Source organism: Ceratotherium simum, chromosome 27 (genome assembly GCF_057802395.1).
Source record: "Ceratotherium simum simum isolate JZ-2026a chromosome 27, ASM5780239v1, whole genome shotgun sequence".
Classification (NCBI taxonomy): domain Eukaryota; kingdom Metazoa; phylum Chordata; class Mammalia; order Perissodactyla; family Rhinocerotidae; genus Ceratotherium; species Ceratotherium simum.
Window position 1 is genome coordinate 27421238 of NC_141926.1, and position 72089 is coordinate 27493326.

Below are 72089 nucleotides of genomic sequence, written 5' to 3' on the forward strand. Positions count from 1 at the left end.
ATTTCTTTCAGCAATGTTTTATAGTTTTCGGGTACAGATCTTTTCACCTCTTTGGTTAAGTTTATTCCTAGGTATTTTATTCTTTTTATTGCACTTGTAAATGCGACTCTATTCTTAATTTCTCATTCTGCTACTTCGTTGTTAGTGTATAGAAATGCAACTGATTTTTTGTATGTTGATTTTGTATCCTGCAACTTTACTGTATTCTTTTATTACTTCTAAATGTTTTTTGGTGGATTCTTTAGGGCTTTCTGTATATAAAATCATGTCATCTGCAAATAGTGACAGTTTCACTTCTTCCTTTCCAATTTGGATCCCTTTTATTTGTTTTTCTTGCCTGATTGCTCTGGCTAGGACTTCCAATACTATGTTAAATAGGAGTGGTGAGAGTGGGCATCCTTGTCTGGTTCCTGTTCTTAGAGGGATAGCTTTCAGTTTTTCACCATTGAGGGTGATATTAGCTGTGGGTTTGTCATATATGGCCTTTATTATGTTGAAGTACTTTCCTTCTATACCCATTCTATTCAGAGTTTTTATCATAAATGGATGCTGTATCTTGTCAAATGCTTTCTCTGCATCTATTGAGAAGATCATGTGATTTTTATTCTTCATTTTATTAATGCAGTGTATTACGTTGATCGATTTGTGAATGTTGAACCATCCCTGCATACCTGGAATAAATCCCACTTGATCATGGTGTATAATCTTTTTAATGTATTGTTGTATGTGATTTGCTAGTATTTTCTTGAGGATTTTTGCATCGATGTTCATCAGTGATATTGGCTTGTAATTTTCCTTTTTTATTTTGTCCTTGTCTGGTTTTGGTATCAGGGTAATGTTGGCTTCGTAGAATGAGTTAGGGAGCTTCCACTCCTCCTCAATTTTTTGGAAGAGTTTGAGAAGGATAGGTATTAAGTCTTCTTTGAATGTTTGGTAGAATTCACCAGGGAAGCCGTCTGGTCCTGGACTTTTATTTTTGGGGAGGTTTTTGATTACTGTTTCAATCTCCTTACTGGTGATTGGTCTATTCAAATTCTCTATTTCTTCTTGATCCGGTTGTGGAGGGTCATATGATTCTAAGAATTTATCCATTTCTTCCAGATTGTCGAATTGGTTGGCATATAGCTTTTCATAGTATTCTCTTATAATCTTTTGTATTTCTAAGGTGTCTGTTGTAATTTCTCCTCTTTCATTTCTGATTTTACTTATTTGTGCCTTCTCTTTTTTTCTTGGTCAGTCTAGCTAAAGGTTTGTCCATTTTGTTTATCTTTTCAAAGAACCAGCTCTTGGTTTTATTAATTTTTTCTAGCTTTTTTTTAGTCTCTATTTCATTTATTTCTGCTCTGATTTTATTATTTCCCTTCTTCTACTGATTTGGGGCTTTGTTTGTTCTTCTTTTTCCAGTTCCTTTAGGTGCATCATTAGATTGTTTATTTGAGATTTTTCTTGTTTGTTGAGATAGGCCTGTATTGCTATACACTTCCCTCTTAGAACTGCTTTTGATGTATCCCATAAATTCTGGCATGTCGTATTTTCATTTTCAGTTGTCTCCAGGTATTTTTTGATTTCTCCTTTGATTTCTTCATTGATCCAATCGTTGTTCAGTAGCATTTTGTTTAATCTCCACATATTTGTGGCTTTTCTGATTTTCTTCCTATAGTTGATTTCTAGTTTCATACTGTTGTGGTCAGAAAAGACGCTTGGTATTATTTCAATCTTCTTAAATTTATGGAGACTTGTTTTGTGGCCTAATATATGATCAATCCTGGAGAATGTTCCATGTGCATTTGAAAGGAACGTATATTCTTCACTTTTTGGATGGAATGTTCTATATATAACTACTAAGTCCGTCTGTACTAGTGTGTCATTTAGGCCAATGTTTCCTTATTGATCTTCTGTTTGGATGATCTATCCGTTGGTGTAAGTGGAGTGTTAAAATCCCCTACTATTATTGTGTTACTGTCTTTTTCTGTTTTTATGTCTGTTAATAATTGCTTTATATATTTAGGTGCACCTACATTGGGTGCATAGATATTTACAAGTGTTATATCCTCTTGTTGGATTGTTCCCTTGATCATTATGTAATGCCCTTCTTTGTCTCTTTTTACAGTTTTTGTTTTAAAGTCTATTTTGTCTGATATGAGTACTGCTACCCCAGCTTTCTTTTCATTGCCATTTGCGTGGAGTATCTTTTTCCATCCCTTCACTTTCAGTTTGTGATTGTCTTTAGGTCTGAAGTGTGCTCTTGTATGCAGCATATATATGGGTCTTATTTTTTTATCCAATCAGCCACCCTATGCCTTTCAATTGGAGCATTTAGTCCATTGACGTTTAAAGTAGCTATTGATAAGTATGTACTTACTGCTATTTTTTAACTTTTTTTTTTCTCAGTGTTTTAGTGGTCCTTCTCTGTTCCTTTCTTCTTCTCTTGCTCTCTTCTCTTGTGGTTTGATGGCTTTCTTTAGTATTATGTTTGGGTTGCTTTCTCTTAGTTTTTTGTGTATTTATTATAGGTTTCTGGTCTGTGATTACCATGGGGTCCATATACAGAATTGATGGTCCCTTTAGTTTGACCTCTATCTGAAAGCTCTACTCTTTAACTCCCCTCCTCCCACATTTTATATTTTTGATATCATATCTAACCTCTTTTTTGTGCATTTGTATCCACTACCCTCTTATCATGGGAATAGATAGTTTTTCCTATTTGTGGTCTTCTCTTTTCCCCTTAAATCAGTCCCTTTAGCATTTCTTGTAGTACTGGTTTCTTGGTGATAAACTCCTTTAATTTTTGCTTGTCTGGCAAACTTTTTCTCTCTCCTTCCATTTTGAATGATAACCTTGCTGGGTAGAGTATTCTTGGCTGTAAGTTTTTTCCTTTTAGCACTTTAAATATATCGTGCCACTCTCTTCTAGCCTGTAAGGTTTCTGCTGAGAAGTCAGCTGGTAGCCTTATGGGGTTTCCTTTGTATGTAACTTGTCTTTCTCTTGCAGCTTTTAGGATTCTATCTTTATCTTTAATTCTGGACATTTTAATTATGATATGTCTTGGTGTGAGCCTCTTTGGGTTTATCTGGTTTGGTGCTTTCTGTGCTTCCTGTACCTGGATGTCTGTTTCCTTCCTTAGGTTAGGGAAGTTTTCATCTATTATTTCTTCAAATAGATTCTCTGCCCCTTTGTCTCACTCTTCTCCTTCTGGGACACCTATAACACTGATGTTAGTGCGCTTGATGTTGTTCCAGAGGTCCCTTAGACTGTCGTCACTCTTTTTAATTCTTTTTTCTTTTACCTGTTCACCTTGGGTAATTTCTTCTAGTCTTTCATCCAGTTCGCAGCTCCATTCTTCTGTATCTTCTACTCTGCTTTTGGGTCCCTCTAGTGAATTTTTCATTTCCAGTATTGTATTCTTCATTTCTGATTGGTTCTTTTTTGTATCTTCCATTCCTTTGTTGACATTCTCACTGAGTTCATTTATTCTTCTCCCCACCTCAGTAAGCATCCTTAACACTCTTTGTTTGAACTCTCTGTTGGATAGGTTGCTCATTTCTGTTTCACTTGGTTCCTTTTCTGGGGTTTTGTCCTGTTCCCTTACTTGGAATGTATTCATTTGCCTCCTCATTTTGCCTCTTTCCCTGTGCTTGTGTCTTTGTATTAGGTAGGTCAGCTACATCTCCTGCTCTTGGATAGGTGACCTTATATAAGTGATGCCTTAGGAGGCCCACAGTGTGCTTCACTCAGTTCTGAATGTTCCAGGAGTGACTCCTATGTGGGCTATGTGTGTCCTTCTGTTGTGGCATGTTTGCTCTCCCTGTAGGTGCCCAGAGAGGCTGATCTATGCTCCTGGACAGCTGCTTGTAGTTGTTGTGGGCTCTTCGGGTGTGGGGAGCCCCAGCACAGTTGGTTACAAGTTCTAATAGCACATTTGTGTTGCAGTATTTCTTTTAAGTAAGTAGGTCCCCAGCGTGGCACGTTTTTAGGCTCAGGGGCTTACAAGTGCTATAAGCCTCCAGCCTTTAGGTCTCTTGTCAGCTCTCTGAGGATTGCAGCTGGGTGGCCCTGGCCTCAGGCATGAGAGCACCCAATTGTTTCAGGCTTTGGAAGGTGGGGCAAACACCCTATGTGGGTCTTTGAGAAGCACAAGTCTTCTGCAGCTGACAAGGCCCACCGCCCACAGGTCTGCACACACAGCCAATACAGTCCTGCCCTATGTGCACACCCTGAACTCCTGAAGTGGACCCAGTCTCTCCACGGTGGGAGCCCCACATGCTCCACCACTGCCCCACACTCTCCATCCACTCCTTGTGCATGCCCTGCCCCTCTGAAGTGGGCTCAGTTGCCAGGCTGCAGAGATTCCAGTCACCAATCTATGCGGGCCCACGAGTTGCCTGAGGGCTTGTTGTTGGGTGGGGCCAGTCTCTAGGGTGCGCTGCCTGCCGTGGCTGAGCTGGATTAAATCAGTGTTCTAGTGGGTGGGGCAGACCCTGGGCTAGCAGGCCCCAGGGATCCCCAGATCCCATTGGCCCCAGATCCAATGGCATCTGTGTCAGCATGCCCACACCAGGCCACAACAATGGCCGCCGCCAATGTCCCAGTCCCTGGAGAGGTCTCACCTCTCACCAAGATGCACTCAGAGCCTATCAGGTGAGTCTCTGTTCACCAAAGCACTGTGCACCTTTCTTTCTGGTGATTTTAGGTTGCTTTCTGAAACGGGTGTGTTTGCGAAGGGGCCCTTTAAGAGCCGGTTTTAATTTGTGAGCCAGCTTTTCTGGGGGTACTCCCCAATGTTTTAGTAGCAAGCAAAGTCAGATATTATGCCATTCATCTCGATTGTGCTGAGTCCACAAAATGCCCACAGCGGGGGCGCTCCCAGCTCTGGGCCCCGCTCCTCCAGGGAGGGCTGCACACCTTTGGGCTTCCCCCCGGGCAGCCGTGAGGCGCTGTGGCTTGTGAAGGCGGCATTTTTCTCTCCAGAAGGGAGTTTCTGCCTCTTTCACCTCAATGAGGATTGTCGTTCATTGCAGGAGTTCCTCTTATCCAGTTTTCAGTTCTGTCTCAGGGGTAATTTTTCCACGAGTAGTTGTAAATTGGCTGTGTCCGTGGGAGGAGGTGAGTTCAGAGTCTGCCCATGCCGCCTTCTTGACTTCTCTCCTATAATCCTTGGATTAGATGAACTAGCACAAAATTTTGATTTCCAACTAAGTCACATGCCTAGGGAGTCAGGGTATCAGAAATCCATTTTACTGATGCAGATATTGGCAGATGCAGTGTGGTCCTGGAGCTGGAAGATGTTGTAGCAACATATTCCTGATTTTACATACAGTTCCCTGATTTCACAGCTTCTGGATTGTGGCAGGGACTGTAGCTCCCTTGATGGCCCAGTTCTGCAATGTAGCTTCATGAATTATTCCTAGAAATTCAATCAAGAGTCTGAGTCTTTGGCCTTCCTAATGATCCTGTGTGGCATTTAATGCCCTTAAATAAATCCCTTCTGGTTATACTGGCTAGAGTAGATTCTTTTCTCTGCAGCTGAACACTGCCTGATACAGATATAACAAAAAGACAGGGTGGGGAAGAAAAATTCAATTTATGTGACCACAAAGAACGAATATTTGACTCTTCAACCTTATAACTCCATTCTCAGACCCCAAATGATGCCTGTGGGAACAACATTTTTGTTGTTAGTGCCCACCAAGAGATTTTGACACCTAACGACCTTGTGTATAGCAGAGTGGAAGCCTGCCTGCTCTTTTTGTGCCATCCTCTCACCTTCTGGCACTGTATCAGACAAGGCTCCACTGCTATTCACAGGGTTTTCATGGCCAATTTTTTCAGAAGTGGGTGACCAGGTCCTTCTTCCTAGTCTGTCTTAGTCTGGAAGCTCCACTGAAACCTATCCACCGTGGGTGACCCTGCTAGTATTTGAAATACTGGTGGCATAGCTTTCAGCATCACAGCAACATGCGGCCACCACAGTATGACAACCCACAGATGGATAGTGTGGTTCCCTGACTGGGAAACCAAACCAAGATGGAGTTGTGTGAAAGCTGAATCTTAACCACTAGACCACCAGAGCTGGAGGGAACAACATAGCACATTACTATTATTTATATCATCTCAAAATAGTAAATTATAAACACAAATTGCTACTTTCTTCTCTCCTTTTATTCTTCTCTAGTTTTCTTTTTCTTTTTTTAAATCTACTTGGAAACCAGCTGTCCTCACCTCACATCCAAGAGAAGTGAAATTCTTTCAATGGCTCAAGAATGGCTCATGGAGAATATAAAATGCCATTTATTCTATTGTGAAAAAGTATAAATCAAACAAAGAAATCCTTTTTTGTATTTGAATATTAAATTGTATTGATATATAATATAGTAGTGATAGGTATGTTTAGAAAAAAAGATACTAAAATGTTATTTTGTCTTCATGATTCTGAAAAAAGGGTAGTTATGGAATGATGAATAGGTGTGTTTATCTATAACACCTTTCCTTGCTTTTATTAGATTGAGCATTATAATTTTTCCAAATTTATCTTTATTATTTTTATTTTTCAAATTCAACATGATTTCCCTTTCCTTCCTTCTGTCTATTCTCTCCTTCCTTCACAATCATTTTCTTTTTGCTTTAGCTTTGGGATCCTCCCTTATCTTCCATCCCTCTTTTACTCAATTATTAATTAATCAGTACATGTTTGTTGAACACCTGCTCTCTGCTGGCATTGTGCCAGGTTATGGGAATAAAGCGATCCCCCTCTACTTTTCTGTAACTCTCAGTGTAGTGGGTATGGGAGATAAAAGAAAAGTAAGCACACAAAAAAATGTGAAATTGTATTTTGTGCTTATTTGTGATGAGCACTGTGAGAACAAAGAACTGGGCTATATAAAAAAGAATAGCAGACTGAAAGGATATCCCTAATTTCCATTGGTTGAGTCAGTGGAGAGCAATCTGAAGAAGTGATATGTGAGTTTAGGACTCAAGCAAGAGAAGGAATTAGCTAGGTTAAAGTGCAAGAACCAAGATTTCAGAGTGATATGAAAGGTCAGTGTGGCTGAGGAATAGTGATTAAGGAAAGAATGGCTTAAAGATCATGTTAAAGAGGCAGGTGGAGGCCAGAAAATGCGAGGAGTCGTAGATCCAGTAAAGAATTTGGATTTTAGTGTAAGTGTAAAAAGAAACCGATGAAGGTTTTTGGGGGGGTGGGTATGAGACATCATATTGATATATCAAAAGATGATTAATGTTTAGAGAATGGACTGGATGGGAGGAGCAAAGGAGGTAGGCCTGTTAGGGGTTATCCAGTGCCTCAGGTAGACCAGAAGAATGCAGTAGAGTTGAAGGGGGAAGACGGATCAAAGAATTCTTCTTATCTTCACTGATTTGAAATGCCATCTTTATCAAATATTTAATTATATGTCTGAGTCTCTTTCTGAACGTTCTATTTAGTTTTATGGATTTTATTGTCTATTCTTGCATCAATACCATAGTTCTTTTAAAAGTACTCCTTTATATCTTTTGACATTTGGTAGGAAAGATTCTCCTTTCTGTTCATCTTCAGATATATGTTAGCTATTCCTGCAAATTTATTTTTTACATGAAATTTTGGATCAGCCTGCAAAATTCTATAAAATCCTATTGGATATTGATTTACTTTGCAAAGACTTTTTATGTTCATTAGGAAAAAACTGTTAAGACTTATCAATAAAGATGTCATATCTCTATTTATCCAGGAGTAATTATGCCATTTGGTGTACTTTTATAATTTTCTCTTTAGAAGTCAAAATATTACCTTACGATTTTTAAATCTGTATTCTATTCTGTCTCTAAATATACCTCTTTTTCTTTCTTGATATTTTATTTAAGCTTTCTCTTATTTTTCCTAGATCAGTCTTATCTAATAATTTTTGTTGTTAATCTAAATCTTTTCATATAATCCAGTTTTACTTTTATTGGTCATCTTTGAATTTCTAATTTCATAAATTTTAGCATCTTTTTGTTTTGTTTTTTTGAGAATTTACCCTAAATTTTTTCTGCTATCATAATTTGAATACTTTATTCATTATTCAAAAATCTTTCTTATAAGATGTATTCCTAAGAACTTTAAATTTTTTGTTATTACTGTGAAAGTGATTGTTTCTATTTTATGTTGGCAGGATTTAGGAAAGCTATTGATATTTGTAAATTGTACTTTAAACCTCATATATTGCTAACCTGACTTATTGGTTCTAACTATTGTAAATATGATAGTTTTCCCTCTCATATATCTAAAAAATTATTTTTCCAATCTCATTTATTTTCTTATATTACATTGACTAAGATCTTTAGTATAATGATGGATAGTAGTAGTGACAGCAGAAATTATAATCCTGTTTCTGACTTTAATAGGAAAGTGTGTAACATTTTTCATTAGCTGTTTGGGGCATGATATGCATCTTGGACTTACAATGTATATGCACTATCAGAATAAGAGAGTTTTATTATCTTCCTGTTTGCTAGGATATTTTCATTTGTTTTTTGTTTTGTTTTGTTTTGCTTGAAAAATTATAGAATTTTTTTCTTTAATAGTGAATATAAATAATTTTGTTAATTTTTACTTTTGGGGCCTTCCTTTGTGACTTTTTATGTAGTCATTTTTTGTAAATATTATATGAGTGTTTCAACTGAATGTGTATTGCCTTTTGAATGCAGCATTGTTTATTTTTTATGTTATTCCAATCCTCTCTTGTCTTGTGAGTTTTGGTTTATTTTATCTGTTAGTTTCTGGGAAAACTGTGCCAAAATTTCCCATTATGATTGTAAAAATGTTAATTTCCCCTTTTCCTAGGTTCAAAAGTTTCACAATTGTTAAATCTTTTTTTGTTGGTGAATCATTTATTTTTCAACATGAAATATCCCATTTGGTATTTTCTAATGATCATAACCTTAAATTTTAGTTTTCTGACATTAATGATGCTACTTCATTATTACGTAGACTTACAAAGCAACCCTCAACTCAATAAATCAATTCTATGAGAGGTATTACCAGTGTAGTACTCAGACCTCAGAAAAGGTAAGGCTTGGTGACTGATTTTACTTGAAGGAATGCAAGAAAGAAATAAAAATATGACTGAAACATAAAATGCCGTTTACAGGGACAATTAAAGAGAGCTTAATGAGTTTAGTCTTGTTGATATTAAGATTATGGAAAAGATAATTCTATTAGGCCTTTGCTAATGGAGTTTTAGAACTCAAGTTCACCTAGTTAAAACTTACATTATAATTCTTTGAATTTTTTTCAAGAATTCATCAATCATCTAACAAGTCAACAATCTGTTTTTTCCCCCCACCTTTATTTCTCTAGCATTTAAATAAAGTGTCCGGGATATAACAGGACCTCAACAAAGGCGTCTTAACTTTGAGAAGGAGACAGCTTTCCAATTTATATCTAGCTTCCTAGTACTACTTTTCTTCATACTATACCCCTGCTCCACTTGGTTTAAGCAAATCAGGAAGGAGGGAAGTTTACTAAAAGTTTTCCAGGATCTTCAGTGAAGCAGCCTTCATAGTTTTTAATGCAGCAAAGAGGTCTAAGAGAAAATGTAGATGGAGATAAAGCAGGAACAGAAACCAGATGGCTGTATGTAAAAAACTGGAAAAAAGAAAACATATGGTTTGGATGTAAAGTCTTTCAAATAATTTTGTCAGCAAATAATTCTAGTCTTTCAAATAAATTTTGTCAGCAAATAATTCCATCAGCAGGAGGAAGGTAACTATTGTAAGCCACAGGTCAAGTGACATTTGTTTTCAAGGAAAATAGAGAGTGGAAGGAGTACTGCTGAACATAGGCTACAGAGTTGGAAATCGAAAGCATAGAGACAAAATTTGAAAATGCGTAAATAGAAGAATGATTTAAATAGAGCAGAGAGAGAAGAGCAGAAAGCCAAGGATTATATCTCGGGAACGGGAAAAAGAAGGTCCATTCAAGATGATAGATGTAAAGCAGAGAGTGGCATGGGGAACCAAGATAACTTAAACACCCCCCGGTCAGAAACCTCTGGCATTCACGTTATCAGAGAAAACAGAATAACTTGGTATGTGTTGTGGGCAGATGTGATTCCCAGGGTCAGACAAAATTCTAACAGTCTCCCACTTCCTTTTCTTTATTCCTTTTCAATTTAGCATCCCCACACACAGCCCTTAATCACATACTCAGAGCCCTGATAGTGCTTCTGCTCAACCAGAGTTCTGTTTCATCTCCTCATGCATCAGACTCAACTTCCAGACAAGGAGGAGCCTCTGAGCACAACTAGGTAATGGTGCAGTGTTTTGGGAATTGAGGCCAAGATCGGCAAAGGGGCCAGACTGCAGAGATTGAAGCCAATCAAAGGAGAGGAAACTTACAGGTGAGTAATTTACAGCCAAGTCACAGACTGGCCAACTGAGTCCCTGTTTAGAAGGTGCCATGAAAAGATAATTAAAAATCCAGAAGAATAGAGGGAGAGTCTTTAAAGGTGGGAGACTAAGGAGAGACTGAGTGAAACAAAGACTAGTTGCTTTGTAAAGGGCGCTTCCGGCCTGCAGCATGGGCATGCAAGGAGTCGCTAAAAGCTCCGACTCTGACCTGTTTCCCTACTATGTTTCTTGCTCCAAAACTGTCTATTCAATCCTGCTCCTCTCCTATTATCTCAGCTTCATATTAGGAAAAAAACAGAAAACATAGGATTGTCTGATTAAAATTTATGACAGACTTAACCTCCCTAAGGAGTAATTTGTAAGTTTAAAAGGAGTGGTTTTTTCCCCAAACCCAAATGAGTCTCTAATCAGTAGAATGTGTTGGAGGAAGTGAGCAAAACCCTGGCTTGAATGTTGGTAAATTGAACTGGTTAACTTGTGGCTTCAATTTAACTATGTTTGAATCAGAAATCTGTATTTTATTAGGCTAAACCTTTTCTAACTTTGAAATTCCTTTATTTTTCTTTACTTTCTCCTTAGCTCTTAGTAAGGTTTTTTCAAGTTTTGGCTTTTCTTTGTTAAGCAAGGAGCAAGATGGGAAAGGAGTTTTTGTCCATTTCTGGGTGTTACAGCAAGGAGACAACTGTGTGCCCCTGGAGGCTGAAGTAAAGACAAAAGAGAACCAAGAAGGAGGTGTAAATACCGAGAAGAGAGAAATCACTAATACAGGTGTGCTTTTTTGCCTGTGATAATCTCTGTCTTAGTCCATTTAGGCTACTATAACAGAATACCATAGACTGGGTGGCTTATAAATAACAGAAATTTATTTCTCACAGTTCTACAGTCTGGGAAGATCAAGATCAAAGTGCCAGCAGATTCAATGTCTGGCGAGGGCCAGCTTCCTGGTTCATAGATGGCCGTCTTTTTGTGGTCTGTGTCCTCACATGGTGGAAAGGAGTGAGGGATGTCTCTGGGGGCTCTTTGATAAGGACACTAATCCCATTCGTGAGGGTTCCACCCTCGTGACCTACTTGCCTTCCAAAGGTCCTACCTCCTAATGCTATCACATTGGGAATTAGGTTTCAATATAAAAAAGTTTGGAGGGCACAGTCTATAGCAATCTCCTGTATAGACTTTTCTCTTCCCTTCACAGAGTTTCTGTGTATTTATTTTTAAAACCTAGCTCTGTAATACTATTTTAAGAAGCTGGCTGTGTAGTCTTGCTAAAATAGAAACTCCAAGATTAGGGCTCAAATTCTGCGTATTTATCAAGCTCTTTTGATGATGAGCAAAGCATGCTCTACACGATACAATGAAGTAAAACTCTACTCTGAATTAGTCTTATTTTGTTTTTGCATTTCCATCAAACTCTGAGAGTTGGAAAGGATTCAACTTGAAGAATATAAGACTTCAGTTATTTTGTGAGGGCTAGGAATTTCCCAAACAAAAAATATCTGAACTGTTTTATCACTGATAGAAAAATTTCCAACAGTTGATTTTTGGAATTGTTGGAAATGATTAATTTTTCCAATGTTCTTACAAATGATAAAGACAAAGAAATATTAAGTTCAAACAACTCACAACTTAATTAACTAGCTAGCTATCTGTTGTGACCTCTCAGACATAGGAAACCTGAGATTACAGTGCCTCATATATAGTGGATCCTCACCAAATATTTGCTGACTGATGAGAAAAAGAGGAACATTTTATAAGGAGAAAGAGCAGACAATATTGAGTTATATGGTCACGAAAAACAACCAATTTATAATTTGGTTCTGAACTTCCCAGAAATGTTGCAATGTGTTGCCTCTTAGTAGCTTCCTGACGTATAACTCTACCTCCTTTTTTTTTTTTTTTTGAGGTATAATTTTTACACAGTGGAATACACTAATCTTGAGTGTAGAGGTTATGACAAATGCATATACTTCTAGAGTGTATAAACAAATGCATACATCTCTTTTACCCACACTCCTATCAAGATAGAACATTTCCATGAGCCCCAGAAACTTACTTCTTTTGCCTTCTCTGTCAATTAATCCCTCAGAGGTAATTATTGTCTGATTTCTATCATGATGCTTTAGTTTTGTCTGTTCTAGAAATTTATATAAATGGAATATTTTTTGGAATCATCCAAGTTCTTGAGTGTATCAATAGATCATTCTTTTTATTACTGAGTAGTATTCCATTGTGTGAATACAGTACATATATTTTACTGTTGATGAATATCTGTATTGTTTCCAGCTTTGAGCTATTATGAATAAAGCTCCTTTGAACATTCTTCTAGAAATCTTTTTTTGACGTATGTCTTCATTTACTTGGGCAAATACCAAGGAAAGGAATTGCTAAATCAAAGGATAGATATGTGTTTAACTTTATAAGAAATAGCCAGTTTTCCACCAGCAATGGAAGAATTTTGGTTGCTCCAAAAAAGCCAATATTTTAGGCTGTCAAACACTTTAATTATAACCATTCTAGTTTGTGAAGTGATATCTCATTGTGGTTTGAATTTGCATTTTCTCGACGACTAATGATACAGAGCACTTTGTATGTATTTATTTGCCTTTTGTATATCTTCCTTTGTGAGGTGTTTCTTCAAGTCTTATGCCCATTTTTAAAATTTTGGTTCTTTTATTGCTGTTACTGAATTGTAAGAGGTTTTGTACGTTCTGGATACAATTCCTTTGCCAGATACATGTGTTCTGAATATTTTCCCCAGAATGTGGCTTGCCTTTTTACTTTTTTAACAGGTGATTTTGAAGGAGCAACTGTTCTAATTTTGATGGAATCTAATTTATCTTTTTTTTTTCTTTTTGTGGTTCGTGCATTTTGTGTACTACCTAACAAACTGAAAGGGCTTGGAGAAGTTCTCCAACAATTTCTTCTATAAGCTTTATGATTTGGGTGTGTACTTAGATCTACGATCCATCTCGAATTAACTTTTTTGTATGAAGTAAGGTAATGGTGTAGGGACCAATCGTCACTTTTTTCCATGTGAATGTCTGCCTGTTTTAGCACCATTTGGTAGGAAGATTTTTGTTCTCCATTGAATTGCTTTAGTGCCTTTGTTAAAAATTAATTAATTAATTAATACATATTGGGTCTATTTCTCAACTCTCTGTTTAGTTTCATTGAATATATTTTTTCATCCTTATGCCAATCTAAATTATTTTGATTAACGTACCTTATTCTGTCAGTTGAAGTCAAGTAATGTAAATCCTCCAAATTTGTCTTTGTCAAGATCGCTTTAGACCATCTAGATACTTATTAGTTACATATACAATTTAGAATCACCTTGTCAAATTCTACAAAAATGAAAAATTGCAAAAATTTTTAATGGGATCATATTGAATTCTAAAGGACACTTTTGGGTATTTGCCATCTTAGCAATATTGAGCTTTGCAATTTATAAATATATATTTCCACTTGTTTAGGTATTCTTTAATTTATTTTCAGGGAAGTTTTTGCAGTCTTCTATGTGTAAGTGTTACAGGTAAGACTCTGAGACAGATTAGCTTGCAGGAAGTTTATTGCAGAGTGCTCTCTTGGGATAAATACCTACCTATGGTGAAAGCGATGGAAATGGAATTAGTTAGAAGGAGAAGTTGGGCTAAAATGCAGTCACAACAAAGGCATCAGCTGATTCTAATGGGACTATTAAAATCTAGGATAGACCTTCAAATTTGTCCTGAAATAGAGCAAAGTGATTGGACTTTTATGGCCCTGTTTCAATCAGTTGTTGGTTTCAGGTTGCACTAGGAGGAGGTGTAGCCTTAGATGAAGTGGCTCTCTTTAGCTGAGAGTAATCTGCAGAGAGGGCTCACATCTGAGAGCTATCTGCCAACAACACTTCCAGCAGCTAGGAGAATAATTCCTTCAGTATTAAGGGGCCAGGGTGCTGGGTTGCACAGGACTGTGTTCACTATATTTCATCCTTTATGTGACTTGGATCCACTTGATTCATAAAATTTCTAGGAACAGATCCATCAGGACTCTGATGGGCCTCATTTCCCAGAGGAAATGTGTAAAAGGGAGTTTAGTGGGATTAACTATGGCCTCTCCCACTGAAGCCAGTCTCTTGGCCACAACTGATAGTCATCATCTCTATCCTCCACTATCCATTCAAGATTCCCCTCACCTTTAGCTAGCAACAACTCGTTTAGGGGGTTTATTTGGTGACAGATGAAGAACCTCATACCTGAAGGTACTGAAAGCCTGGTTACCATGCCATTCTTTGGATGTGGCTGCTACACTCATTCATTAACTGATTACATTGTGCAAAGGGGGCACCAAAAATTTTCAGGTATGTCATCTGAGTGCCAAACTTATTCCTCCGTTGTGTAACAGCAGCTCTATCTCCTTGTGATAATCAGGGACAATTACCCCTTTAGGTCAGTGACTTCTTGGTGTTTCTGCTGGTTTCTTGGCATGAGTTCAGAGGGCATGGGCATTATCCAGAAAATAAAATCTATTGAGACTCTTGCTGGCACCAATTGGAAAAGTTAACCATTTGGATAACCAGGATCTCCCAAGACCTTTGCAGAGTTCAGTGTTACAAGGACCAGAAACATGGGTTAAGAAAAGTGATGGTCAACAGGTAAACACTTTTACATCTTGATTTCTGAACTTATGATTTCTATTAATTGAAGACATAGCACCATGTATTGGTTGTGAATTAAGAGTATATATTGCATTCTTGAGGATGGTACTTATCTTCACATAATAACATATCTGAGCTGGTTCTTCAGTTGTAACTTCAATAAGCCACTCTATTGGAAAGCCAGTCTGGCAGCTTCTGGGTGGTGGTGTATGCATCAGGACCAGTGGATCCCATTGTGTTCAGGTTGCCATATGACTTGCAGTAAAATGAGTTTCTTGGTTTCATGCAATGTTTGTGCTTGTAGATATAATACTCTGTAAGCACTTGGATATTGGTGCTGGCTGAGATCCTGTCAAGCAGAAAAGGCAAAGCTATACAGAATATATGTCAATTTCAGTCAAGATGAATCACTGTCAGGATGAAGGGGGTCTAATGTCAAATGGATGCTAAGTAGCTGTTTGGTCTCCTCCCAGAGTGGTGCTGTATTGGTGGCTGAGCATTGTTCTGTGTTTCTGGCAGATTGGATACTATCTGTCTGTTAACTGCAGTGTCTAGTCTACTTGCATTTAATATAATTATGATTATGATTGGGTTTAAGTTTTCATCTTGTTATTTATTTTCTATGGTATTATTTGTTCCTTATTTCTTTTTTCCCATTGTTTGGTATCAGGAGTTTGCTGCTTCATTAAATAAATTGCCTTCTGTTGGATTATTCAAGTACTTTTAGAAATCCACTTTATCTCCTATATTATATAATTAAATATACCTTCATTTATTTTTATTTTAAAAGATACATCTTTAACTTATCCCTATCTATCTCAAAGTAATACTCTATTACCTCTTATATAATGTAAGAATCTGATGACATTATACTTCACCTCACCCCTCTTCTATTTTTGTGCTATTGTTTCATACCATTTACTTCTAAATATGTTATAAACTTCAAAATACATTGTTATTACTATTTATTTGAAACAGTCAACTGTCTTTTAAAAATAAAGTATAAAAGCATATTTAATATTTAACAACATATTAATCATTCCTATTCTTTGTTCCCTCAGATAAATTTGAGTTTCTGTAAGGTATCTGTTCCTTCAAAAGAACTTTCTTTAACATTGACTGAATTTTAAGTCTGCTTGTGAAAAATTCTCTCAGCATTTGTTTAAGAAAAATGTTTTCTTATTTTCTCTTTATTTTTGAAGAATTTTTTTGTGCAATACATTGAATTCTAGATTGATATTTTTTTATTTCAGCATTTAAAAATGTTGTTCCATTGTCTTCTGTGATGTATAGCTTTCTATTTAAAAAGTCAGTAGTTTCTCTTGTTATATGTTTTTCCTGTATATAATGTGTCTTTTTTCATTTTGCCACTTTTAAGATATTTCTATTTATCTTTGAGTGTTAGCCATTTGACAATGATATGCCTAAGTGTGATTTTCTTTGTGTTTATCCCAATTGTGGTTCTTTAACTTTGTTGGATATGTGGGCTGATATTTTTGAAAACATTTTTGTGCATATATACCTGTGTTTGATATTGACCAATAGATCACTGAGGCCTTTTTGTTTTCATCCTTTTACAGTTTGTGCTTTAGTTTGATAGTTTTTATGGCTTGTCTTGAACTCACTGATATTTTCTTCGGCCGTGCCCAAGCTGAGATTCTTTTTTTTCATTTCAGATATTATACTTTTTAGTTTTAGGACATCTTTTTTATAGTTGTAATTTCTACAACTACAACTACAACTTCTACTAAGTTTTTCTGTTTATTATATCCATATTGTCCTTTAAATCCTTGAACATATTTATCATAGGTATGTCAGTGTCCTTGTCTCATGATTGCACTATCTGTGTCATCTCAATATCTGTATCTATTGACTGTCTATTCTTTATTTTTATCTGTTTATTCACGTGTCTAGCATTTTTTGTTTGTATACCGGACACTGTGTTTGTTACATTCCTGAAATCCAAATTATGTAGTCTCTCTTAAAAAACATTAGGTTTTGTTCTGGCAAGTGATTAATTTACTCGCAGATAAGCTTGGTCCTGTTAAGGCTTGGGTATGTCTATAATAGCCCTACTTCCAAAACTTGGTCTTTCTGAAGTCTGAAATGAAAGTTCGTGGTTTTTCAGTGAGGTTTATCTCCCCTGACTGGTTAGAACTTTAGTACTCTCAGCACTGAGAAGCCTCTAGAATTGTCATTTAGCTTCCATTCAGATCTCTTTCAGACCCCGTGATGTCACACCCTGTGCCAATACAACTTAACATTTCATAAAAGAATCAAGAAAGACCCCATGCAGTTTTCTGGATTTCCTTCTCTATGTATGTCTTTCCTCCTCCGTATCCTGTCTCATAAATTTCGGCCACGTCAGCAGCCCCCAATCCTCCTTATTTCTGTTTGTCTACCCAACAATACTGTTGCTCTATGTTTGCCTTCACTTCTCTATGGCTCAGTTTGAAAAGTGTCTGAAGATAGGAAGCTGGAGTAAATAGAGGGTTCACCTAGCATGTGTTCCTTTTTTTAAGGATCACAGTTCTGCGCTATCTGTGCATGACAACATCATTTTATAGTTGTTTATGATGGGAGAGTAAGTCAACACTTCTTGTTCCATATTGGCTGTAATCACAATTTCTCTCCTTCCTCTGTAAAAACAAACAGTTACCTTTGCATTGTGGCTTATTCTTTTTAGAAAACTTTCATACATTATCTTATTTTGTTCTCAAAACGTTATCAAATGAGTTAGAACTCATGATGATAATCAGGAAAGAAGGGAAATTTTAAATTCCATATTTCTGATAAGAATATTAAGCTTCAAGAGGAGTAAGTGATTTTAGCCTAAACCATCTGGATTGGTAACCAGTTTTCTAATTTTTATTTCAGTACTCTTTCCACGTGCGATACTGTCTCAAGGAAAAACAAAGTTCTTTACTCTTTAAGTATACGTTTTCTGAGTTTTTATTTTTGTGTTTTGTTTGAGCGTATGCATTTTTTTTTTTACAAGTTACAATTTATCAACAATCTAGATGTTTTATCATTTTTTTCCTTAGGTTTTTCCTTTTATGGTTTTGCTTCTTTTACACAATCTAAAAATTCAACATTAGAGATGTTCATTTTAATGACTGACCTTATTGGCGAACTATATGAAAACATAAATGACCACTAGTTTTATTTTAATTAAAATTTTGATGTGGATGTTAAAAATACCAACATAATTTTAGATTTTTGTAATATAATTATAATGTCCAGAGAAAGACATTTCATTCACCCTGTTCTGATCGTAAACTTACAACAGTTGTAATTTAGTGTTAATATGGTTATCTCTACCACAATCTCAGCACCATCTTGACTCCAAGCCTCCTAAGGCAGGTAAAGCCTATTTGTCTTGTTTAACCACTAGTCTCTACTACAATAGCTGGTTTATAATAGGTACTCGTTAAATCTTTACTGAAAGAGTGAACCATGAATGCTGATTAGTTTATATCTAGAACTTTGAATTCAACTCTAAGGCTCACAATTTAAGAAGGTAATGACAAATTAGATGAAACAGAGGGAAGAATGGCCTGGGTGGTGAAGGGTATAAAAAATGGTTGAAATTGGAGATGTTAAACTGAAAAGAGACCCCTAAGAGAGCATATAATGACTGCTTTAAAATATCTGAAGTTATCTTATGTAGTTTGGGGATAGACTTTCTTTGTCTATCACTAGGCCTAATGGGTGATATTTCAGAGAGACAATTTTCAACTCAATATAGGTAGGAATTCTCTACATAAAGGTATATGATTGGAATGAAAGGCTTAAAGGATATAGTCAGACCCATGCCTTTTCTTGGTTCTAGAGGCTGAATTTGTTTGTTGGAAAACATAGAAGGAATTTTTGCATTGTCTTGGATAACAGACCAAGTAAGCTTTAAGTTTAATTCCTAATCAAATTTATAAAAATACGATTCCATTGCTCAACAAATATTTATTGAGCTCCCAGTATATGCAAACTCCCTAGGAAAGCATTTTATACATAGAGAGAGCTTATTTTCAAACTCTTACTTCACAAGAGATTCAGAAATTCTTTTCCCTCTGCCTTGTTTGGAATTGTGGCTTCCTTTGAGAGATGTTATTGCTAGAAGTGTTTGATGCATGCAAGTACATGCATATGTGCACACACACACACACAGAGAAAAAAAAGAACAAAGAAAGCTCAAGAACAACTGTTGACCTGGCATGTTCTTTGCAGAAAATTAGAGTAATTATATTTTCAAAGGATTGTCAAGATTTCAGAAAATAAATTATTAGGGCAAAAGATCATTGAAACAGAGATCATGAGAAGCACAAACACTTAGGTAAGGAAGAATTGCTCCTTGTGACTTAAGCTAAGAAAACTCCAAATAACATGTTTAGGATCAATTTTAAAAATATAATCTTTCTAAAAGTTTTCCTTCCTCTGGTATGCTTTGCAAACAATTCATGGGGGAACCAAATTGCTCCTTGAACTGCCCTTAAAAAGTAAGCAGCATAATTTAATACAAAATTACCTGTATGTTTGAAAATGGTGACACTAAGAAATTTGAACTTTCTCAACCTCACCAGCTTATGAGTACTGTGAGCTCATATACATGTCTAAATCAAAAGGAAGGATGATTACCCTCATCTACTAATACCGCACATACTTTAACTTCCTGCAAAGACTCTGGACTCATATATGTTAGTCTCTAAGGGTCTCTCGAATGTTCAAAAGTAAGCACACATAGAGGGACATAACTGGATAATGCCAAAAACTGCTCTCTGTGGCATAGTCCTTCCTCACTGCTGTGGCCACTGTCTGAGGCTGAGTGTCCTCAGATCGGGAATACTCTGCCACTTCTCCTTGCCCCTATTTTGGCCAAAGCAGTTTATCCTCTGATGACTGCTCCAATTCCATCAGTCACAGAGGGTGTACTTGCTGCTCCCTGGGTGTAGTGGACACTTTCATTGCTATATACTACCCAGATCCAGCATCTCCTTTCTGATGGCTGCCTCCACTCTGCCAGCAAAGCTGCCACTATCATTCCTCTTCTTGGTGTAGCATGCACTGGCATGACTTGTTTTCCATTTCAGAGCATGGTAGTCTGTCTTGTTGCTCTGCTGGGCAGAGACATTCTCTTTTAGTGGTTCCTTGAGCTCCATGGAATCCCAAAGCTATGTGGAGATTATGGAGGGGATTATAGAGAAAAGTTCCCTCCTTTTTGTGAGGTTCAAACGCAGTGTTTCTTGGGCGCTGGTATGTGACAGAGTTAAAATCCACCCTTTTAGTATACTTTTAGGCTTCTCTCTCCCTAACATATGGATGTGCATGCAAGGGCCTGGACTGGCATCAGATTTCTACAGGAGCCATCACACTATACTGAGAATTTCTATTCCCTTCCAACAACTAAGGTCTTATAAGTAGGTCAAACTCATAGTTCCAGGATCCAATTTACTTCAAGAATAGATCTTTCCTAGGAGGATTTTCACTCTTCATGCAAATAGATGCTTTTCAGTTTTGTTCCATTTACAATCTCCCAAATGTTCAGTTATGTCTGAATGTCCAGGAGTAAACACAATACAGATATACACTGTAAGGCAGGGTACAGGATACAGTAGCACTTTTGGAAGAATCTCTGATGTTTGGAAATCATTAGTAGAGTACTTGAATTTCCTGGTATACATTTTGGAAATAATCTATAGAGCATACATGAAGCTCAAAGGAAAGATTTCATGCTGTGGAAAAATCAAATTACTAGGGATTGACTGTATAAAAGTAATCATAGGCTGACCTTACATTTTTTCCTTCTTTCTAGAATATCTGCAGTGTTTTCTCATTACTCTCTAAAGCAAATACTGATTGGATAAAGAAGGTGTTGTCTGCTTACCCTTTGTGATTCCTGTAATATACTCACTTTTGGGGAAGATAATCTTGGAATCACTGACTGCCGATGCCATGTGTGAATCATCGCACTAGGAGATATGAATCTGATCTTTGATTAAATGATTTTCCCTCTGTAAAATTTGAACATACTGCATCTTGATAACACCTTTTTTAAAGTAAGCAAAACTTGTATTCATTATTGGGAGATTTTATGAGTGGAATTATAGTTTGGATTCATTCAGTCTCTCTCTCTATATATATGTATAATTCAAACATAGTATTATTATTTTTTCAGATACTCTGTTGGCCTTTCTGGACATAAACACATCAAGAGGTTTCAGGCTAGGCACAATCAGAAAACTTGACTTCATAAAGTTCTCAAATGTGGCTGTTGGAGAAGACATGGAATTTAGATAGTCATATTCTTGTTTCACTCAGGGACATATTGGGTAGGGCACAGTGTTTCCAGTGTTTCCTGATTCATTGATAATCTCTTTCCATGTCTTATTTTATGAAGTATGAATGATATCCAAGTGCTATAGATTGAATGTTTGTATCCCCCAAAACTCGTATGTTGAAACCTCATCCCCAATGTGATGGTGTTAGGAGGTGGGGACTTTGGGAGCTGATTAGATCATGTGGGTGGAGCCTTCATGAAGGGGATTAATGCCCTTATAAAAGAGACCCCAGAGAGCTCGCTAGCTCTCTTTCCACCATGTGAGGACACAACAAGAAGACATCTGTCTATGAATCAGGAAGCCAGCTCTCACCAGACACTGAAACTGCCAGTGTCTTGATCTTGGACTTCCTAGCCTCCAGAACTGTGAGAAATAAATGTTTTTTAAGCCACCCAGTCTATGATATTTTTGTTATAACAGCCCAAACAGACTAAGACACCAAGTTTCTCTAAGACTCTTACCACAGGGACTAGATTCTCGCCCCTGAATAAAATTTGCTGTTGATTGTTTTTTTGCAGTCTTCTCTTCTCACTTTCTTCTCTGTGATTGTGCCACCCTGCTTGAATTTGATATACTCTCTGTATCTGCATCTCCTATTATTGCCTTTTCTCTCCCCACTGCTTGCCCCACAACTTTGGGGCAAAAATAACATTTGCTCTAATGTAAGGGGCTACTCTGGAGAAGAGGCATAAAGAGCATATACCTTGCCATAGTCATTAGGGCTGTTCACAGATTTCTGGTTTATTTCTCCTTCCTGGTCAACAGGAAGGTTGTACTTCTCTACACTTTTGGAAATTAAGAGTGGCCATATTGTTTCACTTTGCCCAATAATATGTGAGTGGAAATGATGTATGTCATTGCTTGGCAGAAATTTAAAAAAGCTATGTGTTTTGCCGTATTCTCCCTTTTCCTGCCTTAGCCACATGAGATCACGTGTTGAGATGGAGGCTCTATCAACCTGTAACATGAATGACTATGATAAGCAGAGTCCCCATGCTAACCTGCAAGGCATGGGCAAGGTGAGTAAAAAATAGACTTTTGTTATGAAAAGCCACTGAGATTTGAGTGTGCTTGTTAGTGCACAGCCTCACCTATCCTGCTTAGTATACTCATTTATGTCAATTAAAAAGTTAGTTTCTTGGCATATGATCCCATTTAATTTATAATCACTTATTGAAATCATCTGTGCATAAGTAACAGCCCTACGTATTTATTTGGGATGCAGATATAGAAATCAGCAAGACTCAGTCATTGCTCTCAAGATGCTCAGAATTTATTCCCATGAGACTTTTATCCTTAATAGCAGGGTAGAGGTCATGTTATGCTGGGCAATTCTGAATGTTGGAGAAATAAGTATAAGAATTATCAAGGGTAGAGTATTCCCTTCTGTGTGTGGGGCGGGAGGGTGAGGGGGGAAGGGAGGAGGTGTTTTTCCAGCAAACAACTCCCTAAGTGCAAAGCATAGGAAATGCAAATTCAAATGGTTCAATATCCAAGGTCTTTAAACCAAAGAAACAAGGCAGGAAGTGGTAGAAGATGATGACAATAGAGAATCCCCAGGGGAAGAATAAGGCTGAGGATACATAGGGGAGCCTCTTAATTTGCTTCAGCCTGCAATTGGGGTTCAGTGCAAATGTAGGTGTAAAAAGAGATCTGGGATGGGAACTCCAGGTGAAAACAGTTCACGGACCCAAGTGGAGAGTGGGCATCCAACCAAATTCCTACAGTTCATGAAACCAATGTAAAAAACAAAGGTTTTATCCTGGTACTGCCATTTCCTTGTTATGTAAATTTGAGCCTGTTACATAGCTTCTATGTGCTTTAATTCTTTAATCTGTACAATAAGAATAATTTAATTCAGTGTCTACCTCATAATTGTAATGTGAGCATTAAATGAGTTATTCTCTATAAAGTTTATACAATAGTGTCTGACAGATAGTAAATGCTTAGCAAAAGTAAACTATCATTTTTATTATGGCTACCATTATGTAATTATCTTTTCCCTGGAGTTCCCAGCAGTGAGTATATTGATTCAGAAAATTGGAGGGATTCCATTAAAAACAAACATGTAAAATAATACTGAAACCTGGCTGATTTGGTTGAACAAACATGCAATGTTAAGCCTAGTAATTAAATAATTATTTTTCTTTATTTACTTTGGTGTCTACTTTCATTATTTTGGTTATATGAAAGTATATATTTGGCTTTCATAAGAGAACATTAGCAATTCTCTCTCGAGGGAAAAGAAGAGCTTTTGGTGGAGCCTTTACCAACAGTTGCTTTTTCTGATTTTTATTCCTTCCTTTTTAATCCATTATGCTTTTTTATTATTCATTGAGTCCAATTTGGTTAAAATTCTTTCTCCTTCCTCCCACTTACTTCCAAAAATGCATTTGCTATTAAACTCATTTTGTAAATGTGATACATTGATATGAGTTTCTTTCACATTTTTATGATGCTGACACCAGCAAATGCTAAGAGGTTTGAAACTGTTAAGGTTTTATGTGACTTTGATGACAGATATTTTTAAGGCTTTCTTTCCTGTTATATGACTTGAGCAGTGGTACCTCTTGTTTTCACAATGTATAAAATGACTTTCCTACAATGTTGAGAAGAAGAAACAGTGATTAGAAAGATTAAGCAGACACCCTGGCTCTAAGAAATGAAGACAAAAGAAAATGAAATGTACAACTTAGACTTAGCCAAGGGTATTTCAAGGCTCATGTCTGTTTTTGTCAATGATTATTTGGGTAATAAATACTTTATCTTCTTTTATAACAAAGCCAGGCCTGCTTCTGAGTCAGACATTCTGATAAACAATGAAGAAGTATTTTTAAATATTCTTTGCTCTCTTAAGGATTGTAAAAAGGAAAGTGACATCTGAATCTTTGCATATATTTAGGTTGAAGTCATACTACAGAAGACTAGTATTTGAAAGAAGAAGGAACTATTATAAAAGGAGGCAGATGGGTAGACAATTATTGGGAATGGGTAGAGGCTAGCTAATTTGTGCAAAATAAAAACACTAATATTTAGCAGTGATATGTATATTTTCAAAACTGTATCATCCTATGCCTATCCTCTCTCTTCTTCCTAAATATTAGGCATGCACTTTTGTTTATGTGACTATTTAAAATTCTCTCATTTATTTACATGAATCCTCATCCCCTCCCCCACCTTTTTTTTTTCCCAATCCACTCAGATGTGCTGCATGCCTGTGAATTATACCCCAAGTGTGACAGACGATGACTATTTGGAGGATGCCAAGTAGCAGTTGCCCTAGCAACAATAACCAGGGGATGCTTCTCAGAACTTCTACCTCCTCTCTTCCCCATCATTTTCCCTGTTTTGAGAGTTAGATAACATGGTTACCAGAATTAGTCGAAGATGGTTCCCACCCCCACCCCCACCTAGCATAATGAAAGAGAGAAAACTTAGAAATGTCTGCCTTTTTCTTACTATCAGGGGCAATTCAGCATATCTCTGCAGTCAAGACGGAAAGGAGGGCGACTCTTAGAGGGAAAGAGCTGTGCGCTCTCATCCTAATAAATGCTTGGTGGTGGGAGAATTAATTGTCAGAACTGCTACTGCGAACCACTTGTGAGGAATGAAAAAAATCCTTGTTGAATTTCCACACGTGGGCTAAAAGAACAGTATGTAAATTGGATTGCAAGATGCTATGTGCTGTGAGTGGAAATTTCTGGTCTCTTCTGAATCTGATATGGCAGATTTAATGTTACTTTCTTAAAAAAAATGGAAGTGTAATCTAGACAGGGAGATGGAAATTTTCTTTAATTACCTATGACTTTATTGATATGTACATCCCCTCCCCCAAAGAAATATTCAGATTAAAGCAGAGAACGAAGTTTAAGGGAAATTCTATGTGCTAAGAGCAGAGTGGATTTCTGTGAAGCAAAAGAAGCCTAAGCTTGAGGGTCTCACACCTGCAAGGGCCCCTTCCAAGGCCCTGAATCTAAATTTGCATTTGTGAATATATTGCTATTATTCTTAAAAAGCCGCTCTGATTATACACACTTTGAGCGCCACAGATTCTGGATCCACCCCTCAAGAAAGGGGTGAAATATAAGAGATTTATTTGATCATATATTATTGCTATTGTATCACTTTTTTATGACATTCAGATTTCTTACCTTGTAGTTCTATTTTGAATATTCGTGTCTGTTTTTACTTTTTTTCCTCTTGCTTTGGGGGATATTATTGATTTTCCATTAATCTTAAGCTTACACATGTTTAAACAATAATAAAAAATGTATAGTTTGCGTGCATCATTGTACTTTCAAAACTAGTTAATAAAATTTTGAGTAGAAATGAAATGGTCGATAGTAGAAAATAAATAGAAGAGATCAAGACTTATTTTAAAATAGTGAATTTATCTGCTAACCATGTCATTTAGAGTCTATTCTATGTAATTTCTGTGGGAAACATCAAATTTCTGACTGGAAGAAGTTTTTGTATAATCTTAACAATAAATATAATTAAATAGGTGCTTAATGTAGGTTTCTTTAGAATTCCTTTTCCATATCTTTTGAGTGAGTAGTTTTCATCATATATATGCCAATAATATTTGAAAGGTATGTCCCACCATACTTTGGGGGTTTATATCAAATAAACAATATTTCATAAATAATACACTAGAAATTTTTAGTAATTATTTAAACCCAATACTTTATTGTAACTCGAAGAATTTTGAAAGGTATAGTAAAACTGAAAAGTCTTTTTACTCCTACTAATTACATTTATCACCATTTACCTTTTATGGAAATTTCCAGTTCCTCCATTGAAATGTATTCTCTTGAGAACAGGGTCTATATTTTAATTTTATATCCCAAGAACACAGTACCTTGAACTTAATAGATTCTAATGTGTGTTTTTTTAGTTGGATCTGACATAGTCAATGAATTTTTCAAGAACTTTTCTCTCATAACTTCTCTATAACTTATAGAGCTGGTAATGTAAATCCCATAGTAGACACTACTGGGAATTTTTATCTTTACAAAAATATTTAAATATTTTAAAACCGATATATTCACATAATTCAAAATTAAAAAGATACAAAAGGAAAAAGTACATCGAAAAAATTCTCCCTCCCACTCCACTTTCAGAGATATTTTAGGCATATACACACAAAAATATTCACATTCTTTTTTGCATAGTATGCAACTGTATAGAGTCTCAATTGTTTTCAGTTAACACTCTTGTAGAATGCTCCATATCTGCAAACTAACAAACAAAAAACTGTGTTCTCATTCTATGCTATGGCTACATTGCATTCTAATTTATATATGTATAGTTTAATTTATTAAACTGGAATTTTGTTGATGGATGTTTAGCTGTTTTTCAATTTTGCTTACTACAAACACATTGCAATGAATTATCTTGTACATGACACCATTTTGTACAAATAAGAAAAAATTTATAGGCCGTATTCCTATTTCTGAACTGAGTCAAAAGATATATGTTTTTATATATTGATAGATATTGCCAGATTACTTTCCATATAACATGAATTGATTTACATTCACAATCAAAATACCCCTTTCCTTCATTCTTACTTGTAGAATGTGCTATTCAATCTTTGTTAATAAAGCAGATTAAAAACACTGTCACTGTAGTTTTAATTTATATTTCTTTTCTATTTTTGAAGTTTAGACTTTTTTCATACATTTAAGAACATTTGAATTTCTTTTCACTTTATCAGAATACTGTTTATCTCCTTCTTGCACTCAATACAATGTGTAAGTATTTTATTCATTTACTTGTGTCCTTGGTCATCATTTGTCTCTTTGATTATTGTATACGCTTCTTAAAGGTCAACACTTGGCTTTCTTGTTCATCATTGACTCATTAGCTCCCAGCACACCTTCCCCCACAGGCATTCAGGAAATATTTGTTGAACAAATGGTTTAGTGGAGTAATGTGAGTCACAGGAGGCCTCTAGTGTGCTGCCACAGGTCTCTGTCTTTGATTCTGTTCCCAGTTACCTCTGGGTCTCCTAAAACAATTGGTTATCCTTTAGGATTTTTGAAAGCTTGCTGAGCTATTTGAAATAGAATTGAGAAGCACAATAATTAAATCAAAGACACTCATATTTAATATTTTAGAATATGACTTCCTTATGGCTTCTCCAGAATATCTAAATTGCAAATCACGGTTGAGTTTCCCATAAGGGAGAGAGTTCTCTAATGAGAATTCTAGACTAACTTAATTTTTTAGTACTATCACAGAAAAGGAAACAAAGGTGAATCTAGGAAGTAGGGAAAGAATAAATATGTTTTTTTATAGGCCTCAATATTACGTATGGGGAAATGCAAAACTTTTCTGTTAAATGATACACACAAATTTGCTATACTGAACTTTGTCATTGCATAAGAATGTAGAGTTTTCAGGAATTTATTTTAAAAATTAACTGTCTATTAAAAATTGAGCTCCAATCATAAAATGGATAATAATTTAAAACTCCTTCTTTCCACAGGGAGTATCATACCTATGCTGTATAAATTCTTTCAGCAGTTACAGATACATAGCAATTGTTGAAATGTAAGGTAGATTTGTAGTGTATTTGAGTGGCTAATATTAAAAAATGTTAAATATTACTGTATTTTTAAGCAGATTTCAACAAATAGTATCTAAAGTTTTTTTCTCATTTGAATATTAGTGGCTCTAGTGTAAAAGAATGGGGCGTTTCAGGGTCTACCTAGTCTTGCTAGTCATATTAGATTATTGGAAGCCGAGAAAAAAGTCATTGTTTTCCTCTGCATTGCATCAGAGTTACAAATCTTAATAAGACCCAAAGCTTACTCTGTAGGAAGTGTTTCAGATGAGAGGATTTAAAGGGCTTTATCTATTATATAAAAGTCTGGCTTCATTCTGAGCAGAGCCACACCTCTGATGTGTCCCATTATTAACTGATTTTGGGATTTGCACTGAGGAAATCAGAGAAAGGAGGTTGGAGATCTGGGTAGTTGGGGAAGAAGAGTCTTTGATTGCAGGGGAAGATGGAAGGGCCTTGCATTGTGGCTTGGCAAAAAAAGAGCAGGCGTAGGTGACACCCTCCAGGAGACATGCTACTTTATAACCAATTTGAAGTTTCTATTCCTGCACTGTAATTCTTTGATGCAATCCTTAAGACTTCAGTTCAGTTTGTTAAACCAATACAATCTCAAGTAAACTGCTGTAGAGAAGCCAAAGTGTGGGTATATATCCAGTCTTGGGGTGAAATTGACTAGACAGAACAGACTTAGCAAAGAGATCCAATGATGGGATGGACAGAGGCAATAGCTGAAGAGTCCCAGCTCTGTAGTCAAAACTGAGAGGTGACAAGTGACAGCCTAGATATATATATGTGCAGCCCACATTGTGGGGACCTCAGCAACAGCAGATATAGGGGTCTGGACTTCCTGTAGTCGTGAAGGTAGGACTTTGATTACAATTAAATGGTAACAAGTAAGCTCAAAAGACTGGGAAAGATGGTGAATGTACAAGTGTGGCTTAAAGAAATTGTTTCTAGATATTTGTTACAAGTCCTTGGTGTAGCTCAAGGTGGTTCTTGTCTCGTATTTCAGTGCTTACATTATGCACTTTCAAAAAGTTACTGCTATACGTTCATACATTAGTATCTTCTCCCTAACCAGATTATAAACTCCTTGAAAAAGATAGGGATCAATTCTTATGCATCATGCTTATCTCTCATAATATCTAACATGGTACTGAGCCAATATTATGGTGTTCAGCATATATTTATTAAGTAGACACTATATTGGACAATTCTTTTTAGGACTATATGGCCTATAGTCTCAAATGACTGTAATCACATAAAATAGGATTGTAACTGTGTTTTACATCTCCTTTCTTTTTGGAATGTGGAATTTTCCCTTATGATGCATTTGCTTTTTTCCTTTCATTACCATCTTCATTTAACTTTGACTGTCTCTCAGTACCACTGGATTTTCAGAATTCCTTGTAAAGAACAACATAACTTCTTCTCTTATGCTAAAATAAAATCAACAATTAATTCACATCTCAAGTCTCTGCTCATGTTTTAGGCATAATTCATGAATGCTCAAGTCCATATGTCATTTGGCTATCCAGCTATTTATACAAATAAGAAGTACAAATATGTTTGAAGCTCTGAGCAGACCTGTGACCAGCTGATACTTCTAAAAATACATTTTTTTCCTCCAAAGGATCTTATTCTCAAAGTCTTATAAGTTTAACTTATATAAGTATTCTCAAAGTTATATAAGGTGAACTTGTTTCTTATGATTGTGAAAGCCTACAGATTAACAAGTGTCAGGAACAGCAGTGAAGAAATAACACATATCTCACCCCCTCTATGGGGTGGGAAGAACTGAGGAAGGGGGGAGAGGAAAAGAAAGCAATTGGTGGTACAATCCTCTGTGCACACAACCCTCTCACTGATGGAAGTTCTGAGTTTGATCAGAAATCCTGCCTGCTCCAGCCCCTGAGTTAAGAGAACAAACGACCCTGAGGATGGATGTATTATTTGCTTTTCCAATAATTTTCCAGAATAATACAACTAGTACTTCCAATCAGGCTGGGCATTTCAGGTGGTTCCATCATGGTTTTGAATAGCGAGTTCCCAGGATTGGTAGCTGAGAAAAGATCTTCTCAATAAAAAATAAAAAATAGAGAGGGGAGTAGAATTAGGGCTTGGTTGTTCCCTCTGCTGCTGCTTCTGCTTATGCACAGCACGTTCCCAGAGACCGTGCAGCTGACGCACAGCAGACTTTTAGTTTTTTGTTCAGGTCTGGTTTTGATCTGCAGTGTTCAAGGATGAGCAATTCCTTTCAAGTTATTTGCAAACCTTGTCAAAGCCTGACTGCAGCATGACACTGATGACAGACTGATTATTACTTGTCTCAAAAAGCAGTGAAAGAACATATTGGCTTTCATGCAAACATCCAGCTTGTCATTAGCGTACAGTGCAAATGGCAGTGGTTTTATACCGGAATCCTGGAAGCATAGGCAAAAGGAGGCATCTCTGTTTCTATTGGTTCTGGAAAGATTTCAATAAAATTTGGGGGACAATTTTTGTTAAGTGAAATTCCTACAGGCACCAAGACAAATGGTCTAGGTTTGAAATTTCATTGGCTATCTTGAGAGACATTTATTCCAGTAGACCAGATAGAAAAAAAATAAAGATATGTAAAATGAGATTAAAATATAAACTTCTTTTTCCAGTAAGGCAAATCTACTAAAACTCAGAAGAGAGTTCAGTTACAAAGTTCTGTGTGCTTGGAAGCTCTAAGTACTAAGTTTTAATAATTTCTCAATAACTCAAGCCAGAGCCAACCAGATGAATAAATCAGCTACTTGCGATGTGAATTAGACCTTGCAGTAGGTACTTATCCCTTTCAAACCACAGGAACTCAATTTCATTAAAAGAAGCATATGTGTTCTGAAATCCTTTCCAGGAATTAAAAACTCTGTAATTTCCATTTTATTCAAGAGTCATGAAACTTACCTACATGTCTACTTGATACTTAGGAGAAGTTACTGGCTGGCAACTAGGGTTATCTACAATCAGGATCTTGTATTGCCTCCTCATTTATGTTCCTTTTGCTATTTCTTGCTTCCCTTGGTAGAAAGGTAAAGGGGTGATCTCATTAGGCCAGAGTGACTCATTCACAGAAGGAACAATCACATCAATTTCTTTTAAAAAATATTAACTCTATAAAGAGATAACTTTTTTAAGGTTCACTGGAACATTTAATTGAAAAAGCTATGTATGTACATGACAAAATTTAAATCAAATGTGTAAACAAGTATTTAATAAAAGGAAAATCTTTCACCCTCTGCAGATTCCAAATACTTTATCCAAGAGCCAATCACTGATATGCATATAAATGTTTCTTGTCCCGAAATTTTTACATAAATTGAAGCAGAACTCAGCATAGTATTCTTAACCATGTTTTATTCTCTTAGCAATATTGGAAGCTGTGGAGATAGGATCCTAGACAGTCCTGAATACCTATCTTACTTGGGATGGCAAGATCCCAGTGATGACTGGAATTGACATTTGATTCATGTAAGTCTGATATTTTTGCTCATGATTGTGCTTTAACTGGACCATATTTAGCTCATGAATTGCTAAAAGAGATAGAGGTAATTATTCCAAGAATAAGAAACGCTATTGCTCTGACACATTTGAGTTATAGTTTGTGGTAGTCAATTCTGGGCCACAGGGAATAAAGAACACTCCACCCTCATCCTGAGCAGGACTTTAGCTGGCATTTCTCTGATCCAAAATGATCATCACCTTTCTCATCTAGCTCAATCACCATCATCCACAAAAGGGAATCTTGAAGGACAGGGGAGCTTACATCTCCAACATGGACACTGTGGCTGAACCTCTAGCTACGTGCAACTGGCTTCGTACAATTAAAATCTCACTTCCTTTACCTAAATAAAAAGACTCAATATACTTTGCCCATTGGAGTCTATCAGTCACCCTCACCTTTGTAATAATAATTCAGAGGCTATAGTATTAAACCATTTTCTTCCCTAATCAAGATTATAAAACATAAACTTCCAGTCCAAGATGGTGGACTCAGTATACATATGTAACTTGTCTAAGTCCCTAAATCCCATTAAAATAAGAAATAAATACTAAAAAATCATAAATACTTTTTATATCCTGAAAAGCAGAAACCAGAATCCAGAACAAGATTCTTTCTGAAATCAGAATTGCATGGTTTTGGGCCGGCCCCGTGGCTTAGTGGTTAGGCGCGCGTGCTCCGCTGCTGGCGGCCCAGGTTTGGATCCCGGGCACACACCGACACACCACTTCTCTGGCCATGCTGAGGCCGCTTCCCACATGCAGCAACTAGAAGGATGTGCAACTATCACATACAGCTATCTACTGAGGCTTTGGGGAAAAAAAAGGAGGAGGATTGGCAATAGATGTTAGCTCAGAGCCAGTCTTCCTCAGCAAAAAGAGGAGGATTGGCATGGATGTTAGCTCAGGGCTGATCTTCCTCACAAAAAAAAAAAAAAGAATTGCATGGTTTTATGTTGATGGATGTGATGGTTAATTTTATGTGTCAACTTGGCTGGGCCGTGGGGTGTTCAGATATTTGGTCAAACATTATTCTGGGTGTTTCTATGTTTTTGGATGAGATTAACATTTAGATTGGTAGACTTTGAGTAAAGCAAATTGCCCTCCATAATGTGGTTGGGTGTCATCCAATCAGTTGAAGGCCTATATAGAATAAAAAGACGAGCCTCTCCCAAGCAAGAGAGAATTCTGCAGCAAGAGGCCTTTGGACTTGAGCTGGAACATCAACTCTACTGGATCTCTGCCTGCTGGCCCACCCAGCAGATTTTGGACTTGCCAGCCTCCATAATTGCAGGAGCCAATTTCTTATAGTAAATCTCTTTTGATAGATAGATAGATGATAGATGGATAGATAGATAGATAGATAGATAGATAGATAGATAGATAGATAGATAGATAGATAGAAAGAAATACATCCTATTGGTTCTGTTTCTCTGGAGAACCCTGGCTAATATAATGGGCAGATCAAAGCAGAGTTAACAGCCATTTTAAACATGCACAGTGTAAGGTACACTGAAAGTGAGAATTGCTTTTTCCATTAAAGTTAAGAAAAGGCTTTAAGTATTGAGTTGGAAGATAGAGAATAAGAATGGGCAGTAACATCAATGTCCAGATTTAGTAATCAAATGACAGATTAAAAATATACTTACAGTCCAACTGACGCAGTCAGCTTTGTGTATGTATATGTGCGCATGTGCATGTGTGTGTGTGTCTGCGTTATCTCTTACCTACCTGTCTACCTATCTACTATCTATCTATCACTTATATAAAGAACTAACATTTGACGGCTTGCTGTGTCAGGCACTGTGTTGAATATATTACATAGATCATCCCATTTAATTCTTACAACTACCCTACAAAGTAAATACTACTGTTATGTTTATTTAACATATGAAGGTAAATTTTACTACAGTGAATTAAAAATTTAATATAGGGAATAATTTTTCCACGTTCACATAGCTAGTATGAGCTGAGATTGCTGACACCAATACCTAGAATTATTTGGCGAAAATTACACAGCCAGTAAATGATGGAGCCGAAATTAGAATCCAGGCAGTCAAAGACTGTGCTGTTAAATCACCATGCTCTGTGAAGAATGCTTTAAAAATGACATGGAGCCAGCATATCATTAATAGCAAACCCTGATTAGGACATTACCATAAAAGAAAATTAGAAGCCAAAATCTCCCATGAACACCTTTGCAAAAAATCCTAAGCAAAATATTAGCAAACTGAATATTTACATATATTTTTAAAAACATGGTAAGTAATAACCTAATGTGGTTTATCAGAGTTGTAAAGTTGGTTTTTAATGTTAAAAAATCAATCACTGTAATTCACCACACTAACACCATAAAGGAGAAAAACAATGTAATCATCTTAATACATTTAGAAGAAGCATTCAATAAAATTCAGTATCATTTCATGACAAAAGTCTTTAGCAAATTAGAAGTAGAATGTAATTTCATTAATCTATTAAAATATATCCAGAAAATAACTTACAGTGAACATATTACTTAGTAACAAGTGTTATCTTTTCTCCAGAGGTAGAAAATAATAATTGTCACCATTTCTAATTTTATTCAGCAATGTACTAGCAGGCCTAGCCAATGCAATAAAGCAAGAAAATAAATTAAAGAGGTAGAGCTTGGAAAGAAAGTTTTAAACTGTCATTGTTTGCAGATGACATGAATATGTAATTAGAAAATCCAAAAGAATCTACAAAAATTGTTAGAATTAATGTCAGCCTAGTAATTTACAGGGTATAAAATAAATATACAAATAATTGCATTTCTATAAATTAGCAGCAAATATTAAGAAAAAAACGAATATTGCCAGCCCCAGAGGCCTAGTGGTTAAGTTTGGTGCACTCTGCTTTGGCAGCCTGGGTTCGGTTCCCAGACATGGACCTACACCACTTGTCTGTCAGTGGCCATGCTGTGGTGGTGGCTCACATACAAAAAAAAAGAGGATGATTGGCAGTGGATGTTAGCTCAGGGTGACTCTTCCTCGGCAAAAAAAAAAAAAAATAAGGGAGAAAAATGAATAAATACCATTTACAATAACACAAATAAAACCCCCATATATTTAGAAATAATTCTAATGAAAGGTATCCAAGTTCTCTACATTGTAAATAACAAAACAGTGCTGAGAAAAAATTTTAAATCCAATAAACGGAGGGATAGAACATGTCTTTATATTGGAGGACTCGATATTATTAAAATGTAAGGTCTTCTGAAATTGATCTATATATTCAATGTTCTCTCAATAAAAAAACAGGATTTTTTCTTTTTTTTTAAGTGGGAGAGGTGTGACTGGCCTGCTAATTCTAAAATGTGTATGGAAATGCAGAAGACCTAGAATAACAAGGCAATCTTTAAAAATTTACTGGCTAAATTGTACTAACAGAGATCAAATCTTATTGTAAAGGTGCAGTGATTAAAACAGTGTGGTGCTGATGTGAAAATAAACAAATAGGCCAATAAAACAGAACAGGATATCCAGAAAATGACCCACACATATGGTCACTTCATTTATCACGAAGATGCCACAGCAATTCAGTGCGGGAAAGATGATTGTTTTGGTAAATGATTGAGTCAATTGAATATCCATTTGAAAAATAAATTAATCTGTACCTTACCTCACCTCATACCATTCATAAAATTGAATTTGCAATGGATTTTAGACATGAATGGGAAAGGCTAAAGAGCAACACTTCTAGAAGAAATCATAAGAGGACATCTTCATGATGTTGTGATAGGAGGATTTCTTAAATTGGACAAAAATTATTAGCTATAAAAGAAAAGATTAATAAATTGGACTTCATTTAAATTAGTTAATTCTATTCATTAAAAGATAACCTTAACAGTGTTAAGAGTGAAACTACCAAATGGGAGAAAATAATAATTTATTTTATATATATATATATAAAATCAAAGGACTCATATGCAAGATATATAAAGAATGCCAACAAATAGATGAGAAAAAATTTTAAGCAAATTTTGAGCAAAGTGCTTGAACAGTCACTTAACCAGAGAGGATATCCAAATGATAAGTCGGCATATGAAAAAGTAGTCAGAATGATTAGTCATCAGCTAAATGCAAATTTCAGCACAACAAAATAACACAACATCCCAAGCAGAATGACTAAACTTTTACAAACCTGAAATATCAAGTGTTAATGAAGATATGAATCAAAGAGAATTCTCAAACATTGTACAAATTAATATTCCAACCGATAATCACTTTGTTGGAAAATGTTTTGGTAGTATCTACCAAAGCAAAATATATGCATAACCAATTCTGCTCTGAGTTATATACACGATAGAAATGAGTGCTTATGGCAACAAAAAACATGTACAGTAATATTCCCTAACTTTATTCGTAGTAGCCCCAAACAGGAAACAACCCAATTATCCATAAGCAGGGAAATAAACAAATACATTATGATATATTTATATAATGGAATATTCAGCAGCAATGAATAACAATTACAGTGAACAGTGATAATGCAGAAGTAAGAAATTGCTTGGTAGAAGTGGGAGGGTCAGTAAGGAGAGTAAAAAGGAATTCTGGAATTCTGACTTTTCATTTACGTAGTAGGGAGCAAATAGATATTTTCTGATATTGGTGAATCAATAAAAAAGGTGAGATGTAACAATACTATTTAGAGTAATTACTAGAAAAGATTAAAAACAACTACTTAAGCGGGCATCTTATTCCTTTATTTCTTATTTTTAAACAATGTGTATGTATTGTTTCATAATGAACATTTTAAAATTATAAAACATATTTCATATTTGAGCTTACTGAATATGAATTAAAAGCTGCAGGACTGCCATTTTGCTAATGTTGATGTAAGTACAACAGGACAGTCATCAAAAATATAGCAGAAACCCAAATTCGTCCAAGTTAAGACTTCCAATAGGCCTCGGCTGAAAGTCTTCTCACCTACCAGCCTCAATAGAGACCATTCGCTGGAATCTTACACAAACAAGCATATGTATTAGTCAGTGCGTGAGATTCAGTGGGGAGGACTTGGCAGAAAGACAAAAAAGAGTCTCCAAACTTCTTTGGAAAGTGTTTTGCCACTTATCCTAAAGCTATAACTCTGCCAACTGGAGTCAGTGGGCTATTATAAATTTATATATGCATTTAATCTGCCTGGAGAATTTTTTTTACTTATATGGTACATCAACATTTCAAAACAACCTTTTAAGATACAGAATCTTCCAAGAGGAAGGCTCTTTCTATGTGAGAGGCAGCTTTCCTTCTGAGGGACAGCAATGACTAGTTTGTTTGAGTACAAAACTGACAGTTGGGAAAGTCTGAAATATAATTCTGGCTTTTCTGCTTCCTTAGGTTGGCCATACAGAATAAACACGAACCTGTTAAGCAAGCCGAATTTTGGAGGAAGTACACACACATATTAAAGAAGAGCTGGAAACTCTACTGTAATAAGGGGTAGGGAAATCCCTTGACCACTATCTGAGGGATCTTGTTTGATTAGGTCAGGATGGAAACCACTGGCAAAATTAGCTCAAAGACTTCATGAGGCTTGGCAAAATGAAATGAGAAAGAGATAAAAGGATTCTGTAGAAAAGCTACATAATTCTGTAAAATTGTTTTGCCTTTATAATCTGAAAGGAAAGAAATTTAAAATATTGCAAATGAGTGATTTTTGAAATTAATTAAAATGAATGAAACAAATTAGTGAAATAATGTTATAGCATGAAAGAAGAGTTCTTATAGAAACTCATTTTGTTGCATTCTGGAGGAGGAATCTCAGCCTTTGATAAGTCTCCTACACAGATACTGTTCCCTGTCAGATATGGCCTTCAGCCTTGGGCATCTCAGAGAGACTATGACCACTAATTGCTGGGTGAAGTACACTCTGCAAAGAGTAGGACTAGTTATTTATGTGAAATATTTGCAGTCTTGTTAGTTTAACTTGCTGTAAGGGGACAAAATTCACCATAGACTGAGAAATGTTACCTCACACTGTATCTGATGGAAAATGGAAATAAAACAAAAGGACCTAAGATCTCAACAGGAAGCAACTGGGAGATTGCAGGATTAAATAGAGGATATAGTAAGTGGATACAGGTGTCACTAGAAGGATTCCAGTATTACAGAGACCTCTTTCAAATGAGCCATCTAAATCCTGGCTTGGGAACTGGTGGAATTACGAAATCAATTTATCAATTAATTAGATTATTTGTCAGGGATTCAAGCTTCTCCGAAATGGAAGCCTAGTCTCTTAAGGGATGATTAGGAAATTCAATCTTTAGTCAAATCCTTGAAGTGGTCTAGGATATTGGAACTAGAAATGAAAAATAATTGACATAATCATGTATTATTTTAGTAGTTCTAGGCCTGTAACTTACAAAAGTATACCTGTGACCATTTCACAAATTCTGAAGTGAAACATCATAACTTGATTGAAGAAATGTACCAACTCAGAGAATCTTTATAACTTGTGGGAAAGGAAAATTGATTATGATGATTAAGCATGTTGTAGGCTTGCTCATATAAGCATGATTCCAAGCTCTTTGTTATGGTCCCCTTGTAACTGTGTCCATTGCAAGAGGATTCAGTAGAACATTGATACCAGGTTTGAAATATTATGCCTATCTGTGGGGTGTTGCATGACCTAAAATTCTTTGGGCTATGTTGAGCTCTTATGATTCATTTATTTAAACTAATCTTCATAGTGGGATTACCCCTGGGCCAAGATTTTCAATTTCCATCTTTTTCTTTTTTTTTTTTTTGTGAGGAAGATTGTCCCTGAGCTAACATCCATGCCAATTTTCCTCTATTTTGTATGTGGGATGCTGCCACAGCATGGCTTGATGAGTGGTGTGTAGGTCCGTGCCCAGGATCTGAACCCATGAACCCTGCTGCCGAAGCTGATTGCATGAATTTAACCACTACGCCACTGGGCAAGCCCCTCAATTTCCATCTTTTTGATGACTTCCAGTCTCTGGGATCAAACTACTAACCTTAGACCGTACGTCAAACTATTTGCATCTGCACTTAGATATCTCAGAGGAGTGACTTCAGACTCATTATGTCCAAACTGAACTCACATTTTATTCAAACCTTGTCCTATTCCTAAAGTCCCTATCTTAGGAATGGGGACTGCCATCTACCCAACTACTTGGAGGCCTCCTTCTCTCCCACACCACATTTCCCACCTTATCCTGCCTGAACCTACATTCCCTTCTGTAACATTGGGGGAAAATTACCCTTTGTTGTAATGATTAAATGGAAAATTAAGGTTCAACACTTCATTTGATTTAAAGTATCATGACAAACTCTTTTATTACACACATACACCTATGCATATACCAATATACACAGATACATAGTATATTTAGTAGAAGAAAAGTAATCAGAACACCATTAGCATAAGCAAATTTCAAAAATACTGGGCAGGAGAAGGCTCTCAGGTAAAATTCTAACTTGAGAAGGAGGAAGGAATGCCTTATAGGGTTTTAGTAAGAGGGATCAGGTGAAGTTCAACTAATTTCAGAAAAAGGATGGTTCTCAGAAGAGGCAAGAATTGTTTTGGGGGAGGAAGAGTTAGGGGTTAAGGTTGTGTGCAAGAGGGTGTGGACCAGAACATCTATGGGAACAAGAACATGTGAGTGCCACCATGGAAAAGTCCCTCGGGCCTGCAGGGTCCCTCACAGTTTCCAAAAAGAGAATAATAAAAATAAAGGAGTCCTGGGGCCAGCCCAGTGGCATAGTGGTTAAAGTTCACACACTCCACTTCAGCGGCCTGGGTTCACAGGTTCGGATCCCAGGCATGGACCTACACACTGCTTATCAAGCCGTGCTGTGGCAGCATCCCATATAAAATAGAGGAAGATGGGCACAGATGTAAGCCCAGGGCCAGTCTTCCTTAGCAAAAAGAGGATTGGCAATGGATGTTGGCTCAGGGCTAATCTTCCTCACAAAAAAAAATAAATAAATAAAATAACTAATAAAAAAAAAAAAAAAGGAATCCTGAATAACCACTATATTAGAATACAATTAGCAAGCTCATGGTGTCTGCTTCTTTTATTGTATTCCATTTGCAAGGCTTTTTGATTTGAAATCTTCCTTAATTGTAGCCCTTACTGAACAAGGGTATGCTTGTATTTATATAAATATATTTAAATTACTTAAATATATCTATTTTACATCAAATAATCATGTTTAGAAAACATCTCCATGACCTCATTTTAAACAGAAGTGTCAAGAATAGTAATTTAAGAAGTATATGCACCAATATATTTTTATAAATGTTTCAGTATTTGCTAACAAAACCCTCAGATGTATGATTGCGCCTATCATTCTAAATCCAAAGGTGGAAATAAAGCACAATGTCTTATATGATTTCATTATTTTTTTTAAAAAAAGACATCTGAAAGATCCTGCTCCCTCTACTTTTATTTAAAGTGTATTTCTGGTGGGTTTGGGATTAAGTTAAAGAGTTCTGGAATTTGTAGTAGCACAGTTGGTGTACGTACTCAAAAATAGACATCCAAACTACAGGAGTAATATACAATGTGTTGAAACAATGGCACTGAGAAAAGAAGAAATACAAATAATACAGAAATCTCTTGAAAATCAATAGCAATACTGATGTAACATGGGATTTCACCAAAAACTGGGATCTAGGATTGAATGAGACATTAATGTTTGGGTAATAATAAAGAAACCATGAGCTAAAGTTAAAAACGTTGACTGGGTAAATATCTGATAGAATAAATGGGGTACTGGAATGTATCAACAGAGGGCTTGAAAGAAGAAAAATAGGAGAAAGAAATGTTTAATAGGCTTGCCATAGATTCTAAATTAAATCAAGTATTATATCTAAACAGAAGACCTGGAATATTTACAGTCAAAGCAAGAAGAAAAAGGATTTAAAGGTAGCACTATGATCTTCTGTCAGTCCACTCTGCTTTCCACTTCTGTTTTCTTTCTTAATAGGCATGTCTCAGCCCTCTCTTCTAGTTAAATTCTTCTCATCGTCTTAGGTTTTATGGTTGTGCCTTGAGGCATAGCCTTTTGGAATGCCAACAGTCTTTGAAGAGTCCTCACTAACTGCTTCATCTTGTAAGATTTCAGCAGGTATGTATTTTGCAATCTGTGAGACAGAAATTTCTGTGAGGTGAGCAACATGAAAGTGAGGATGATTTCTTTGCATCAAGATTACAGCTAATAGAGGAGTCATTCATTCAGCTTTGGCAAGAATATCACAAAAATGATGTTCTGTTCTTCTTAGCACATCATATCAGGAGGCACATGATGGTGTTTTATCCTATATTAAGGATATGAACTTTGATCCTTTGACTAAGGTGGTATCTGCTAGGTTTCTTCATGGCAAAATTGCTATTTTTCCCTTAGTAATTAAGAAGTAATTTGTGGTGAGATTCTTTGAGACTCTCAAATGTCCTTTTTTCCATCAAATATTCACCTACTATTTTAGCATCCATTGATTATTAAAGATTGATTATTAACTCTATCATTATATATTTATTAGTTAAAATTCTACTATAAGGTTTTCCTTCCTTCTTTCCTTCCATCCTTCCTTCCTTTCTCTCTCTCTTTCCCTCATTCTTTCTCTCTCATTTCGGTAGAACTCAGAGATTCTCATTTTATTCAATGAGTTGATTATTATTATGTATTTTGATCCCAAAATGGCCAGATTTGGCCAGTGGGAGCTGCTTTAAGTCCTTTACCCTCCTGATATGTTCAGATTATTTTTGAGCACTTCCTTATTTTCTGGGCACAAAGATGTCCTAGAAAACTTTCCCTTTTGCTAAGATGTCCTGGAATCCAGCCTGGAACTTGCCACTTCAAGTTAAAGGGGGTTAGGTTCTGTTGGGTCTTCTCTATCCCCTTCCTCCTTGATATGATGCTGTGTCCCAGCCAGGAGAATGAGTCAGCCCCTTATGTATCCATTGATATGAAATCATTTCTACTCAGTCTAGCAGATTCCTTAAAGAATCTGGAAGGTTTTTGACAGCTCTTTTAATTTTCCTAGAAGATGCAGACTTTAGTCGCTTCATGTTCTCCCAGTCTTTCCCATGGGTGTCAAAGGTGAAGGCAGTTAGACAACCTTGCTCACAATGTCCTTCCTACTGGAAGCCAATTAATCAATCCACAGCTATCCAGTGGGTTATTTTATTCAAGCGACCATTTACTTAAAAAAAAAAAGTTGCTGTCTTTATCATTTCAGATCCTAGCAGGACACTGGATTCATCTCAGATAGTTTATATGAAAAGTTTTAAATAAAAGAATAACATGTAGAGTTGTGAGTAGGAATAAGAAAGCAAGCAAGAGTTGATGAAGCACCCAAATACTAGCAATATGAGGGAGCCTTGGCTACTCCAAGGACCAAGTGGATATAGGAAGGACACAGAGTTAGGTGGACCACTGGAGTGAGGACCATGGAGGAGGTCTCTCTGATAAAAATATTAGTTGTAGAGGAATACAGCCACTGCCACACTTGTGGCACCAAAGCAGGGAGGAAAGGAAGAGTAAATGCAGATTTTTCTCTCTACGCACCCTCTTCTCCTGCTGATGCTCTCATTGGCCAAACCCAACTGAAGGTCAACCTGCAGGACAGCCAAGGATATGCAGTTCCCAGCAATAATCTGTACGAGCACTATATTAGTCAGGGTTCTCCAGACACACAGAACCAATAGGAAATATATAAAAAAGGATATTTCTTATACGAATTGGTTCACATGGTATGGAGGCCCAGAAGTCCCATGATCTGCCATCTGCAAGCTGGATACCCAGGAAAGCTGGTGTTATAATTACATATGGGTCCAAAGGCCTGAGTATGGAATGAGGTGGGAGGCCTGATGGTATAACTCGCAGTCTGAGTCTTAAAGTCTGAGAACCAGCAGCACAGATGTCCGAGGGCAGGAGGAGATGATGTCTCAGCTCAAACAGAGAAAGCAAATTTGCCCTTCCTCCTACATGTTGTTCTACTGTATTTGGGCCCTCAAGGGATTGGATGATGCCTACCCACACTGGGGAGGGCCTTCTCTCTGCTTTACTCCGTCTACTGATTCAAATGCTAATCTCTACCCCAAATAGCCTCACAGACACAGCTATCTGGGCATGTTTTACCAGCTATCTGGGCATCGCTTAACCTGGTCAAGTTGATGCATAAAATTAGCCATCACAAACACAGAGAAGCCAGACAGGGGAGGGAAATGGGTTCTGTGGGCAAAGGAAGAAGAGCCAGTGCACATGCTCAGACATAGTCTGCTTCACCCCCACCCGGGAGCTCAATGCAATTTACTCTTTAGCAAGGTTGTAGGTGCTGAGTTTCCTATACTTACTGCCTCAAAAATGCACTTTTAATTTGGTTCAAAAGATTCTGCCATACACAAGTGGTATCATATTTACTTTATTAGAAGGAGATTGTACATTTCATCGGCTCTTGAAAAATCCAATTTGTTGTTCCACCGAGAGAAAGTATGGCAGGTGCATATGTGGATAAGACAGTCATAAACAAGTCGACATTCATCTCACACAATCTAACTCTGTTAGAAGCTATCAGTTAGGGAATTTTCAGGGGGACTGAAGCTGATTATGAGAGAACAAAGAAGCAAAAAGTCATACTACATAATAAAAATGGAGATTAGCTGAAATTCTCAGCTCCATTTCCTGAGCCAATGAACATAAAGTTCATGTTCTGCACATCTGTTTGCTGAGATAGATCTATAGTTATGTTGGAGTAAACTACAATAAACCCCAAATAGGTTTCTAGGGTCATCCTCAAAAATGAAAATATATATCTTGGTCTCTCTGTGGGCAGATATAGGGACATAGTACTTGGGGTTTTTGTCCAGGTTGTGATTTCCTCATTTTTACAAGAACTATAAAATTACAGTATTTTCCCATTATATTTTCCCTTTTAAGCTTGGCAAGCAAGCTGTACTGATCTGGTGCCAATGTTACATCCATGTGATCTTAAGGCCAAATGTCTGCATTTTAGAAAATTTAATTATAAGGAAAAGAAGAATTTATACAAAGCCTGCTACCAATAGAAATGTTTTCATTAAATATATTTTCATCCAATTATGAGCCAAAGCAGCTTTCTTTTCCTTTTCCTGAACCATTTTTGCTGCTGTGTTTACAGCCTGGTACTGCAGTGCTGTGCTAGCAAGGGAGACTAGGAAGCAGACGTGACCAGACACAAAGGTGATAAAGGCTTGTCTCATTTCAATGTTCAACCAGAGTGGAATGCAAATAGCAAGCAATGCATGACAAAAAGTAAATTAGATCTTGAAAATCCTTCTTTTAATAATCTTAGATGGTACTGGCAGCTCAGGTAAAGCTTTTCTACGAATATACGATTTTTAGCTCAGCAAAATCCCCTTAAAAGTCAGATAAGAGGTAATATCACTTTGTCCCTTCAATATAAATGACATTTCTTCCTTTTCCACACTGACTTTTAAACACACAAACACATACACACCTGTATTTTTCTGATGGCTTCTCATTCTCATATCATTTAATTATACATTCCCATAGCCAATATTTTTGAATACTTACTATGTCTGGACACTGACCTGGGTACCGGAAGCTCAGAGGTCAACAGGATACAAAATGTGTCCTCTGGGAGATCACAGGTTGCCTGGAGGACCCATACACAGAGACAAATAACAATCCAGTACAACATGGCAAAACGCTCTCATACAGGTGCGAAACAGGGCTTGTTGGAGCACCAGCAAGAGAGCAACCAGTTCTGTCTTTTGCAATTAAAGAGTGTGTCCAAAACACATACATCAGAACTCGATTGTGAAAGACCAAATGGAAAGAATTTGTCAAATGTAATAGAGAGAAATGCATTCCTGGCAGAGGGAACAAAATATTCAAATACGCAGAGTCCTATGATGATAAAGTCATTCAAATTTGCATCCATTTTGTTAATTTCAAGATGACATAATACCTTCAAGAAGAGTGGAACTAGCTCTTTACATGCTCTTGAGTTCAGGTCAATAGAGCTTCAGACTAGCATTGAGATCTATATTGAGGTCAACCCATGTTTGAATTTTGATCCAGCCTTGGGCCGCCTGGCTGCTAAGAGCTTTAGTGTTCTAATATCTGAAGTAGTGAGAATAATACTCCATTAGAGGACTCATTTTGTGTTGATTACATCACACAGCTTGTAGAAGTACAGGGCACCTGAGAGACCCTTACAAACTGACTTATTTATGAATGAAGTTGATTAGCACAGGTTTTGGAATCAAATAACTTTGGATCTAAATCTCTCTAGCACTAATTAGTTGAATGAGCCTGGGCAAGTTAACTAACTGCTCTGAACATCAGTGTTTTTATCTGTAAGATGAACATAATGGGGCTTAGTAGAAGTGTTGGGAAGATTGGAAATACTGAACTGAAGGTGGGGCTTCTAGCACACTGCCTAGCCCATAGCAGCTGCTCAGTACATGAGGGATGGGAAAATGATGCAGAGAAAACATTTTATTTTTCGTAAAGCATGACGCAAGGAATGAGAGCAGTACTGTATTTATATGAAAATTATCCATTCCACTTTTTAAGAAACCCACACCATCCTACCTCCTTTCTAAAATAATATTTTAGAGCCCCAACATTTCTGAGATGGCATTGGCGTCTGCCTACTCTATTCTGTAGTTTGCGGGGAAGACAGTGGTGAGCAGTATGGTAAGTGCAAACTGGAGGGTAGAGATAAAGAGGAAAGAAATGGACAGGAAGTTCTTGTTTTTGCCATTCTAGAACCTTCTTCCCCCATCCTCACCTTCAGCAGAACTGGTTTCTGACAACACAAAGGTTATGATATAATAGGTTCTTAAAACATGCATCTGAGATAGATTAAAATTGGTGTGAGGATCTCCTCTCCTATTTTCCTTTCAGATCAAGTTTCTTTGTCTCCTGCAGCCACGCTCAAGCTGAGCTTGTCAGCAGCAGCAGAGGAAGATTTGTGATCTGAATGTCAGGCTTGAAGTTGTTTACTGTTGAGTATATTCAGGCATCATTGCATTTTCTTTTCTCTTTAATATGTTACTGGCAGTCGGATGGCTTAAAGCATTTCTGTCCAAATGGAAGCTTTTTTTGCTTTGTTCTCCCTTCCCTCTGCCTCAGACACATGGCCACCTGGCATATGCTGTGTGTTCTCTGTGCAGAGACTGCCAGCACGCAAACAAAGCCTGGGTGGACACACACGGCCGGGGCAGCCACAACGGCTGTGAACTCAGTCAAACCAGTGGCCATTCGGTCAAACATTCAGATCAAATGGTTTCTTTGACTGAATTAGCCATAGGAACAGTAGATCCTGTCATGTACAGACACAGAAAAGAACAGTAGCAATTCACAAGTTTCTTTTCAATGCCCCAATCACTGAAAGACAGTTCCCTAAAAACTTTGATATTTTAAAAATTCAAGCTAGATCATTTTTGGCTGAATGTACTTCAATTACCTTAGAATTTGCCAAGGAAAGAGGAAGAAGAGCCAAAATCGGTTTAAAAGACAGTCCCCATATCTCCCTAGATCTTACAAGGATTTTTAGAAAGCTTTGTAATAGCTATTCTAGACATAACAGACAGTATTCAAGATTGGAATATTCCAGGAGGTAATTTCTCTATATGTCTAAATTATAATAAAAATCGTTTGGAAAGGAAAGGGAACAAACTTGCAAATAGAAGTAGCTAATAGGATTTTTTCAAGTGGTAGCACACATATTTTTGGCACTCCTTTTTTCTTGAGGTAATACTTTACATAGCACAGCTTGCTTTTCACAAAGAGAAAACATAACAAGGGCATAAAAGATTCAATGTCTTAATTCCCTTGGTTTTCTAAATTTACATTTCACTATTGAAAGATAAATACAGTATTTTTTTGGAGCTTTAGATGGATGCACAATCGTTGCTATTTTTGCTAAGAATAATACGTTGGAAAACATGGTATGTCTCACTAAGTTGAGCATAAAGCAACGTATTTGCTATTACAATAAGACAGTTCTTCCTCAAGCTGGCACTTTTTTTTTTCCATGTGCAGTAAGATGAAACAGCAAGAGCCATTGAACTATCTAAGAACTTGGAAGCTAAGTGCTAGAGTCTTAGATCTTCTAAAGGCACAATGTATGGATTTGATTTGTGACCAGATTCATAAGACAAACCACAGGCAGTTAGTCTAACATAGCCATGCCCTTGCCTTGGCCTAGGAGACCCAAATTTCAAAGAAAACAATCAAATGCCATAAATGCCAGCAGCTGTAGAGAGGAGGTCGCATTAACTGTCCAGCTGTGGTCAGATCAATTCAGTTTTGCTGATTACCCAAAATTGACCACACCCTCTGTGGAGTGGTGGGGTTTCAAAATAGATAATGAAGGGCCCTACCTTCCGTAAACTTGTCTGGCTTATGCAAAGAAAGCAAATTAATAGTACAAGATAATAGATAAAAGATGCCAAATCAGTGGGTTCTTTGACTCATCTCTCTTTACCCTGTCTTTTCCCTTTCCCCTGTGTCCATTTCCTTTAACCAGATGCTGAATTATGTCGATTTTCTCTCCTAGAATTTTGTATACTCTGAATTGCAATTATCCAAGTTCAGGTTGTCCAAACCCTTCTTCCACACTATGTAAACATCCCACTGTTTCATTTTTTGGCCTTACATTTGCCAGAATACCTATGTCAATATCTATATCTGTATCTATATCCATAGCTATATCTGTATCTATGTCTATAGCTATCGCTATAGCAGTGTCATCTATTTATCCTTTAATATATCCATATTTTCTAGAGAAAAACATTGTATGTGAACTTCAATAATATCTTCCCTAGGGCTGGCCCCATGGCTTAGCGGTTAAGTGCGCGCACTCCGCTGCTGGCGGCCCGGGTTCGTATCCTGGGCGCGCGCCTACGCGCCACTTCTCTGGCCATGCTGAGACTGCGTCCCACATATAGCAGCTGGAGGGATGTGCAGCTATGACATACAACTATCTGCTGGGGCTTTGGGGGAAAAATAAATAAATAAAATTATATAATAATATCTTCCCTAAGCTAACTTTCCTATTTAATTTATTTTAATTTCTTTTCCTGACAGAATTTATGTGTTTGTGTGTGTAAAGACAATAATCCTTCAATATATCCATATTTTATTTCTTAGAGAAAAAACATGAACTTATGCTCTTTAGTAGATATTAATGACCTTTAACAATTTATTCTTCAAGCTGACTTTTCTACTTTATTTATTATAGTTCTTCATCTTGCACCCATTCTCTATTCAGGCCAGTTCCACATACACAAGAAATGTTTTTTCATCTTCCTGTTATTGATCATGCAATTCTCCAAGCTAAGTGTTTTCTCCTTTTTCTTTCCTTCTTTTTTTTTTTTTTTTTTGCCGAGGAATATTCACCCTGAGCTAACATCTGTTGCCAATCTTCCTCTTTTTGCTTGAGGAAGATTCGCCCTGATCTAACATCTGTGCCAATCTTCCTCTATTTTTGTATGTGGGTCGCCGCCACAGCATGGCCACACAGCGTGGCCGCAGATGAGTGGTGTAGGTCCATGCCCAGCAACCAAACCTGGGCCGCCAAGCAGAGCATGCTGAACTTAACCACTAGGCCACTGGGCCGGCCCCCTCCCTCTTATTTCTAAATTCTATGCATTCTTTTGTGTTTGACTCAAGTATAACTTACACCATGAAGCCTTACCTGATTTCCTCAGCTTGATGTACTCTCTCAACTCAGATGTAATTGTTATAGTTACAGCATTTTCCAGATGCTGTTTGGGGTTATTAGTTTATATTGTATTTTTTATTCAGTATTTATTGAGAATTTACTGTGTGTCCAGTATTGCAGTAAGATCTGGGATATGAAGACAGAAAAACTCATTGTTCCTCCTCTCAAGATGTTCACAATCAAGTGGTAAGATAGACATGAAAACAAATATAACATCATGTTGAAAAGGTTCTAGAAGTATAGAACTACAGATGCTGTTAAATGAATAAATGGCTATATTATTATCTAGGGCATTATGAAATATATCACAGATGAAAAAATGCTTGGACTGAGAATGAAGGGTGAACAAAAGTTTACAGTGAACTGCATAGGGTATACAGTGGGGTGGCACAGGGCATTCCAGACAATGAACACATGCAAAGGCACGTGTTTAATCACATATTTGAAGACAACTAAATAATTCAGAATAGCTGGAACTTAAGTTGCACAGAGGAAAGTGGTAAGAAGTAAGAGAGGCAGTGAGAAGATGGCAAAAGCCTTATCTTCTATACACGAGTTTGGAACTCAGCTTGTTGGTTACCGATAAGAAATACAATCAGTTGTGCATATTAGAAATGTCATTTCAAAGAAGCTATGGGATTAGAGGAAATGGTCAAATAGTCATTTGGGGGGAAAGATGAGACTATTTTTTGACCTAAAACATGGGTAGCAGAGATAGAGAGGTAAAGATAGAAGAAGGAGTTAGGAAAGTTGCTATCTGTCTTGAGGGGTACCATTACTAAAACAAGAGATGTGTGAGAGAGGCACGGGTTTTGGTCCAAGTAGAATGAGAATGGCTCCAAATGGGTGAGTTTAGTTTTCACCATTTATCCAGATGTTTGTATAGAATCATTACTTCTGCTCTTAGACTATTATGTCCTTCAGGGCAGGATCTGTAGCTTTTTCTTCTATGTATTTCCACTGCACATAATCCAGAGTCTTGCACTTAGTCGAATTGGGAATGAGTAGACCTGGAAGAATTTTATGTAGGTCTTAAAAACTGTTCTGGTCTGGCTGTTTAGGGACCTTCAAGTCTACAACAGACCACCTCTGCAACTTCAGAGGCAAAGAAGGTTCAAGAATTTATTTTCTTCTGTCCTAGGGGTTTTAGATGAACTCGGTGATTGGCCTGAAGATGTTCCAGATAGGCTATTTTCTCTTTCAGACAATGTGGAATCCCCAGAAAGCTTTTGCTAATTCATGTGTCCTGTGAAATAAAAACAGTTGGTGATCAGTTATGATTTTGCTAAACCAGCTCATCAGTTTTTAGATCCAAGACTCCAGGAAGTACTGAGTGGTTTTAAGTGATAAAAGATATTAATGTACCAATGTCTCAAAGGTTATATCACCTCTGGAAACACCAGAGGACCTCAGCTGAAATCCAAAAATGCCTGGAATATACATCATAAAGATTTCCCAAAGAAATATCATTTGAGCAACAAAACCAGGACAATTTTCTGTTGAGGTAGAAGATAAGGATGCATTAGGGGTATATACAGCACAATATGTTTTTCAGTTTGTGTTTATCTTGGACTAATGTCATGATTCATTTATGGATCTAACATAATATTTAATATTTTTTAACTTAGTTCAAATTTTCTTGTGTTTGCTTCTGGTCTACTTTGGAAAATGACTGATTTTGCTTCTTCTATCAGCTACTGTACACCTTTACTAGCTCATAGAATAGCATTTTACTTTCAGCTATTTCTCGGAAGTGAAAACATAGTTTCTTAATTGGTGGGATTTCAATTTTCCTGAAACAACTAATCCAAATCATGGTTTTTAAAGCATGTTTTCTACAAAGCTACCTATCCAAATAAAGATATTTTCTAGTTCAATGTTCTGACATGTCTGAATGCTGAGAGAAAGAAAAAGAAATACAATTGAACAAATCGAGGCACCATTTTTTTGTTTTAGTTTTAGTGAAAATCTTATATAAACTTGAAAGAAGGACAAATAATTTGCCAAATCATTACTGCAGTATTATATTTTTTGGAATTGTTTGTAATAACGTTATATGACATTATTTTAGTTTGGATATAGTTGTAATAGGTTTTTACACAGGAATAATATGGTAATTTAACGCAATAAAAAAGAATAGACAAGACAAATATAAAGAGACTATTTAAATACATTTTACATATTATTGATGTGCTACATGCAAACACAAATAAATTCTGTAATGGAAAATTAGTCAAGGAGTAAGACATTCAAAACAGGTGATATCCATGATAATTGAGGATAATTAAGACGGAATTCCTCTGAGTTGAGCCGCCCAAACTTCTTTTGGCTCTTGTGCTGAAGCAGCTGTTTCAGACCTACAAAGAAGTGAGATGCAGTTTTATTGCTCTTACTGAATCTTGTTTTTATTAACATAATCCCTCTCTGGGTAAGAAATGTTTGATTTTTGCCACTCTGATTTTAGAGAGTTATACTGTTTCATAGGAAATAATGATGAAAAATATCAAAAACATACACTTTCATGTATGAGGAATAAGGATAATGTATAAACTTGTAATCATATAGGAGTGGGAATATGTGGGACCATTTACTTAAGGAATGCTGATTCTGACTGCAGTGCAAGATTTGAAATAGTTTTATCATTTCCTAGACAAGAAAGCCACAGTTTCAAGAAAATCTCTGTGGAAAACAAAGAGTACATTTAGATTAATGAAAAAAGAAATGAAGTAAGACACTTTACCAAAACGGCACACCAGCCATATTCCACGTTTCCAGAGGATATATGGAGATTGTACTGAATGCTGTACTCTTGCTCTCAAGAAACTTCATTCAATCTGTATTTTGAGACGAAGGTTATTTATAGAAGTCATAGTTATCCTTCCCTTGCTGTTAAGGGAAATATCCAGGTATCAAATCCTCCTTGGATCAGAGAGCAAAAATACCATTATTTTATTTTAAGACCATACAAATATTTTCATTGTATAAATGGTAGAATCTCATACTTGGGACATTTATTCTCTGTGGGAAGAGATGTTGACCTAGTGGATAGGAGAGACTTTGCATACTTTGCCTATTTTTATTTGCTCATTTACATCAGGGCAGGAGAATTTAGAAGTCATCATCCTCTAAGAGGGCTGCACCTGACCTTCCTTCTCATCTCCTTCCTCTTATCATGGGCCAGTCAAGAGAGAACCATATTTGAGCACATATTTGTACAGAGCTCTGTAGTAGGTGCTGTGAAAGTTACCAAGGAAGTAAGTAAGATCTTGCTCTAAGGAGTTAATTCCATAAATGTAGAGACAGGAGTCAGAATGTAGGTATATAACTAGAAGACTAACATGAATCATATTACATCACAAATTGCCAAATGACATAGAAAAAGAAATATTTCACCCACAGTTTTAATTGAGCTTAATCTTATCATGATTAATTTCCTGGGGCTCACCCAAAGGCCATATCACAATCTATAAAAGAATCAGAAGATAATTTTTGTAGATTTACATTAAATATATATTAAAATATATTAATGATTTTATTACTATGATGATGAGGCCTAAAAGAACCGTTTATATTATTTCTTTAGGGAATTTTCCCATTGTCACTTAGTTTTAAATTCCTTTGAAAAAGTGCTGTTTTATGAGTTTTCTAATAATTTATTCTTTACATGATTTGAATTATATAATTTTAGAATTGGAAAAACAGTTGTTCATTATTTGTATGTTGCAGGGGAGTGGAGGACAGAGTGCTGATAAAAAGGTTGAATAATGGCTATACTCCAAAACTATTTTCCTGGTCCACAGTTAGGTGAACACTGTATTAAATCATAGACCTACAGAATATTAAAGAAGGAAGGAAACTGAAGATTGCCTAATCCAGCCCCACTATTTTTATAGATCTAGAACCTACGCCCAGGGGGTTAAGTGGTTCATCCACAGTCACAAGCAAGTTAGTAAGTGAACCTGAACCAAAACCCAAATATTTTGTCTCATGATTCAGTTTATTTCCTCAAATCATGCCAGTCCTCTAAATAGGATATTTTAATTTTTTTGAAAAGGTACTATAACCACATGATTCAAAATTTATAAAAGGTGTAGAGTGAAAAGTTTATTTTTCACTCCTTGCCTCTTTTGCTTGCTTCCCATCAGCCCCTCTCTCAACACTACCTTATCCAGGTAGTCTCCTTCAAAACATTACTCAGAATCACCATCTCACCGAGGTCTCCTTTGCCCACTCTACGTAAATTGAAACCCATACCCCCAGAGTTTAATTTTTCCATAGAACCAATAGGTTCTATTGTATATTTTACTTTTTGTCTCTTCACACTAGAATACAAGATACACAGAGGAAGGAGTCTGTCTATTTCTTTAACTGCTGTATCCCCAGTGCTTAGTGGGAGCTCAATGAATATTTGCTGGATTTACTTAAATTGAATAACTGTGTGTCTAACTGCTGGTGTGTTTAGTACAATTTCTGCTTTCTGTGAATAATGGTGTTATGCTATTTAGTACAGGGATATTCATAACTATTATATCTTCACTGTGAACTTGTACCTTATATAATTGTAAAGTTCCCCCTTTTGTACCACTTCACGTTTTCACCATGAGTTCCGTCTTAGCTGATAATCACGCCTCTGCTGTTTTTGATTTGCATTTGTATGGTGTGTACTCTTGCCCATCTTTTTATTTTCATATTACCTCGTTATGTTTTCTGGGGTTTTTCTTCACCAATGTTTTTTGTACACTTGTACTATGTGGTCTCTTTAATTTTGATATAGGTATGGTGTGTGTTTGTACATGCACATGCACGTGCATTTAATGTTTAGGAATATTTGGGGTTTTTTTCCCTATTACCTATTTCCTATTTCCTAATTATAATCTTAACACCCCTTTTAACTGATTTAGACAGTGCCTATTAGTTTCTGTAATTATAAAATTGGTACATTTTTCTCTCTCTTCCCTCTCCTCTCTCTCTCTTCCAACATTTGATTATCTTTTTTACCTTTGTACTGTTGAATATACATGAACTTATATTAATTGACTTGCCAAATTTAAATGATATATTTAGCTTTCAGGTATTTTAGATGAGACTATCAGCAAAACTTGCTGTATAGCCAATTCATTTTCTCCATTTTCCAGTGAATGTTTATGTCATATTTATTACAAGGGGTTGGAAAATTGGTGAGAAAGTAAATTATTATCCAAATTTTGGAAATTTATAACCCATGTGTATTGATTTCAATTGCTGCTATAACAAATTATCACCAACTTAGTGACTTAAACTCCCAAAATTTATTATCTTACAGTTCTGGAGGTCAGAAGTCCAAAATTTAGTCTCACTAGTGTAAAGTCAAGATTTTGGTAGGGCTGGTTCCTGAGGGCGGTTCTATGGAGGATGTGTTTCCTTACTTTTTCCAGCTTCTAGAGTCCGCCTGCACTTGTGGGTCCATGGCTCCTTGCTCCATTTTCAAAGCCAGCAGAGTAGTATCTTCAAATCTCTCTCTGCTTCTGTCACCACACCATTTTCTCTGACGCTGATCCTCCTGCCTGCATTTTATAAGGACCTTTGCGATTACTTTGGGCACACCTACATGACCTATGATAATCTTCTCATCTCAAGATCCCTAATTTAATTACACGTGCAAAGGCCCTTTTGTTATACAAGGTAAAATATTCACAGGTCCCAGGATTAGGATGTGGATATCTTTGACTGGGCATTATTCAACCTAACATACTACGTTAGACAGCATCAAAATATTTGGCAAAACTGTCTCTTACAATAAATTGAAAACTTTTTAAATGTACCCAGTGATCTTGTGATCCCAGGCAGAATGGAAGGTTGGGGAAGATGGTTCCAGGCAGAATGTCAGAAGCATATTTTTGTTGCTTTTAGCTAAATAGGGTAAGGTACTACAAGAAGGAGATGAGTTCAGAAAAGTGAGGGGTTTTTTAATTTCATCTTTTTTAATTGAGGTATAATTGACATTTAACATTATATTAGTTTCAGGTGTCCCACATAATGATTCAATATTTTTATATATTGTGAAATGATCACCACAATAAGTCTAGTTAACATGCATCAGCATATATAATTATAAAATTTTTTCTTGCAATGACAACTTTTAAGATTTAATCTCCTAGCAACTTTCAAATATGCAATACAGTATTATTAACTATAGTCACTATACTGTACATTACATCCTGTGACTTATTTATTTTATAACTGGAAGTTTGTATTTTTGACCCTCTTCACCTGTTTTTGGAGGGCTTTTTTCAGTGATAAGACTCAAGAGGCCTTGTGTGTTTTTTGAGCCTCTGCCATAACCATAGGATCACACCTGGCTAGCTAGTCCACTGTCCCCAAAAGGATGACTAACCATGTAGAGAAGACTTGGACCCACAGACGTGCTTCCCGAAGCAGAGCTGCCCCAGCCAAACTGTAGATTCTTGAGAATTTAAAAACTATTGTCTTAACCAGTGATTTTTTGCAATATTGTGGTAATGGGCAAATATATATGCACACACACGCACTGTGTGTGTGTATATATATATGGTATTACAAATATTATATTTTACGTCTTTGTATTTTGTCACCTGTAAATGATATTCTTTAGCTCACTGAGATTACAGAAGAGACAATCAGGAAATTTTCCTTTCAGTTTTTCCCTACCTTCTCTTTCCTTTTTTTCTTTCATTCTTTCTTTATTGTCAGAGGATATACCTTTGCCTGCTCTGACTTAACCCTAATCTTTGCTTTTGTTTTGCAGGTAAACATATTCAATGCTTTCTTCCAGTTTTCTTGTCATGTTTTCATCAATCATTCCCTAATTAGCTGACGTCTCTTCTCTCGTAGTTTTCTTAAAAAGGTCTCTTGGGAATAAAATTCCATGTTTCTTGCACGTTTAAAACAATTATCTGTAACTTTTATACTTCAGTACTGCTTGTCTGAATACAAAATCCACGGTTCGTGCTTTCTCTCCCTAAGTATCTTTTAGATATTGCTCCACTGTCTTCTGGTACTGGAAGTTTCTGGGGAGAAATCTGAGACCAGCTTGATTTGTTTTTCCCTTTAAAATGTTGTGATACTTTTGCCTGTCTCTGTATCTTTACTGTCCAATGTTTTTAATGGATTATGTCTTGGCCTGTTCTAGGTCAATTTTTATGACACAAGGTGTTCCTTTTTTTTATGATAAGACCAGTCCTCTTTCATGATTTTTTTTACTGTGGTAAAATATACATAACATAAAGTTTACCATTTTAACCATTTTAAAGTATACAGTTCATTACCATTAAGTGCATTCACATTGTTGTGCACCTATCACCACCATCCATCTCTAAAATTCTTTCATCTTCTCAAACTGAAACTCTGTACCCATTAAACAAAAACTCCTGATTCCCTCCTCCCCCCAACCACTGGCAACCACATCCACCATCCTATTTTGTGTTTCTGTGAATTTGACTACTTTAGATATATCACATAAGTGGAATCATACAGTGTTTGTCCCTTTGTGACCTTTCATGAGTTTTTTAAAATTATACCTTTAAATATACTTTTCTGTTTTTTGTTTTGTTTTATTTTGTTTTCCTTTGCTTTCTTCATCAGGGACTCTAATTATGCATATACTGGGGACACTTCCACTAATTTAAATAGCGAATATTTTATTTTTAAGTCTTTGTATTTCATGGTTTCATTTTTCTATTCTCTGTCTTACTACTTTTTTTAGTGACCATTCTTCTTTGTGGCCTTTGTGTTTTCTTTTATTTCTGCAATTATTTTTTCTACTTCTTTTCTGAGGTACAACAGTTCATGTTTCAGCTCACAAATTTTCTTGACATCTCTTACCTGAGTTCTTTATTTGTGTTTCTAGTCTAATGTTATAGAGGCTCTTATTTCATGAAGTTGTTTTCTTCAATTCATGCTGAAATATTTGTTCGTGATTTTTATAGGCACCATGGCAATGTGTCTACTCTGTCGTGTGCTTTATGCATCATTTTGTGTATTATCTTTGTATAGATGCTGTTCTAGTTCTTTTGTATTACTCATCACTGAATGAATTGGAGTTTTCCTGGACAAGCTATTTGCAGGAAGTTTCTGTATAGTTAGATATTCTAGCATATTTTTAAAGATTTCAAAATCCAAATTTTCTCTCCTCTGCTGACAAATATCTCTTTTAGGCTGTTTTTTGCTAAAATTTCTCTTCTGGGAATTTTTTTTTGGCCCTCCCTCCTCTGCTTCTTTCATCCAAAACACTTCAGGTCGGGGTGAGGGGGCAGATTTGCCGTTGGGGCTGCTCAGAACTGTTCCCACTCCCATTACTACAAAGAAGAGTTACAGTTTCACAATCCACAATGAACCACTCACCTTCAGGAAATATACTTTTGCTAGTGCTTTGTGAAATATGCTGCCACTGAGCAATTCTATAACTCCCATATTATTCTCTGCAATTTTTCTTTGTAGCTTCTCCTCAATACATACATTTCAATTCTGCTTTCTAGTTTCCCTGAAAATGCAGTAAAAGAGGTCTTTGTTATCATTGTGTCTTTTGCATGATTTCCAGGAGGAGAAACGGAACTTATGTGCTGACTTATGCAGGGAGATTCCCTTAATAGTTTCTTATTTGAGCTCCAAAAAGTAACATAAGTCTCAAACTGGAAAATAAATAACCTTCATATTGTATTATACAGGACTTGTGGTTAGGTTCCATGACATTATCTGTATTGTGCTTAACAGATCACTTCTAATATTATCTTTGTATTTATCTTTTTATTTATCCTTGTATTCCACAGACTGCTTATTACAATATCTGTCACATAATAAGTGCTTAACCAATGTTTGTTGGACTCTAATAGATGAGGGAATAGTGGATATTATATATCAAAATTATGAATTTTTTAATGTTCATCTTACACAAAATATGAGAAATTCTCTACTAACCCAAGAATCTTTTCCCTAGTCAATTAACTCTGCCTAACCAGTCAATCTTTTGTCTATCCAATTACTTCTTAATTGATTTTTGTTTAAATTGTAGAGCAATAATTTTAAATGACCATTGATAGACTACAAATTTAGACAACAGTAGTGCTGACACATAAGGATAACTCCTATGTACTATGAGAAGTGCACTTTACCAACATATAGATTTAATTTGATGTGCAGAATAAACAAAACAATGGTATAACAAATGTTTTATATTTGTATCTGGATCCAAGAATTAGCACAATATTTATTTACAACCTTTGAATTTATCTGTTCCTTTTTGTATAGTTCAATAGTTTACTAGGTTTCACACTATAGAAATGAGCTGATCAATAAGAATTGAAACTTTTTGATATTTTCTTAGTAGAGGATATAATGTGCCCTTCATATGGACATTTCGCCAGCAGTTAAATGATTATTTATTTTAACTTTTTAGTTTTCTTGCTCTATTTTTATGTAACATTTAAATTGACATGATATTAGAGAGGCAATTTGTGTAATTACAACAAGTTTTCTAATCTCTGGATTTATACCGATATGTGATCTTCTCAAGATGAAATAAAAGCCTTTGGTTAGTATGCTGGGTAAGAAGATGTCAATTTTCAATTATAATCCAATATAAAGTAACCCTGCTGAGCATGAGCATTTTGTGTTATTTATCTTAATTTAATTGCTTTTTTATTAATCTTAATACTTAACAAACAGGATCATATCTGCAATGAATTTTTCCAGAAGCTTTGCAGAGGTTTATCATCACTCCCTCCTTTTGAATTTTATTATAACACATATGAAATGTAAAAGCATTTGACAATCTTCACCTTTGCATATTTTTAAAAAATATTTCAATTCTCGTATCTTAAGAATAAAATTGTTTTGTTGGTGAAAGCTAAGAACATCAGATCTTAAATATAATATTATTATTATTTGTTATTCCTAGAACATTTACAATGTCAAATATAAAGGCATTATTTGACTTAACCCCATGTAAGAAAATATAAAGTATTTTCTCATATGCCATTTTGCCATATGGGGAATAGATACATGCCCATATATTTACCTGAACTCCCAAAGAAATATGTTTCCAATTGAGGAGTAAATAATCCACATGTTATATTAGAAACTGTTAGAGTTAAGGTTCCATGACTTGTTTATCTCTGTATTCCACAGAGTGCTTACTGCAATGTGTGTGTGTTTGTGTATTTATGTAAATATATATAATACTAATTGTAACTCTCCAAAAATTTATACCTAGGAGAATTTAAGTACCCTCATAAAATCTACATTAATTTCATTAGGATCACTCTTGATTACTGTGGCACAGCCTCTAAAATGGCCCCCAATAATCCCTGCCTCCTAGTATTCACAACCTTGTGTAATCTCCTCCCCATGGGTAGGCTGGGCTTATTGATTCACTTCTTTTTATTCCTATCTTTTATTATTATATTTTATAATATAATAATATTATATTATTAATATTAATATATATATATATAATATTATTTTATTATAATATCTTTTATTATTATACTAAGATGTCCTCTGCCCTGTAATCTTTGACAAATTAAATATGGCAGAAATGATGATGTGCTAATTTGGGGGCCCAAGCCTTCTAGCTTTTTTCTCTTGGAACACTCTCTTTGCAAACCTTGAGCTAACTAAGAAATCTGACTACCCTGAGACTACCATTATGGAGAGGCCATACGTAACTGGTATAGTCCCCCCCAAACCCAGAATTTCAGTCATCCCAATTAAGACACCAGATGTCTTAGACCATTTGGGATGCCATAGGGTGACTTATAAACAACAGAAATTTATTTCTTACAGTTCTGGAGGCTGGAAGTCCAAGATCAAGGCACTGGCAGATTCAGCATCTGGTGAGGGTCCATTTCTTGGTTTACAGATGGCCATCTTCTCACTGTGTCCTCACGTGACAGAAGGGGCGAGGGAGCTCTCTGGGGTCTCTTTGATAAGAGCATTAATCCCACTCATGAGGGCTCCATTCTTATAACCTTATCACCTCTCAAATGCCTCACATCCAAATACCATCATATTGGGGATTAGAATTTCAACATATGAATTTTGGGGGACATAAACATTCAATCTATAGCATCAGAAATGTGACTGAGGCTGTCTTGTACCCTCCAACCCCTCCAATCTGCTATTCTGCCAGCTGAATAGCACTGGGTGACTTTAGTCAACACCATATGTATCAGAAGACTCATCCAGCTGAGCTCTGACTAAATTCTTAATTCACAAATTGTAAGGTATTATAAAATAATTGTTTTAAACTGCGAAGTGTCAGGGTTATTTGTTAAGTAGCAGTAGTTAACAGGAACATCACAGGAAATATACTTTTCTCAGAACTGTCCTGAAACTTCTAATCCTTGTATAATAATAGGTTATTCATCCAAAATTTACTAAACATGTTTAGTAGAACCCACTAATATAATAAAAGAATATAATCATTTAGCCCTGCCATTTTTTTTCCTCTGGATAAATCTCTCCCAAACCCTTCTTCTGGAGTGCATTGATAGCTAGTTTAGTTAACTACATCTTTTTTTTTTTTTTTTAATAATTTTTATTTATTTATTTTTTCCCCCAAAGCCCCAGTAGATAGTTGTATGTCATAGCTGCACATCCTCCTAGTTGCTGTATGTGGGACGCGGCCTCAGCATGGCCGGAGAAGCGGTGCGTCGGTGTGCACCTGGGATCCGAACCCCGGCCGCCAGCAGCGGAGCGCGCGCACTTAACCGCTAAGCCACGGGGCCGGCCCCATAGTTAACTACATCTTTTGCCAATAATACTACGGGTTTTCCTCTTTGTTTCCAAACTCAATATAGCTGTATTTTAAATACATATCTGAGTGAACACCTTGTAAAAATGTCCGTCCAGATGAGAGTCAGAGGAAGATGGAGAAAAATAAAGAAAAGCTAGAGAGACATTAAATGTCTAGCAGTTAACTTCTAGCCTGCTTTGTGCTACTCTAGGCCTGTAAACGAGCTTCTATTTGCTTCAGCTTCCAAAATTTAACCACTTTCATCTTATGAATAAGTTTGTTAAATCTCTGAGGAAAAATGAATTATTCTAAAACTTGAATGTTTTTAATATTTTTTCCCATCAAGAGCTAAGTCCTGCTTGAAGGATACCAAACCGTTAAAGGTTGAAAAACTAGTCAAGTCAAAGATTTTTCATGGGATTTTATCCAGGAAGTGAGATTTCAAATCAAAGAGATTCTTCACAGTATCCAAGTCTGTGTATTGTACTCCACTGACAAGATGCTCCAGTGTCCTTCAGAATCCTCTGATGCGTGTCCAAACACTATTCACTTCAGTATCTCTGGAAATATAAGCACATATAAAACTTACCTTCGTAATTGTCCCTCAGGACAGTTCTGAGAAAAGTTTAATTATTTTTCTCTTAATCACCAAAGTTATCCCCTGAACAACTGTGGAAAATTTCTTCCTCAGTGGCATAAAAGAACCTAACACTGAATATTTCTGAGGGCAAACTAACTTCTTTGAGTCACAAGTATATTGTGAGTCCTTGTCTTACAGTACCCGTCCATAAGATACTTCTCCTTTTTTATCTCTTCTTCAGGTCCTACTTCTTGAATTTCCAACAGCTTTTTTTTTTTTTTTTTGTTATTTCTTTGTATTTTAAACCACTTCATTATGAATCTTGTGACCAAGCATAGGGCCTGTAACCAAAGTACATGGTATCTGGTTCTGTTTCAGACAGACAAGAACATATTTCACTGTAGAGTGATCAAAGGGACTGGACAGTTGGCAAATTTCAAAGCATGATTATGGGTTAAACATTATCCTGTCCCTGTAAGGGCAACTGCTGAAAGAATTCATTGGCTAAGAAAGAGTCTCACATTTGGGGGTAAGATTATGTTCTAGTTTTATTTATCTGGACAGTTATAAAATGCAACTCTTTCTTGTGGTTCACAAATAATAAATTTCCAATATATATGTCAATGGCTGAATGAAAACATTAAAACTTATAGTCCATTTTCCAGGAACCCAATAGCTGGCATCCTGCTGAGGTATCCACAGTTAGAAACCACAGCTGAGAGTTCTGTGGTGATTCCCAACCAATAGCAAGGGCTAGCGAGTTTTCTCTTCAAATATCCCCCATAAAAGACCAATATAGGGCACTCCATAATTGTAGATCCCTACTTACCTTGTAAAAAGTATCTGGAAAGCACCAGGATAGCACCTACAGCAAAAATAGTCACCCATCTAATTCATATGATTAAAAAAAACACAAAACCCTCCTAGCAAGTTTCCAAATGAGTCAGCTACATCCATCTTCACTTAGCAAGCAGCTGACTTCTTTCTTTCATGTTTCTGGTCGTAGTTCCCCTCCTTTCACAAGTCAGGGCCACATTCATGAACTAGAAGAAAGAAAAACGTGCCCTTATTTAATTCTAATTTAGCTGTTTTTGCTAAAAAAAAAAAAAAAACACATTAGAGAGTAAAAGTAGGTAGACCTGGAATTACTGTTCTATAGAAATTTATTTACAAAGATTAAATAGCATTTAATTCACTCTGTCTGCTAAGAAAAATTAGTATTAGTTGCTTAAGAAGGCATTTTGGTCAAGTAGCAAAACATACCTCATTCCCACCGTGGGCAAGGCCTAGGCTTTGAAGCTATGGGAGCAACAACAACAAAACCCAAAAATAATCTATGCCCTTGATACATTTCAGAAGAGAGAAATTTCTACAGATGACAGTACATGGAGAGGTTTTGAGTGGTTGACCAGTTCTCTCAAAGACAGAAACACGTAGAAGAAAGCAGAGACATCAATGCATTTAACCTGTACTTACGTCTTTGGAGTCAGAATAGCCTGAAATCAATCCTGGGTAAGCCCCATAGCAGCTGGTGTTGCCTTGGGGCCTGTTACTTAACTTCTCTAAGCCTCATTTTCTTTACCTCTATAATGGGGATCAAAGAACACATTTCTCAGGGTGGCTGTGAATATTATATTACAGGAGTAAAACAAATTCTGAGCAACATGTTTTACATTACTAACTTTGAGTTTAAGTTATATAAACTTTCATTTAAAATGAAGTTATTTTACTGAACTGGAACTGACAACAGCTTAGTAAAAATTTAATAGCTAACATCAGAATGGGAGTTTCCCACATGGTCACATATTCCCAAATAGAACTTTTACAAAGTTTAAATTATCAAGTTATTAAAAAAGATACAGTTGGCTAAATTATACTAAAATTTAAAACCAAAACCTGAAAAATGTTTCTAGATGATTGAGTTTTATCTGATTGTTGTGTGGGGCAATTTCCAGCTACCACAGAGTGCTAAATTGGAGACATAGGTAAGCCGTGCCTGATGCCTGCCAATGACAGATGTTTGTAATCAAACCAAGCTAACTGCAACTTTCTGAATTTCCTGGATTTCAATCTGAGACCTTGTTAAACGTGTGAGGATTATTTGGAGTGATATGAAAAGGCTGACAAAATGTAACTATGACGTGATTTGAATAAGTTATAGTCCCCTTGTGCCTGGATCTTTGTATATTGGTACTTAAAATTGCAAGCAATACTGTAAACTTTTTATAGAACGCATAAAACATTGTTCTACGTGATCTTAGGGGTGGGTGTTTCCAATTGTCTGATATGTTTCTTCTCAATAATTCCTGGTACTAAACTTGTTGCACTTCAGTTTTAGTTATACGATTATTCAAAGCAGAGGTATTAAATATCTGTGTGCATATATTCCAGCTCCTCTAAAGGATCAGAATACAATACTGGAACTTCCTGTGATAAAATAATATTCATAATAACAACAACAGGAAAAGCAAAACACAAAAGAAACAGGGGACTTTATTGGTAGAAGTAAGTTTCTTTATATTCAGTGTGCTCCTTTGTGATGGGAAGTGGCTGGAAGTGTTTTTTCAGGGAGCTTGTTCCTGCTAAAATGATAGCTGACAGATTCATCTGGTCCTTCACCTGGGAATCACTCTATGCTGCTTTAGCCACCAGTCAAAAGGAAATAATACGTAAGCATCATTCAGTAATAGCATACTCTACCATGTATCCTTATCTAATTATAATCCTTATTAGCATACTACATTTCCCTAAGCTAGAATGGGATAAGAAACAGAGAAAGGGGAGGAGGATGACTAATGAACCATAAGAGTTCCTTTATGCTTTATTTAAATAAAATCTAATTGTATAACAAAAAAATTAAAGTTTCTAGATCTTTGGGGAACACTGTCATTTAAACACATGGCTTAGAGTGACAATATGTAGCATGGGGGATAGAAAGAAAATCACTGAGATCAAAAAGAAGATAAAAATGAATTTTTAAATCTCATTAGGAAAAAGAAAGCAAATGACAGAGAGAAACAGCAGTTTATGACTTTAAAAACTGTCATCGAATAAAGCGCACAGCTTCTAGAATTATTCACCTGCTTATTTAGCACCAGGATGTTGGTCTGTTGTACAACACTCCCCTGAAAGGGGCAGATTTTTTTTTTTTAAATGACAGCTGCTAAAAACAGAAAAAGAGACCAGTCTAAAGTAGATTTCCAAACATAGTAGAGATCTAATGGTGACAAGTTGAACATCAAAAGTTTTATTTTGGCCAAAAGGAAATAAATATATTTTTAAAAGCTTTAATTCAATAGTTAAATTCAAATAGTGGGTTAACATTAAGCATATAACATGTAGTTGTAATATAAAGAAAAAAATGACTATAATGAGATGTATATGTATTTTATTAATTTCAAAATACATGGGAATGTTGAATTATAAAGGCATTCTCTTATAAAATTACATTCATATCTGTCCTTAAAATATAGATATAAATTTACCTGCATTTGTGTAAGTAAGTAAAGATGGATATTGGGAAAAGTGAATAAGCAAACCAGTTCCAGAAAATCAGGTCAGGAAAGAATGATCACCTCTGGTGGGCACACACAATAATCAGGCGTGAAAAGGGTCCAACCATGTGTAGCAAGATGATGAATTAGCTGTTTTAGGAGGAAGGGGACTGCATAGACTCTAATCCACTATCCTTGAAGATGAAACTCCTGCATAAACATGGTGATTATAGGGAGTTGTTAAGGGAGTTAAATAAATAATAAACTGAAGTGGGCATCATGTGGGCAGCTGTTGAGCCGTTGATAGATGGGACAGTGACAAAAGGAGACAGTGGGGAAAGAACCAGGGGCAGAGAGGGAGAGAAAGGAGGAGCTACTAGATGCCTGAATGGACATAAGTGGAATTCCTGACTAGATCAGTGGCCTCAAAAAGGTTTTAGGCTCCCTAGTGAGTCATGGAAAGAAGGAAAAGTAGTTGCTGCTTCCACGCTTTTGTCTGGTTAGTAGGGAAGACAGTTGACTGTATGAGGTGTGAACGGGAAGCGGTCTTTATGGCAGAACTGATTTGGTAACAGTGGCTTGGAGTTTTGTGAGGGTTTATTTCTTGGAAAAAGATATCAAGCAGAGGTCAATGAGGTATGATTTATGAAACATTTACCTCAATTCCTAGAACATAATCGATAATTAATGTTTAGTTTCCTTCCCTTTTATATATATATATGTATATATTTCAGTTATGTACATATATATTTAGTTAACTATATATATTTAGTTTTAGTTTTATATTTGTATATTTAGTTTTATATATATTTAGATATATATATATTTAGTTCTAAGCAAGTCACCTAACCTTACAATCTCTAAATTTCCTCATCTGTAAAATGATCATGATTAAATAATTAAAATGATTATAACATGTTTATTTATGGTGCCTTTTCTAAGAATCAAATATTTGGCGATTTTTGAGTCACCTGTACTGTGATTAGAAATCATGAGTGAAAATGCTCTGTGTTCCTCCCAGGAAAGATCCACTTTAAAGTTAGCATTGCTTCTATTGTATCTTTCAATTGTCTTCTTGCCTCTGCAGGATTTTACATAATCCAAAGTGCAGACAAAAAAAGGAAAAATAATGACCTAAACTGCAAAATAGCATTTAAGCTTAGCTCCATTACATTAAGTATTCTCTAAGAATAATAGACACCAAAATAGTACAAAACTACCTCGACATTAAGGGATCATACAATATTCATTACCCCAGCTAAAATAATGCATAATAGACACATTCAGCACTTTCAATACTAGTTCACTTTCGATTTGGCTGATGGCTTTTGAGCCATTGTTTATGTAAGTGTACCAACTTCCAGGGAGATAATACATATCATTATCCTTGTATCTGCATAAGCCATCCATTTTTGAAAGGTCTAGTAGGGTTAGGCTTAGACAATTCAATTAAATTAAGCATTTTGAGTCCTATTCTATATAGTAATTATTTGAAATATCAAAAACTGAAACAAAGAGTTTTATTTTAAGTTACCCTTTTACTTTAAAAACAAAGAAACCAATTGGGGAAATTTCTATGTTATCAACATCCTTTGGATCACTGTTAAATAACAACCAGGATCCAGCTCTGCTCAGATGCAATGTCATCTGATTTCAAACATAAGGGGAAAAAAAAAACCAAATAATTTGATCCTTACTTCTCACTCTAACATACCAAAAGAAAGAAAGCCATAATAGAAGAAACCAGCATAGTCAAATGCATAAAAACATGTTGCTATCTTGCACAAATTGTGTCATTACAGACAGTAAATAATGATGACTCTTTTCCCCTTAAAATTAGAAAACTATGGAGTGAACTGCCATAGTTTCTATATTTGTCATTTACAGAATAAATTTCTTTAGTGACTACACAAATTCTAAAATATCAAATATATCTGGGTCTAGGTACTATTTCTCAGCTGGGGAGAATGGAGAGAGTGATGATGTGGGTTTTATTTTTTTGAACTTTATGTAGCCCACATTTTCTCTAGGCATTGCATAATGAAATGAAATCAAGGAAGGGAGTTAAGATAAAGAGAATGGTCTTCTTGGCCCAACAGGAAGGATAAATGAGAACATGGAGATGTTGGTGTAAAATGTCTCTGTGTGTGATATTGGTGATGTTGGTGATATTGACAACCAACAGCACTTAGGAAAAAGAACAAGGAGTAGGGTGCAAAGCAGTTGAGATCAGGCATTTCAGGATCCGAATCTATGACTCTGGGTCTTCTCTCTGTGCTTGATCCAGTACATCTTGCCAGGGTTAGGGCAGCTCCTCTTTTAGGTATAATTAAATCTGACCAGAGCCAGGAAAATCAAGATTGTAAAAAATATACAGAATGTAATTTCAGTGAAAACTTATGTTAGGAGAGAGTTTTGTGCTCAGTTTAAGAAAAAAAGTAGGTAAAATCTAGAAGATATAGGATAATGGGGAAAAAGAAGTTTAAGTATAAATTGACAACATGACATATTAGGTATAGTCAGCATTCTAATGCCAGGATGAGTTTGAATCTAGCAAGTGCTAGAAGTGGCAAGATTTTGTTGCCCATTCAAAATTTATGTACAAATAGACAGAGTCATATAAATAACTATTTAAGGAAAGAATAGTAAAAGATGTGTTATGTATGTTTAAATAAAACACTAAAAACTCTGGCAGATTATATTCTTTGATTCTAAATTTTTTCTTCTTTTGTTACAAAATTAATATCAGACCCTGGACTTCCACAAGGGCTGTTTGTATTTGTTCAAGAAACCTCAAATTTGTGACTGCTAACATGGCATATAATTGTCCACATAAAATGAAATAAAGCATTACTGAAATGTTTAAGTGATCCTTCAGACGCTTAATGAGAAATACTGCTTAGCTGATGTCAAAGAACGGAAGTTCAAAGACTCTTGGCTAAATTAGATTGAATCTCAGAAAAAGTGTATGTTGGGCAATCTCGTCTATCTGCTTAAGTGACTCCTTTTTTACATACTGACTTTATCATGACTCAGCAAAATTGCACATTAAAAATGGCATCGGCCTCTAGAGTTTGTTTTGAAGGTTCCAAACCTCAAATATCAAATTGATGAATGCCGTGGTCCACTGCAAAGCATTACATTTCAGAGACATTTTACAAAAGTTTATTTTGCATCTCACAAATCAGTCAGTTTCCAATCAAATTTAACATTCTTTAGAAGAGCTTATACTATATAGTAAAAAATATGTGTTAAGAAATTACTTCCTAAAAGAAAGATGGGGGAGCACTGTAATAGTGCAATGTTTATTTAGATAATTTAGATAACTGAATAAAACGATCTGGATGACATTGTATTTTGCTTCTATATTCACAACTTTGTGTAGAAACACAAAGTTTTATATATATGTATATAAACACACAAAGTTGTATATATATATACAACTATATATTTACATACAATATACATATATATGTATATACATAATTTTATATATATACATACAGATCTACATACATACACACACAGATAGAGTTTTACTGAAGTGATTTTTGATGGATGTATTCTTTTTTTTTAATCACAGAGGATGCTTCTGTCCATACATACCCTTAGGATGGGGGAGGAATCTTAAGAAGGTTATCTAGTATATTGTCACCTACCAGGATTATAAGATTTATCCCAGGCAGTTAGCTACAAAACCATAGACTATTAGAACTGGAAATAGTATTTGAGCGCCTTTCTCCTATCTGAACATCGAATCATCACTGCAATATTCCAAACAGATTTTAATGCAGTCTCTGTTTAAACATTTCCAGTTTGTTTTTGAGGAAAATGCTCTGTCCCGTGAATCTGAAGTCCAAGAGGCTGAGGTTCAGTCTTCAAGCTCCCAGCCTTCTGACCTTTTCCTCCTCGGCATAGAGTGTGCTGGAGAGACAGTTACTAAGATCTTGTCTGCCTCTCTGTTTGTATGAATATCTCACTCTCTGGGAGCCAGGGAATCTATTCAAATCCTGTACTGCTCTTGCTGTTAGAAGGGTATTCCTTGGGTCCAGCTGAAACTTATCCCTCTGTAATTTCAGCATCCATTCTCTGAGTTCTCTCTTAGTTTTCAGAGTCTTAAATAGAATCTAAATCTTTACACTGCTCAGAAATAAGTTCTAAATTCTAACACTATTTTAAAGCCAGGGCATTCTTATTTATGTGTAACAACATTCTTTTGATGAAAGTGAAGTCAATCTTTGGCTCTCAAAGAAGCTAAAACAAAAGAGGCCATCAAATACACTCTCTGCTGGATTACACAAACTATTATGTATGATGGAGTAGACCCCCATCAGTAGGCATGGAGATCACCTGGAATGTCCAGATGGTTCCTCAGAATGGGGGTTTTCAAAAGACCATTGCTAGACATATGTGTCTGGTTAGAATGTTTAACCTTCATGGTCTTTAATCATGTAGCATTATGTGAAATGCCACTGGCTGAATGGCTTGATGGAGTGTTTTGAGGCTGTAGAGTTTCCAATTTCTTGACCACCACCAGAAGCCCTGCAGCTACTGGGAATGTGGTTCCTACAGTCTGAGTGCTCACTATTGGTCTATGAAAAAAGAGAGCAGATGGGAGTCGTCCTTCACATTGTGTAGCATGGGCATAAGGAGTGCTGTGAGCAAACAAATAGAGAGAGAAAGAGAGATCAACCACTGGGGTGGGCAAGGAGTACCACGAGGACAGGAGAAATACCTGAAGTGCTGTAATTCTGTTCCAATTCTTCCCTAATTGCTGATAATCTCAAAGACATTTTCCCCTCAATATTAAATCCATGTAAAGAAGATCCTCCTTGGTATTTTTAATTCTATGAGGGTAAAAATATCATCTGTCATGGAAGTTCATTAGTCTACACACCATAAGTACTGATGAAACCAACAGGGATGAAAAGCCCATGGTTGTTCATTTCAAGGGCAGCTGAAGGATATGGGCATTAGTTTCACAGTAGGAGACATTCGCACCAGCCTGTCCTGACACTGAGTACTGACTGTCACTATCAGCTGAAGCAAGTATCTGAATTTCTCTGAACTTCAGTCTTCTGATCTGTAAAGTTGGAATAATTTCAGGGTTGTGGTGAGAATTAGATAAGACAAGCCATGCAAAGGGCTTATGATAGTGCCAGAAACTTAGTAAACGCTCATAAAGAGTGGCCATTACTAATTATTTATTAGGATTATAATGATCATATCGTGCTTGTGAGGAATATTGACAATGCTTTAGCAGCTGAACTTAACCTAGGACCTTTCTGTGTGTGTAAATAACTTGTCCTGTATGTGGTAATGATTTAGGTCATTTCAGCATTCAACTATCTGACTTGAAGTTTTTCTGTTTCAGACTTTATTTAAAAAAAAAAAAATGTTCATTACCAGACCTCACTGTGATACTTTTGAGGAGGACTGAGGCTTGATGGCAACATCTCTTGCTTGCGTTTTAGAGTCCTGATTCTATCCAAATAGAAGCATATGAGCTCTCTCTTTCATTTATTGGGGGTCAGCATCTTTGTTGTTGTTGCTGAAACTCTGGAAAGAGAGCTATGCATGGAGCTGTGCTAGCCAATTTGGCAGCGTGCTTTTTCAGCCCACTTGGCCGTGCACAATATTCTGTCTGCTTTTGGGAAGATCTGTCTGCTTTTTTCCTTTGTAGAGAGGCTATGAGGAATGAGGCAATGGATTTGTCTTATACAACAGCCTGGAAAAATAGGCCATGGCCTAACAAATAATGAGAGTTGCATGGCCTCCTTCCAGGGAGATCCTGGCTGGAGACTGGAGGACAGGTTGAGACGCCTTCTGATAGATTTTACACTAATTGCCCTCTTTCTTAAAAGAAGTCCTGTTTAAAATAAAAGGAGGGGGGCAGGGAGGTGTGGATCATTACATAGCATGAGAGCCTTTTAAGAATCAATACTGTGCAGATTTAGAGGTCACAGGTCAAATCATGTATCCCAAAGTATAGCAGTAAACCATATAATCCTCATGTATGGCAGTGAGGTGGGATAAGATAGGGGTTTGACCTAGCCTCGAATGCTCCTCATTTGAGATTGGCCTAAGCCATTTCCTTGTCATAGAACCTCAAACGACCATATACTCCTTTTTTGCTTTGTTTATCTGTGCAAAGCCCTTTGTCCTTGTAGGGTCTCCCTGTTCCAGATGACTTAATTTATTTGTCTCCTTGTTTTCTTTTTCAATCAGTGAGGAGGCTTTACATATGAACTATAACTGATCTTTCTTGCTCTATACTCTGCCTGCTCTACACACACCCAGCCATTTTAATTGCCTTTTCCAATGATGACTGAGTGATGTCTTTCCTATAAGGCACTCTTTGTCATTTTGCTTTAGAATTCGAGGAATGGAAGAGGCTGGAATATCATCAATCTCCCGAGGCAGCTGATCTGACTCAGCGTCTGTATCAAAAATATTGCCCTGAAAAAGATGCAGTCCCCTCATCACTGAAACACCTAGAGTCTCTGCATTCCCTGTGCATTGTTCACTTAACTCCTTGACTGCCTGCATTGGTTCTGATGGCCATGGACAGAATTTCCATTTCTTCATCTCAGAATAATGCTCCCCAGAGCTGCTTTCTGGAGCTATTCATAGATAAGAGCAATAACAAGCCCAATGGCATGGCTTCTTTTTCTGTATTCTGTGACATTCTCATCTCAGCCGACTGTGTCTGGCAGCCACACAATGAGGCCCTGCATGTGTCAGGGAGATGGATGATACCTGCAGTGTCTGCATCTCCGTGCTGACTCGATGAGCTCCTGCTGAACCTTACCTCGGGGATGCCAGATTCTGTGCCATTGGATTAGAAAGGCAAACCACCCCCTTCCAAGAAATGTCTTATTTTCTCCCAATACAAAATACTGTAATGGAAATAATGACACACATTAGGTACTTTGATGGATAGCACAGTGTACTTTCATCCTTAATATCCCTGATTATAGGACTCTTTGTTTTTGTCTCGTTGCTCTGTTATTATTTTTCAAAGCTAAAACAAAAAGGCTACTAGTATAGGTAGTAGTTCTTTATATGTTTTTCACACATCTTTGCTTTCTTCAACTGAATGGAATTGGGAAAAATAAATTACAAAGGATATTAATAAGCCCCTATTTCCTTATCAGAGAAGTAGCCAGTTAATTTTGGGAGAGTCTGTTCTGATCTAAATGGACTGGTTTTTGTTGCAGCATGAAATCAGCTCTGAACTGTGCACAAATGTGCCGCAGCGGGGTCTTTGGTAATGGATTATCAGTAAGATCTCAGTGCTGCTAGGACCATTCAGGCACATCTCAGCAAAGTGGGATTATGTGGGATATGAAGCAAGGGACTGACAACAACGACTATTTCTACCATCTGTTTTCTAGGGGTGACCTCATGGGCATGTCACTTGCACTGTCACACAGGGCCCTACACTTATATGGGCAATTTAATGTTCTGCTAACATGATCTTGAAATTCTTAATAATTTGTGAGCAAGAGGACCTGAATATTTGTTTTTCACTAGCCCAGCAAATTATGTAGCCAGTCCTGGGGCCAGGCACTGCTCTATGCTTTGTAAATCATAACCGGATTCCTCTTCAGTTTTCCTTCCTCCTCAGTTTTGACTGAGGTACAACAGGATAGATATCAGGGCAGATATTAGGATACCAAAATGAGCATGAGGCAGCCTGCTCACCCCATATGAAAAGTTACATTGGAAGTGGCCATAAGAACCTGTTCCATATGTCTCGGACCCTTCAGCCAGATCAAGGGTCTAAAAAGAGGGTTAGAGAGGAAAGATATGTGAAGATATCTCTTCAGAGGGAGGAATTCCCTTGCTGTGAATACCCGCCCCTTTCGTTGTTGGGAAGATGAGAATGTAAGGGGGACACAGAGGACTGATATTCCTTCAGGATTTTTGGTCCTGCCCAAAACATCCATGAGCATATTTGGTTCATGCTAAATGGTTTTGAACAGGACCAAATATCAAGGACCTTTTGGCATGGGCCGAATGTCTTATGGATGTTTTGGACAAGACCAAATGTCTGCTAATCAATATAATATATGTGAG

At 36.3% G+C, this 72089-nt stretch overlaps 1 long non-coding RNA gene across 1 annotated transcript; it reads left to right on the forward strand.

Annotated features, from left to right (window-relative positions):
* The first annotated feature begins 10975 nt into the window (after positions 1 to 10975).
* Positions 10976 to 25593, forward strand: LOC147913459 (uncharacterized). Its single transcript, XR_015548676.1, has 3 exons — positions 10976 to 11154; positions 22274 to 22373; positions 24557 to 25593. It is a non-coding gene; the product is annotated as an uncharacterized LOC147913459 (long non-coding RNA).
* Positions 25594 to 72089: the final 46496 nt, after the last annotated feature.